The following is a 72,089-nucleotide window of genomic DNA, read 5'->3' on the forward strand; positions in this document are numbered from 1 at the left end:
TGTTTCAAGGACAAAATTACATGTATTTAAGAATGTTTTTGTTGTAGTGAGGACACTAATATTAGTATTCTCTAAAGAAATACTTTAAGGTCATTTTTTTAATACACTGCTCAAAAAAATAAAAGGAACACTAAAATAACACATCCTAGATCTGAATGAATGAAATAATCTTATTAAATACTTTTTTCTTTACATAGTTGAATGTGCTGACAACAAAATCACACAAAAATAATCAATTGAAATCCAATTTATCAACCCATGGAGGTCTGGATTTGGAGTCACACTCAAAATTAAAGTGGAAAACCACACTACAGGCTGATCCAACTTTGATGTAATGTCCATAAAACAAGTCAAAATGAGGCTCAGTAGTGTGTGTGTGGCCTCCATGTGTCTGTATGACCTCCCTACAACGCCTGGGCATGCTCCTGATGAGGTGGCGGATGGTCTCCTGAGGGATCTCCTCCCAGACCTGGACTAAAGCATCCGCCAACTCCTAGACAGTCTGTGGTGCAACGTGGCGTTGGTGGATGGAGCGAGACATGATGTCCCAGATGTGCTCAATTGGATTCAGGTCTGGGGAACGGGCGGGCCAGTCCATAGCATCAATGCCTTCCTCTTGCAGGAACTGCTGACACACTCCAGCCACATGAGGTCTAGCATTGTCTTGCATTAGGAGGAACCCAGGGCCAACCGCACCAGCATATGGTCTCACAAGGGGTCTGAGGATCTCATCTCGCTACCTAATGGCATTCAGGCTACCTCTGGCGAGCACATGGAGGGCTGTGCGGCCCCCCAAAGAAATGCCACCCCACACCATGACTGACCCACCGCCAAACCGGTCATGCTGGAGGATGTTGCAGGCAGCAGAATGTTCTCCACGGCGTCTCCAGACTGTCACGTCTGTCACGACTGTGACATGTGCTCAGTGTGAACCTGCTTTCATCTGTGAAGAGCACAGGGCGCCAGTGGCGAATTTGCCAATCTTGGTGTTCTCTGTCAAATGCCAAACGTCCTGCATGGTGTTGGGCTGTAAGCACAACCCCCACCTGTGGACGTCGGGCCCTCATACCACCCTCATGGAGTCTGTTTCTGACCGTTTGAGCAGACACATGCACATTTGTGGCCTGCTGGAGGTCATTTTGCAGGGCTCTGGCAGTGCTCCTCCTGCTCCTCCTTGCACAAAGGCGGAGGTAGCAGTCCTGCTGCTGGGTTGTTGCCCTCCTACGGCCTCCTCCACATCTCCTGATGTACTGGCCTGTCTCCTGGTAGAGCCTCCATGCTCTGGACACTACGCTGACAGACACAGCAAACCTTCTTGCCACAGCTTGCATTGATGTGCCATCCTGGATGAGCTGCACTACCTGAGCCACTTGTGTGGGTTGTAGACTCCGTCTCATGCTACCACTAGAGTGAAAGCACCGCCAGCATTCAAAAGTGACCAAAACATCAGCCAGGAAGCATAGGAACTGAGAAGTGGTCTGTGGTTACCACCTGCAGAACCACTCCTTTATTGGGGGTGTCTTGCTAATTGCCTATAATTTCCACCTGTTGTCTATTCCATTTGCACAACAGCATGTGAAATTTATTGTCAATCAGTGTTGCTTCCTAAGTGGACAGTTTGATTTCACAGAAGTGTGATTGACTTGGAGTTACATTGTGTTGTTTAAGTGTTCCCTTTATTTTTTTGAGCAGTATATAATTTTTCATTTGTATGTTTAGCTCACATAATATAATTTTAAAGTATGCATTAAAGTGTCTGTAATAGAATAAACATGTCAAAAACTAATCTAGACATGAATAAATGCATTTTTATAGCTTCCAAAATATATTTTTTTACAAGGGAGGAGGAGTACCAAGATGGCTGCATGGTAGCTTTATTACACCGCCCCCTGTCAGTCATCCAGGGTTTATAAACATCACTGGGCGAAACCAGGGGTCTAAATGTATATCTATCTCACCAGGAGGTTCCTCTGTAGGTCTGGCAGTCTGTATTGGTGCAGTTAACATCTGAGGTGTCAACTATGACCCCTACTCTGGACCCCTTCACCAGCCCAAACACCTGCCACACACACAGGGGAATGGCACAGCTATACTGTCACTCTGGACACTTTAGGTTGTATAGCAATAGTTATATACTGTATATGATGATGAAGAAGAAGATCTACTATGCCATACCTTCATACTTCCTTGGTTCAGCCATCTTATTCTGCCATGGTACAGCTCAATGGCCCTGTAGAGTCCAAACAACACGTTCATTATCACAAACAATGGCAGTCACGGTTGCAGCTGTGTGTGTGTGGGTGACAGCACTTGTTTTGTGTGTGTGTGTGCTTGCATGCCTGCGTGGGTGGGTGCGTGCCAGTGTGTATATGTGTGCGTGGTACCACATGCCAGGTGTGTGTGTGTGTGTGTGTGTGTGTGTGTGTGTGTGTGTGTGTGTGTGTGTGTGTGTGTGTGTGTGTGAGTTTGCACGCATGTGTGTGTGTGTGTGTGTGTGTGTGTGTGTGTGTGTGTGTGTGTGTGTGTATGTGTGTGTGTGTAAGAGAGGAGTACTCACTGGTACAGCTGGAAGTCAAAGTGAATGAGTGCTGCAGCAGTGATCTCCAGCTGTCTGCTGAGGCCTCCATCCTCCCCAGCACTGCCACCAACACAGAGAGGTCAGAGCAGAGGACAAGGGCAACTGCTATTAGGTCATAGTTCATACGTGGCCGTTCAGGCAGCCTTGCTCAGGCAATAACTTCCCAGATGGGATAATTTGGATGGAGGTGCATAGGGCATTTGTAACATGGAACGAGCTAGACGTGCTAGGGACCTGGGCACGTATTAACAAAGCGTCTCAGTGTAAAAGATCTAGTATCAGATCCCTGCTCTTTTTCATTATGATTTAAGTCAAAACTGATCCTAGATCAGCAGTTCTACCCTGATACTCTTTGTGAATATAGGCCCTGATATGTAAAGCTGGCCCCTGTCACACACACTTACCTGATCTTGGTGGTCCCGTGTGAGAGGAGTGTTGAGAGGGAGAGGCCGGAGCTGTAGAGACTGTGGGTCAGGAGCTAATCAGAGGAGCTCTTCCACTCCGCAGCCTAACCCTGTGACCTCTGGGAGCACAGACAGTAAGGTAGAGGACAGATACACTCTGAGGCTCAGTACTACAGACATAAAGTAAGCCTTAGTACTATATACTGTACATAGAAACATTTAGAGGGATACAGACTAAGACATAAGGTAGGCCTATAGCACAGACAGCATTACAGACAGACAGGGGCAATACGGACTAAAACACAGACAGCATTACAGACAGACGGGCAATACGGACTAAAACACAGACAGCATTACAGACAGACGGGCAATACGGACTAAAACACAGACAGCACTACAGACAGAGAGGGGCAATACGGACTAAAACACAGACAGCACTACAGACAGACAGGGGCAATACGGACTAAAACACAGACAGCACTACAGACAGACAGGGGCAATACGGACTAAAACACAGACAGCATTACAGACAGACAGGGGCAATACGGACTAAAACACAGACAGCATTACAGACAGACAGGGACAATACGGACTAAAACACAGACAGCATTACAGACAGACAGGGACAATACGGACTAAAACACAGACAGCATTACAGACAGACAGGGACAATACGGACTAAAACACAGACAGCATTACAGACAGACAGGGACAATACGGACTAAAACACAGACAGCATTACAGACAGACAGGGACAATACGGACTAAAACACAGACAGCATTACAGACAGACAGGGACAATACGGACTAAAACACAGACAGCATTACAGACAGACAGGGACAATACGGACTAAAACACAGACAGCATTACAGACAGACAGGGACAATACGGACTAAAACACAGACAGCATTACAGACAGACAGGGGCAATACGGACTAAAACACAGACAGCATTACAGACAGACAGGGGCAATACGGACTAAAACACAGACAGCGTCGACACAGGCAGTAATAACGTGGAGAAAGAACTAGAAAGACACAAACAAGATTTACCCCATTACCCTGTGGATTCAGCATCTGAATGACTATACATTAGACACAAACAAACTACAAATCAGTTCAATTAAATAATTTCAAGGGAAGACTAAACACTATTTATCCAGGTTAGTCTCATGGAGATAAAATGTATTTTTCAAGAGAGAACTTGACCAGCTCACCAGTAAGTCCTGTGTTTGGTTGACATGGGTGACCAGTAGGCCATCGTCTCTGTGAGGGGCAGACAGAGACACATCTTCCCAGGGAGGGCAGTCATCTCTGAGGGAAGTACTGGCCGCTTCCATCACACCTGTTCACCAATGAACACCCAATAAAACCCAATAAAAACACACTATAAAACACACTATATCTCCAACCTTCATTCAGAATGGCAATATTGTGCATCATGCAACCCTTGGTAACAGTGTGCAACCCGCTGCAACACCTTTGGAGTGTGTAACATCCTCATAGGCCAGTGGCTTATTAACATGGATAAATTGGCCATCACCTCTGATCTAATGACAGACAACACAATATGACACTCTTGACTTCTTCTAAAAGAGTTCCTCAAAGGCATCTGTAAGACCTGCCAAAGTACAGTAACGAGCATCCTCTTTGCACACCCAGGCTGCATCACATCTGGCCGTGATTGGGAGTCCCATAGGGCAGCGCACAATTTGCCCAACGTTGTCCGTTTTTAGCCCGTGTAGGCCATCATTGTAAATAAGAATTTGTTCTTAACTGACTTGCCTAGTTAAATTTAGGTAAAAAATTAAAATAAACACCCTTATGAAAGGACAGAAGGCAGCAGCTCCCTGTAGTGTGGCCGTAGCAGAACAAATGGAGACATCCAGTGTAGTTAGAAGAGTTTGTAGTGAGACACAGTTCAGACAGAAGCAGTAACCCTGTGAGCTCTGTGGCCACTGGGGAATAACAAAACAGCAGCACAGCACTGTCACAGACTGACTGGGGCTTCAGTGTAATCAATACCCATTGATTCTGTTCATGAAGGATCTTAGCCATGCAGCCATCTGTCAGACACCTGTCCACCAGAGGAGGTGGCAGGAGATATAAAAGGATGGGCTCATTGTAATGACTGGAATGGAATGGAATGGACCGGAAGAAAAAATACAGTTTCCATGTGTTCAATACTGTTCCATTATTTCCATTCCTGCTATTACAATGAGCCCGTCCTCCTATAGCTCAGCCAACCAGCCTCCTCTGTGGTTCACAGACTTCCCAGGAGAGGATAAGAAGGGAGGGAAGGTAGTGCCTTCAGACTTCCCAGGAGAGGATAAGAAGGGAGGGAAGGTAGTGCCTTCAGACTTCCCAGGAGAGGATAAGAAGGGAGGGAAGGTAGTGCCTTCAGACTTCCCAGGAGAGGATAAGAAGGGAGGGAAGGTAGTGCCTTCAGACTTCCCAGGAGAGGATAAGAAGGGAGGGAAGGTAGTGCCTTCAGACTTCCCAGGAGAGGATAAGAAGGGAGGGAAGGTAGTGCCTTCAGACTTCCCAGGAGAGGATAAGAAGGGAGGGAAGGTAGTGCCTTCAGACTTCCCAGGAGAGGATAAGAAGGGAGGGAAGGTAGTGCCTTCAGACTTCCCAGGAGAGGATAAGAAGGGAGGGAAGGTAGTGCCTTCAGACTTCCCAGGAGAGGATAAGAAGGGAGGGAAGGTAGTGCCTTCAGACTTCCCAGGAGAGGATAAGAAGGGAGGGAAGGTAGTGCCTTCAGACTTCCCAGGAGAGGATAAGAAGGGAGGGAAGGTAATGCCTTCAGATTTCTATCACCTGAAGCATGCGCACAACATACAAATACGCATTTGCATAGATGCATGCATTTAAAAAAAAAGTTTTTTTAAACAACTAAATGACAGACATAGGTTAAATTATTTGAATTCCATTTTGTTCTTTTTTTCTGTGAGCTCAATGAGTTTTTCGAGAGATAAATCAAATCCAGTCTGAATCGTGCGATGTAGTAGTTTCCAACAGGCCAATATTCCAAATAGTTTAACCCATAAAATGTGGTAATTAACTACAATGCCTTATTTACTTTGAAGAACTACTAAAATAGTGATTTTGCCAGACAGCATAGGCAGCAGCTCTGTAGAGATGAGGTGACTTGGAATTAAGTAATAAAGTAATTAAATAAAACAAATGTAATATACAAAACAACTGAAATATTTGATTAAAGTTGAATAAATGATGGTTAATAATTGATAAGCAGTAATAGCCAGTCACTACCATCATGGAACTTTCATTAACTGTTTAATTCTGTGTTGTTACAGCATTCAAACCACATAATGCACAATGCATTTAATGTTGAGAAAAAAAAAATCTAAACCGAAATCAAAACAGTGATTATTTTTTAATAATCGAACTGAAACAGAACTGACTTCAAAAAACACAAATCATAAAGCACTAATCCCTGAGCAGTACTTGCCGATTTTATGCACGTGTTTACATGGTTATGCGCATGCTTCAGGTGATATAAATCTCAAGGCACTACCAGCGCTTTGAAAAATGTATATATACTGAACAAAAATATAAACGCAACATGTAAAGTGTTGGTCCCATTGTGCATAAATTTGTTTACATCCCTGTTAGTGAGCAATTCTTCTTTGCCAAGATAATCCATCCACCTGACAGGTGTGGCCTATCAAGAAGCTGATTAACTTCTTTGGGACAGGGGGCGGTATTTTGACGTCCGGATGAAAAGCGTGCCCAAAGTAAACTGCCTGCTACTCAGGCCAGGAAGCTAGGATATGCATATAATTGGTAGATTTGGATAGAAAACACTATAACGTTTCTAAAACTGTTAAAATAATGAATGTGAGTATAACAGAACTGAAATGGCAGGCGAAACCCCGAGGACAAACCCCCCCCCCCCCCCCCCCCCCCAAAAAAAAAATATATCCTACCACTGATTTCAATGGCTGGCACTTTTATAATAGGGCGAAAATGTCCCCGATTGCAGTTCCTAGGGCTTCCACTAGATGTCAACAGTCTTTAGAAAGAGTTTCAGGCTGGTTTTTGGAAAATTGAGCCAGAAATTGTAGTTTTTCTAGGTGGCTCCCATTTTGGCTGTAGTGTTTCCTGGTAAGTTTATCTCTGGTAGAGAATAACGATTCTCTGTCTTAAATTTGATCGTTTATTTGCATATTAGGGTACCTTAGGTTTGATTATAAAAGTTGATTGACTTGTTTGGATAAGTTTATTGGTAACGTTTGGGATTCATTTGTATGCATTTTGAAGGAGGGAAAACGAGTGGATTATTGACTGAAGCGCGCCAGCTAAACTGAGTTTTTATGGATATAAAGAAGGAGTTTATCGAAAAAAAGGACCATTTGTAATGTAACTGGGACCTTTTGGAGTGCCAACAGAAGAAGATCTTCAAAGGTAAGGCATATATTATATCGCTATTTCTGACTTTCGTGTTGCAACTCCCTGGTTGAAAATGATTTGTTATGCATTTGTGTGCTGGGCGCTGTCCTCAGATAATCGAATGGTTTGCTTTCGCCGTAAAGCCTTTTTGATATCTGACATGGCGGCTGGATTAACAACAAGTTAAGCTTTATTTTGATGTATTGCACTTGTGATTTCATGAAAGTTGAATATTTATAGTAATTTAATTTGAATTTGGCGCTCTGCAATTTCACCGGATGTTGGCCAGGTGAAACGGTAGCGTCCCACTGATCCGCAAGAATTAAACAGCATGATCATTACACAGGTGCACTTTGTGCTGGGGAAAATAAAATGCAACTCTAAAATGAGCAGTTTTGTCACACAACACAATGCCACAGACGTCTCAAGTTTTGAGGTCGTGTGCAATTGACATGCTGACAGCAGGAATGTCCAACAGAGCTGTTGCCAGAGAATTTAATGTTAATTTCTCTACCATAAGCCACCTAGAGAATTTGGTAGTACGTCCAACCAGCCTCACAATCGCAGACCACGTGTAACCATGCCAGCCCAGGAACTCTACATCCGGCTAATTCACCTGCGGGCGGGATCGTCTGAGACCGGCTACCCGGACAGCTGATGAAACTGAGGAGTATTTCTGTCTGTAATAAAGCCCTTTTGTGAGGGAAAACAAATTATGATTGGCTGGGCCTGGCTCCCCAGTGGGTGGGCCTATGCCCTCACAAGCTCACCCATGGCTGCGCCCTGCCCAGTCATGTGAAATCCATAGATTAGGGCCTAATGACTTTATTTCAATTGACTGATTTTCTTATATGAACTGTAACTCAGTAAAATCACTGAAATTGTTGCATATACAGTGCATTCGGAAAGTATTCAGACACCTTGAATTTTTCCACATTTTGTTACGCTACAGCCTTATTATAAAATTGATTAAATATAGAGGTCGACCGATTATGATTTTTCAACGCCGATATCGATTATTGGAGGGTCAAAAGAGCCGATCCCGATTAATCGGCCGATTATTTCCTCTTTTTTTTATAATGACAATTACAACAATACTGAATGAACACTTATTTTAACTTAATATAATACATCAATAAAATCAATTTAACCTCAAATAAATAATGAAACATGTTCAATTTGGTTTAAATAATGCAAAACAAAGTGTTGGAGAAGAAAGTAAAAGTGCAATATGTGCCATGTAAGAAAGCTAATGTTTAAGTGCCTTGCTCAGAACATGGGAACATATGAAAGCTAGTGGTTCCTTTTAACATGAGTCTTCAATATTCCCAGGTAAGAAGTTTTAGGTTGTAGTTATTATATTATTATAGTAATTATAGGACTATTTCTCTCTATACGATTTGTATTTCATATACCTTTGACTATTGGATGTTCTTATAGGCACTTTAGTATTGTCAGTGTAACAGTATAGCTTCCGTCCCTCTCCTCGCTCCTACCTGGGCTCAAACCAGGGACACATCGACAACAGCCACTCTCGAAGCAGCGTTACCCATGCAGAGGAAGGGAAAAAACTACTCCAAGTCTCAGAGCGAGTGACGTTTGAAACGCTATTAGCATGCACCCGGCTAACTAGCTAGCCATTTCACATCGGTTACACCAGCCTAATCTTGAGAGTTGATAGGCTTGAAGGGGTGGGTATAATTTGTGGAGCGTTCCAACAGGAATCTGTTCCAAAAAACGTAAAAGGTTGCCAACCAACAACGCATACAAAGTAGCAACGCATACAAACCTAGCTAACTAGCTGCCAAATAGGCATCAACTCACCACGTTGCTTATTCTTAATGTTTGTCCATAGGCAAACAGACATGTGAGGACAGACATTTTTCGGAATAAACGTGATGAAATAGACCACTCCCTACCCGGTATCTTATTCTGCCGCTATACAACTTTGTATGCGTTGTTTTTTGGAAACCTTGTTATTTACGAAGTTTTTGGAATAGATTCCTGTTGGAACGTTCCACAAATTATACCCACCCAGGTTGAAGTCATAAACAGCGCAATGCTTGAAGCACAGCGAAGGGCTGTTTGAATGAATGCTTACGAGCCTGCTGCTGCCTACCACCGCTCAGTCAGACTGCTCTATCAAATCATAGACTTAATTATAATATAATAAACACACAGAAATACGAGCCTTGGGTCATTAATATGGTCGAATCTGGAAACTATCATCTCGAAAACAAAAGTTTTTTTCTTTCAGTGACATACGGAACCGTTCTGTATTTTATCTAACGGGTGACTAAGTCTAAATATTCCTGTTAGGCATTGATGTTTATGGTTAGGTACATTGGTGCAACGACAGTACGTTTTTAGCAAATGCGCTTGTTAAATCAACACCCGTTTGTCGAAGTAGGCTGTGATTCAATGAAAATTAACAGGCACCGCATCGATCATATGCAACGCAGGACACGTTAGATAAACTAGTAATATCATCAACCATGTGTAGTTAACTAGTGATTATGTTAAGATTGATAGTTTTTTATAAGTCTAATGCTAGCTAGCAACTTACCTTTGCTTCTTGCTGCCCTCGCGTTACAGGTAGTCAGCCTGTTAATCCTTGTGGAGTGCAATGTAGGGCAGGTGGTTAGAGCGTTGGACTGGTAACCGAAGGTTGCAAAAACAAATCCCCCCCCTGAACAAGGCAGTTAACCCCCGTTTCTAGGCCGTCATTGTAAATAAGAATGTGTTCTTAATCTGACTTGCCAAGCTAAATAAAGGTGTAAAAAAAAATATATATATATATATAAAATCGGTGGCCAAATATACAGATTACCGATTGTTATGAAAACTTGAAATCGGCCCCAATTAATCGGCCATTCCGATTAATCGGTCGACCTCTAATTAAATAAACATATTTCTTCATCAATCTACACACAATACCCCAGAATGACAAAGTGAAAACAGTTTTTTAGAAATGTTTGCAAATGAATTAAAAATAAAAAACACAAATACCTTCTTTACATGGGGCGGCATGTAGCTTTGTGTTTACCGAAAGGTTCCTGGATCGAATCCCCGAGCTGACAAGGTTAAAATTTGTTGTTCTGCCCCTGAACAAGGCAGTTAACCGACTGTTCCTAGGCCGTCATTGTAAATAAGAATTTGTTGTTAACTGACTTGCCTAATTAAATAAAAATAAGTATTCAGACACTTTGCTATGAGACTTGAAATTGAGCTCAGGTGCATCCTGCTTCCATTGATCATCCTTGAGATGTTTCTAGAACTTGATTGGAGTCCACCTGTGGTAAAGTCAATTGATTGGACATGATTTGGAAAGGCACACACCTGTCTATATAAGGTCCCACAGTTGACAGTGCATGTCAGAGCAAAAACCAAGCCATGAGGTTGAAGGAATTGTCGTAGAGCTCTGATACAGGATTGTGACGAGGCACAGATCTGGGAAGGGTACCAAAACATGTCTGGAGCATTGAAGGTCCCCAAGAACACAGTGGCCTCCATCATTCTTAACTGGAAGAAGTTTGGAACCACCAAGACTCTTCCTAGAGCTGGTTGCCTGGCCAAACTGAGCAATCGGGGGAGAAGGGCCTTGGTCAGGGAGGTGACCAAGAATCTGATGGTCACTCTGAAAGAGCTCCAGAGTTCCTCTGTGGAGATGGGAGAACCTTCCAGAAGGACAACCATCTCTGCAGCACTTCACCAATCAGGCATTTATGGCAGAGTGGCCGACAGAAGCCACTCCTCAGTAAAGAGCCTGCTTGGAGTTTGCCAAAAATAAATCGTTTTTGATTTGTCATTATTGGGTATTGTGTGTAGATTAATGAGGGAAAAAATATACCGGTAATGTACTGTACGTTAAAATGTAACGTTATTAAACATTCTGGCTGGTAGATGTGAGAGGAAACTTTGGTTAAAATTCTCATTTATGCCCAACGTCGGGTTTCCAGGAAAATAATTATCATAATCCCAAAATGGCCCTTTTTTAACCACATTGGTTTAAGGCATCATATTCTTAGACTACTCCTTATTTCAAGAGAAATACTATATGGTTTTGAAAACATGCGATTAAATTAGGTCATATCTGAATTAGATAGGATGCAGCAGAGCTTCAGAATCTTGTCATTTGTAAATTGATACAATTTCACCAGCAGGTTCTACGTTTGCTTGCAGGGTCGACGGTGGACAATCAGAGCGTCTTCTTTCTCAAGACATTCTGAAGGCGCAAAACATGGACGTGTCCGACATGTGCTTCGCGCCAGTTTATGCAATCATCGTTTTTTTCTCAAAGCTTTTAAATCGTATATACAGTTGAACAGATATATTGAGGGTGCTTCGCTGAGAGTTTTCGTGTGGAAAGTAGAGGCTGAGACAGTCGTAACCTACCCTCTTCAATGTTTCTCATCTCCAAGGTGACCGACAATTTCCGATCTGTGCGCGTGTGTGCGCATTTTTGAAGGAGAGCACATAAAGACATAGAGGCAGGTAAATGCATGGAACATAAAATGCCTGTAACTGTATTGGCAGGAAAATGTTATATTGATTTAACATCTGAATTCAAAAGGTTAATATTTTACCTGTAGGGTAGGCATAGGCAGGCCTAATAACACTGTTCTCAGCCTGGTCTCATAGACTAGACGTAAAATAGTAAATGTCAATCCGGGAAACCAGCATTAGTATGATATGTTACGTTTAGTAGTGTTGTTAAGACAAATGGTTACTTAAGACAAGAACAAAAGTAGGATGGTTAGTCGGGGTGGGTGTATAACGCGAACGTCTAGCAACCCAAAGATTGCAAGTTCGAATCTCATCAGGAGAACTTTAGCATTTTAGGTATTTAGCAACTTTTCAACTTCTTACTACTTTTTTCTTCTTTGTAACTACTTAGCATGTTAGCTAACCCTTCCTCTAACCTTAACCTTTTTAGCTAAACGTAACCTTAACCCTTTAACCTAACTCCTAAACTTAATCCTAACCCCCCCAAATTGTAACATATCATACGTTTAGAAAATTTGTAACATATTGTATATTTGCAAATTTGTAACATATTGTATATTTTGCAAATTTGTAACATATTCTACGTTTTGGAAAATTCGTAACATATAATACGAATTGTAATTCATAACATATCATACGAAATGGATGATGGACATCCACAAATTAATACATACCATACGAAACGAAACATAACATATCATAAAATCATAATAAGCACTGACAACTAAAATATTGTGTTATTGTTATGCGTAACATATAGGCTACCTAGCTTGAAATTGTAACATATCATACGTTCAGAAAATTTGTAACATATTGTATATTTGCAAATTTGTAACATATTGTATATTTTGCAAATTTGTAACATATTCTACGTTTTGGAAAATTCGTAACATATAATACGAATTGTAATTCATAACATATCATACGAAATGGATGATGGACATCCACAAATTAATACATACCATACGAAACGAAACATAACATATCATACAAATGGAGTGTCTCCATGTACAGAATAATACAAAAGACTCTGAGACCAGGTTGCTGTTCTTGGCAGGCATGATCTATTCTGTTGGGCTTCCACTAAAACTTGTAGGCCCAAAGAGGGTTCATATAGGCTACGTTTTCCCCATCCTCTCTGGTAGGCCTATTGGTATTTTTTATAAAGTCCATAACCCTGCCATTGTGCACAATTACTGCATTAAATATAATATACTCATATTTCCACAAGGTGCTTGCTATGCATTGTATCAATGCACTCTAAAAAGAAAAGGTTCCTGGGGTATCCTTTACGGCTTCTTCAAATCAAAACAATGGGGGAACCCCTATAAATTCTTTGAAGAACCCTTTAAAAGGGTTCTTATTATTAATGATACGCATAACAATAACACAATATTTTAGTTGTCAGTGCTTATTATGATTTTAGTGGCAAAGCAGCATAAAGAAATCCAAATATGAGGTAAACTCCCAGCAGAGTCCCAAGTCCAAAGGGTATATCCTCTGGCGTGTTGATGTTAATGTGTTGATGTTCTCTGTATCCATAGCCATAATGATTTTGCAGTGAGTGGTGATTGAACAGGTTTCCTGTTATATTCATCAGAGGTGTAGGGAGGTTGAAGTCTGTGAATCCAAAAATAGTAATTATACAGATGTTTAACAAAACATGCACACAACAGTATTCATACCTTGGTTTTTGTGTTAAATGTGAATGAAAAACACTGTTTTGATGATGGTTTTCATATACGTACCCTGTCCGTATTGTAGAGGCCTATTGGGTTTTCATTGAAGAGGTAAGGGAAGAGGATGGTACATGTGATCTGCATAACATACCAGTAGACATACCTTTGTATGCCTCCTCGTCTGTATACCTGCAGACACAGACACAAAAGTGAGTAGTTCAGACATCTGCACCCAATACAGCTAGCCTTCAACATATTATAGCCGACATAATCTTACCTGTTTCTTGATTGATATCCATTGAATTGTGTCCATTTTCTGTTTTAGAAAGATTTGCACAAATATGAAAAGATAGATGGTATCATTACAAAACAATATCCATTTAGATCATATAAGGGACAAAACTTACCTTAAATTGAGGAGATCTTTACATTGTTCAGTTAAGTGCCTGCACCTGCTGTCCTTTCAAATTCAAATCAAAATGTTTCAGTTGGGCAGTTAGGTTCCTGCAGGAACCCCCACCAACTAAGGAGGTTCCTCGATGAACCCCACCTCCTATCGGGTTTTTGGAAGAACCTTTTGGGGGCAATTTTCAGTGCCAAGAACACTAAGGATCTTCAAAGAACTTTGACGATCTTAGAAGAACCCTTGTTGAACCCCTAATTTTTAGAGTGTAGGCTACAGCTTCCTGCCAAATTCACTACAGTGACCTCTCTCCTCACTGCTGCTTGGAGAAGGAGAGACTGCTGCAGCCTGGCTGGTATTCTCTGCTCAGGTGAACTAAATCGAGTTGGAAGGCCATCAAATGAGCAGATGGGCACAACGTTTCCATCTAAGTGCATTTGGCAGCACTGACACAGTAATCTATCACAGTCAACAAACGTGAAAGCCACAACGCATAAAAAGCATGCATTTAGCAAGGAAAAACATTGTTGCATTCAATTACAACCTTTGAAAATGAAATGTTTCCATATACAATATTATTTCCTGTGAGATTGTGTTCCTACACTTCCCACCCACGTAACGTATGCCCCTATACATCAGCACCTGTCAGTGTGTAGGCTATAACATCTACAGAGATGATATCAGCACCTGTCAGTGTGTAGACTACAACACCTACAGAGATGATATCAGCACCTGTCAGTGTGTAGGCTACAACACCTACAGAGATGATATCAGCACATGTCAGTGTGTAGGCTACAACACCTACAGAGATGATATCAGCACATGTCAGTGTGTAGACACCTATAGAGATGATGTCAGCACCTGTCAGTGTGTAGACACCTACAGAGATGATATCAGCACATGTCAGTGTGTAGGCTACAACACCTACAGAGATGATATCAGCACCTGTCAGTGTGTAGGCTACAACACCCACAGAGATGATATCAGCACCTGTCAGTGTGTAGGCTACAACACCTACAGAGATGGTATCAACACCTGTCAGTGTGTAGACACCTACAGAGATGATATCAGCACATGTCAGTGTGTAGGCTACAACACCTACAGAGATGGTATCAACACCTGTCAGTGTGTAGACACCTACAGAGATGATATCAGCACATGTCAGTGTGTAGGCTACAACACCTACAGAGATGATGTCAGCACCTGTCAGTGTGTAGACACCTACAGAGATGATGTCAGCACCTGTCAGTGTGTAGACTACAACACCTACAGAGATGATATCAGCACATGTCAGTGTGTCGGCTACAACACCTACAGAGATGATGTCAGAACCTGTCAGTGTGTAGGCTACAACACATACAGAGATGATGTCAGCACCTGTCAGTGTGTAGACACCTACAGAGATGATATCAGCACCTGTCAGTGTGTAGGCTACAACACCTACAGAGATGATGTCAGCACCTGTCAGTGTGTAGACACCTACAGAGATGATGTCAGCACCTGTCAGTGTGTAGACACCTACAGAGATGATATCAGCACCTGTCAGTGTGTAGGCTACAACACCTACAGAGATGATATCAGCACATGTCAGTGTGTAGGCTACAACACCTACAGAGATGATATCAGCACCTGTCAGTGTGTAGACACCTACAGAGATGATATCAGCACATGTCAGTGTGTAGACACCTACAGAGATGATATCAGCACATGTCAGTGTGTAGGCTACAACACCTACAGAGATGATATCAGCACATGTCAGTGTGTAGACACCTACAGAGATGATATCAGCACATGTCAGTGTGTAGGCTACAACACCTACAGAGATGATGTCAGCACCTGTCAGTGTGTAGACACCTACAGAGATGATGTCAGCACATGTCAGTGTGTAGACTACAACACCTACAGAGATGATGTCAGCACATGTCAGTGTGTAGGCTACAACACCTACAGAGATGATGTCAGCACCTGTCAGTGTGTAGACACCTACAGAGATGATGTCAGCACCTGTCAGTGTGTAGGCTACAACACCTACAGAGTAGTATGGAGCAATTAACAAAACATTTAGGTTACTAATATATGCCATTTAGCAGACACTTTTATCCAAAGCAACTTAGTCATGCATACATACATTTCACATATGGCAGTCCACAGCAGGATTCAAACCCACAGCCCTTGGTGTTGCAAGCACCATGCTCTACCAACTGAGCCACACAGGACCACAGGATATTGGGAAAAGAAAGGGGAATACCTAGGCAGTTGTACAACTGAATGCGTTCAACTGAAATGTTTCTTCCGCATTTGAACCCAACCCCTCTGAATCAGAGAGGTGCGGAGGGCTGCCTTATTCGACATCCACATCTTCGGCACCCGGGGAACAGGGGGTTAACTGCCTTGCTTAGGGGCAGAATGACAGATTTTTACCTTGTCAGCTCGGGGATTTTATCCAGCAACCTTTTCGGTTACTGGGCCAACGCTCCTACCCGCCAGTCTATGCATGTATCAATGTACCTACATTCATTAACCTCTATCTAGATATATAATGTCATTTTAATGATGTGCTTAGGATATATATGTGTAATGAATGGTTAATATTTTAGAGTTAGGAATAATATAAAAATGTTACCTTTATGAAGACAAATGTAGAGTATGCAGGAATTAAAACAGTCAGTTCATGAAATCCTTAAGCAGTGGATTTTATTTTGGTACATTTGCTCAATAACATAAGTACAGGTGATGAAAAGGGGTTCATTGTTCATAAACCACAAATCAACAGAAGAATACAAATAAAAACACATTCTGAAAAGTTAAAATCCCAAAATATATAAACAATTATAACCTGTGATATTTCCCAGACATACACCACAAAAAACATACATTGGTGATTATTACAATAATTCCCCAGCATTTCCGGCAGAGAAATACCAAATAATGTTCAAAATTGACATCGACTTGAGTGTGCTTCATCGCTAAAGACTCTTCATTTTAGTCCCATTGAGGAGTCAGTGGTTTGTACAGTGAACATCTCTCTCCTTGATAACCTCAATGTGGTCTGCTAATAAATCTATACAGACAAGATGCAGGTTGTTTCCATCATCAAAGCAATGTACCATTTTGACTGATATAGGCCTATTGTGTGTGTGTGCGTGCATGCGTGCGTGCGTGTGTGTGTGAATCTGTGTTGGTATAAGTAAAGACAGCAGAAAATATATAGGGACTGTGTACTTGATATGGCCCTATGAACATTTCATCAGTAGAATGAATCATCACTCATCATAGAAGTCAGCTATTCTTCCACAGTTCTCTTAGCTCTCTATAAATTATACAGATTTATAATAATAATTTGATGGGTGCTTATATTTGTCCTATTTCACACCAATACAAGTGTGTATTAATACGCATGTGTGAATTGGAAATGTGTTTTTGTATCTACCACTCTCCCTGAGACACTCAGAGAGTGGGGTCACGGACAGATTTTGAAAATAGATCCATAACATGTTCTTGGTGATTGGGTATCCTAATATGATCAGATTGTGCTCCTACTTAAAATGTAACATAATGTGGAGAAAAATAGGCTTTATATTCATCAATATGAAATAGACCCATCATTATTATGTCTGCATGGTGTTGCTTCAGGCCAATCTGATTGCAGGGTTTCAATTTGATTACGTTCTGAGCTCTCAATTAATCAAGCTTAATTAATTGAGCTCTTAATTGCGATTGAGTGGTCAATTTAAGATTAGCTCTTTGTTCAATTCATCACCACACGACCGTGATGCTTTTAGTCAAGTTCACAACTGATTCATCTTAATTAACTTGAACTACAAACAAATATTCTTAATTGATAACTAATTTGCATTTGAGAATGGTCTCAAACACTCTATACATTTCTCCCGCCGGTTTTAATCATATAAAACTGTTTTAAAATGGTTTCAGCGTGAATATAGATCTCCTCTGCAAACTGTTTTACCAATGACTCATTCCAAGCACGAGAATGTGGCAAATATAGAAATATAATTCCTAGAAGAGAAAATGGCATTCTATTTTTATGATGGCAAATGGATGGATTGGTTAATCACAGACGAGCTGAGGGACCAGAGAGAGCCTCTGACCGCTTGAATCCAGCCAGCACACCCACACTGCTCTCAGATCTGTCAGGGCTCATCAGCCAGGGCTCATCAGCCAGGGCCCAGAGGGAAGCCCATGTAATTCTAGGCTGGGAGACTCATCCTCAAACCTCATAACTTGTCACTCAAACATACACACACACCCACACATAGACATACATAAGGTACCTGCACATGCGCAGATGCATGCATGTGCACACATACACTATGGCTCTGTTAAGGCTTTCAGCTGTCATTTAGCTCAAGCTACTGAGAAAAACAACAACATTGTACCAACAGAGCAGAGCAGAACACAAAGAGAGGGGAAGAATCTCAGATGGTGAGGGAATATGGGTGGAAAGAGTGTGTGCTCAGACAGAGCAGATAAACAGATTAGACACGTACTGTATGTAGATGAGTCACCATTGAGGAGGAAGAGATGTGGCTGCTGTTCTCTATGCATGTAAAGCTGTTCTGCAAAGAAGTCATGGTCCAGTCTGAAGGCAACCATATCAGATCACTCCATAACAGAATTAGGGTCTGGAATTTTTTCGGGATCACGTGATGTCACCTGGAAAACCTCTGAACCTAAATTATATACTAGGCTATACACTCTTAGAAACAAAAGGTGCTATCTAGAACCTAAAAGGGTTCTTCGGCTGCTCCCATAGGAGAACCCTTTCAATAACCATTTTTGGTTGCAGGTAGAACCCATTATGTTACAGGTAGAACCCTTTTGGCTTTCATGTAGAACCCTTTCCACAGAGGGTTCTACATGGAACCCAAAAAGGTTATACCTGGAACCAAAAAAGGGTTATCTTATGTTGACAGACAAAGAACCCTTTTTGCTAAGAGTGTAGACTAGGCCCAGAGTTGTTACTGGTCAGGTCACATGGTCAGGAAAAGTTTCCTGTCTCTGGTTGACTGAACTTAATCCTTAGGAGTCAAAGCCCATATTTAACCTTTTTTTTGGGGCACTAATCTTTTAACTGGTACCAGGCTACCCTCAGATGCATCTTGTGTGGGTCATAGAGCAAAACAACCGACATGTTTATGAGATTCTCACCTTTCCGTGTTCGTGAGAGTCTCACCTTTTCACAGAGGGGTCATGTTAGTGTGTAGCCAAAATTGTTTGGACGCTACAGACAGAAGTTGGCAGATTGGCGGTACCGACTTCTGACGAGTCCCGTGACGATTGTGGGGGTCGTAGAGAACACCATCGTGAGAGTCTCATCTTTCCATAGAGTGGTCATATAGAGTACCACAGTATGAGTCATAATACCCATAAAACCTAGCAGTCAAACAAGGAAATGGTTGCAATCGTTTATCCACCATTCATTTTTCCCCATTGGAGATTTTATAAACACTTAAAATAAGGGCTGTTTCGTACAGGCTTACCCTGGCGTGACATTTTGATAACCGTGTAAATCTCTCTAGGACAAGGTGACTTTTATCAATATATTCGCCTGTATTTACCCCCACAAAAATGAAATGCTAATTAGCTGCTAATATGGCTGTCAAATAACTGCAAATGCCATGATGATCTGGACAAAACTGCCAAATCAAGGCAAAGGTAAGAATCTCTGGATTAACTATGTTAGATACATTTGGTTACATTTCTTTGACAGTATAGCTGTTAGCAAAGGTGTCAGCGAAAGATGACGCGCAGGAGCTTGCAGGGATTTGTAGTCTTGTATGGTGTCTACTTTGACGCTAATTAGCATTTTCAAATCTGAGAGTAAATATATTGATTAAAGTTACCTTGTCCGAGAGAGATTTACACGGTTATCAAAACGTCACGCCAGGGTAAGCCTACACGAAACCCAGCCCTTATTTTAAGTGATTCTAACATTCCCTATAGGAAAAATAAATTTAGGAAAAATGATTGGAACCATTTCCTTGTTTGACCGCTAGGTTTTACGGGTATTATGACACCTCCACTGTGGGGCTCTATTAGTTTGGAGGCCAAACCGTTTGGACACTACAGACATTTTCGTGAGAAGACCGGGATGTGTCATTGTCTGACAAACACCGCTGTAGCTTGGCCAACTTCCACCGCAAATGCTCCATCTTAAACAGAGAGATTTTGATGGAGATGTGTTTATTATGCTAATTACATTTCCACAGGGGCACGGACATAGACTCTAGGGGGTCAATCTAGCTGGTAAATTCATTTGAATGGCAAAATGGCAGACTTCACCTAATACCCAAATAAGAACCAGCTCTCTTTATCCAAACAACCAGATTTTGGACATTCCTCATTATAAAATGGCCCAAATGGCACACTATTCACTATATACCAACAGATCAGGGAAGAGGGTGCCACTTGGGATGCAACCTAAATGTTTTGCTCTGGTATGAAGTTCGCTCCATCTGTTGTTATCCAAGGAGAGTGAAGCAGGTGTTACTAATGACACTTTCATGGTTTAACTTCATTTTAAAATACTAATTTCTTTCTCTCAGAAAATAACTTGTGCAAACCTTGGACTGGTGGAAGTGATTGGTAAATGTGGCCCTTTATTTTGGATTTAATTGAGTATGGATCACATCACAGGCATTGATTAGTTTCAAGATGGTTGACAGACAAGATGCTGTAATTAGATGGAAGAGGAGCCTTGACTATTACACCTGTAGAGCTCGTCTTTATTTGCATAGTTGGTGCCTTTTATTCTATACAGTCAGATGATGTTAGTGACTAGTGTCTTGCTAATCACTTACCCAAACAGTCAATGTGCACTTCCATATAATCAGATTAGCATTTTGCTGTGGATACATCATTCCTTTTTGCACTGTAAATAATTAGTGTTTGTAAATGATGGAAGGAAAAATTTTATCAGTTGCATTATGTAAATCTTTGTCCATTCTTGGCTGGACACTGAGCACACAGACTTCTGAACAAAATCCACATTTAACAGAAACATGAATGCAGTATGACACGAATGAAAGGTCACTCATAGGTTTGACTGTAAAACTTAACTGGAGATTAAGTCAATTCAAAGGTGAATATGGCAAGCACTGTTAAAGTCTTCAAAGAAACAACTTGAATCAATAGTGGCGGAGTTGGGAGGGTACTGTACGTTTTGTTCTTCACTAACTTCACTGGTGCTCATTTCCAGATGAACAATACTTTACAGGCTGACTGAAAACATTTAGCCCTTCAACTGAGATGCACCTTGGTTGCCTCGGTCTTCTACATAGGTTTGTGTTGAAAAAAGTGCAATGTCTTAAAACGTTCAGATGGGAAGGCCATTTGGAGATGGAACATTCTTCTACAGATTATCCCATAAGAAACTGAAAAATATATAACTGAAACCCCCCCCCCCCCCCCCCAAATTAAATTTTTTTGTGGTAAAATAAATAAATAAATAAATAAATAAGAGGTCCTCTGGATTATTTTATATATTAGTTTTAGATAACTTTTGAAACAGGGAGGTTTCTCCTACTGAACATCGCCCTGGTTTTTGTCATTGCCTTTTATCAGAGACCGGTGTGATTGGCTACTCCCTAGCCAGTCAAAGACACTAGTTGATAAATTACAAACCAGGAAACACATAAACCAGCTGACATGGTGGCCCTCGAGGCCTGCAGCTGAACACTAACATGTTGAAACAGAATAAACATTATACAGTATGTAGAGTGATTGTGTCAGACTCAAACACATCTGTCTTTTTTCTCTTTTTATTCAGTGAAAGATAAATCATTTGCGTTGATCACAAGCTTTATGCCTAGCCGCCTGATCAAGACAATACAATTTCTTGAGAACTCATCGCCATGGTTTGGAAAACATAATAATAGTAGTTTGAATAAGAAAAAAATGAGGTAAGAAGTTATTTTTTTATACATTTGTGGTGCCTCTTCTGCTATTAGCTATACCGTTGAATGCACAGTGCTTCCTAAAACAGAAATTCTGATCATGGCACAACAACAAATCAAACTAGGAACCAGAAAGGGCTTCTTCACAATCCATATTATACAGACCAACACAAAGAAAAGCTGAGCAGGAATGGAAATGGACAACAAATACTTCACCATGACTTAGAGATTGAGCCCGAAACACGTGTGTGTGTGTTTGTGTGCAAGTCTTTTGTGCATCTGTTAGTGTGTGTGCGTGTGTGTTTCACAGGCATCGGGCACAGCACAGTAGTGAGGCACAGCCCCACAACGACCTGACCTGCAGTCCCTGATGCCTTTTATTACTATTTTACAAAGCAAAAAATCCCTCCTGCCTGATCCCATCCATGTTTCATAATAATCCAGGTGCTCTCAGTCTTCATTCACTTTTTCCTTTCCTGTAGAGCAGCTGGTAGGTGCTTGACTTACTGTGTGGTGCCTGGCCAATTAAGGAACCATGGTCGTCAGGGCCTGGGGTCCTACCCTCCCCTCTCTGGAACAGTGCACCTGTCTAAATCCCCTGGATTATATGGGTCATGGTGCTGGGGTTAAGGTTAGGGTGAAGATGGAAAGGCCAATGTAGCAGTCCACCCTCCCTCTTCCAAAGGGGACTTGCTCATGCCCAGCAAGCTAGGATGCCACCTAGGATGTCATCTCAACCAACCTTCCCCCTCTACCCAAAATAGCCCCCTCCCTAGTTACTGCCTAACCATGGCTGAAGTGACTCTTGTCCCAGGCCACACATGGGGAGGCAGAGAGACAATGACCCCATCAGCAGCCTCTTAATATACCCTTACAGCTCCTCCAGAGGTTTGTTGGCCCAAACTTCACCTCAAACCACCTCAGTGAAAAAGGGGGAAAGGAGAAAGCAACAACCCCAAAAAACACTAAATGGAAGAATCCAAAACAACTGAAATAGTGTAAGAAGCCAAAAATAGCAACAGGAACGGTTGAGATGACAACGGTTTGTTTTCTCGCTGGGCAGGAAGGGTGAAGTGGAGATCCTCCCAAAGGTGTGACGTCAGTTACTGTCGCCGTGGCAACGGCAGGGGGTTTGGGGAAAGAACCCCTCCCCACCCCCCCATGGACCGGACGTGTGTCTCCCGCATCGCTCTCCAAAGTGCAACAACAACAATGTAAAAATAACATGTTTTAAATAAGCAAAGGCAGAGAGGGAAAAAAAGCCTGAGTCAGTTCGACAGCGTCCATATTCGTCCGTGTCTATTCATCTCAGTTAGTTTGTTACTCCGCGTTAACCGTCCCAGCTGCATATCGTCACACCGTCCGTCAGAGACATCCCATCCCTGCTTTCTGGCCAGTGTTTTTCTTTTTAGTCGTCCATTTTTCTTTTCCTCCATTTTATTTATCTCCTTTGTATGTTTTTCCTCAGCCCCAGCTTAAATTCCAGGTGGCAGAGCGGTAGCCGCAGTCAGCCGGGCAGGCACACCTTGCCTGCGAACAGCAGTCCCACTATGGTGAAGAAGATGGAGAGGACAAAGAGGACGTAGGAGGAGCCCACCACCGTGTTGTTGGGCAGCTTGTATGGCTGGCCACCCACCTCGTTGATGTAGAAACCGATGGGGAAGATGAGCGCCGCCATACAGAACAGGATCACTGAGGGGGAGAGAGAGATAATGTTAGACATGTTGGAATTGTTTTACTATTTCCTGTGGTGTTTGCTACACTGGAGACCGCTCCGCTTTCAATTAGGATGAAACCTGGGATGGATTGGATGCTTGTCAACCAAATCTCCCTCTGGGATAATAAAGATCGACTTGATTTGTTAATTGATTGAGTGACTGACTAATTAATTGATGAATTTAATGACTGAATCGTCACTCTTCCTCAGTAGGCCTATATACTACCGCACAACGTCACACACACTACAGAACCAAAACACTCGTCCAAGGCCCCAGACATCATCACGCCTCAACCCTTTTACATAAATAGACCTTAGCTGTGAAGGAGACACACTCCAGTCTCACCACCGTGAATGTACCAAGGCCACGAACACACCAACCAGACCATGCAGGCTTTCAGAAGAGCTCCAAAACAGGCAGGCAGACGGGACGCTCTTCGGCATAGGATAATAGGGCCTTTCAGTGGGCGTCCAAGCAGATCAATGATCAGAGGGAGAGAGAGAGATGGATGGAGAGGGAGGAATGGAGAGAGGAGAGAGAGAGGAGAGAGAGAAAGTGTGTGTGTGTGGACGTGTTTAACTATACTTGTGGGGACCAGAAGTCCCCACAAGAATAGTAATCAACAACAAAAAATGGAACAACTGCAGACAGTCCCCACAAGGTAAAATGCACATTTCTAGGGGGTTTAGGTTAGAATTAGTGTTAGGGAAAATAGGATTTTGAATGGGACTGAATTGTGTGTCCCCACAAGGTTAGTTACACAAGACTGTGTGTGTGTGTGTGTGCGTGCGTGCGTGCGATCGTGCGTGCGAGAGTGAGTGAGAGTGAGAGAGTAGGAACAGAGAGAGAAGAGTGAGTTGGCGTTGTAACAAACTGAGGCAATTTTATAATCCACTCAGCTAGAGGGAGCCGAGACCAGGGAGCATCTCCCTCTCTTCAGACAGTCAGGGCAGCGGATAGAGAGGGACTCAGGACCTGATCAAGACACAAACACCAACTGAACACCCACACATGTACGCACAACATAGATTCTGTGGGCTTTGAGTGAATCTGTCCATCTGAGGCAGTGTTACTAATCTGAAAAGGCAGAGCCAAGGACTTACACAAACTCTATAAAACGTACTCAAAAGGTAGTATAAATATAGAGTTGCATTACTTTAAAAGGTTACTTTAAAAGCTAATTCGATATACTGTAACTTAATCACTTAGGCTAACGCTAATTCAGTGGACATGTGGTGGTCTGCTGTGAAATAACTTCTGCTCTCCTCTCTCCTACATTTTAGAGTATCCGCGTTCTCCCCTGTCAGTAGCCATTGAAGTGCCACCCCATCACAAACACTGTCACATCATGACGGGGCCGTATGAGACATACCAGGAGCTATAGGCGAGAGACGTCAGACATGTTCCCCAGGTATGTCCTACTAAGCGCTAGCTAGCTAGCTAGCTAATATACCAATACGGAGAGATAGCTAGCTACAGTACAGTCTACTGAGAGCTAGCTAGCTACTGGCTAATGTACCATATATAAACAGCTAGCTAGCTACTAGGCTAGCTATTGTAGAATCTACTGAGATCGTTTCTGTACAAGGTACTGAAAACTAGCTACAGCGCGATAGAGGCTACCCAAAGATAGCGGAGAGCTTGACAGTCATTACAGACATATGGACCATGAAAATAGGCCACCACTTACTTAATGTGGCATCCTACTCCGTGTCAAAAAAGCAACAAGTATCATTAGATAAAAAAAACAAGTACAAATAAATAAATAAATATATACAGCACCAGTCAAAAGTTTGGACACTTACTCATTCAAGGGTTTTTCTTTATTTTTACTATTTTCTACATTGTAGAATAATAGTGAAGACATCAAATCTGTGAAATAACACATATGGAATCATGTAGTAACCAAAAAAGTGTTAATCAAATCAAAATATATTTAAGATTGCCACATTGTATAAATGATTGGAGACAGGCGCAGGAATACATAATAGGGGGTTTTAATACTCCACAAAAAATACAACATGCCATGAAAAGGCACGGGGAAGAAGCCCAAAAAAACCACATATACAAAAACACAGGGATGTAACCCAAACAAAAGAGCGAGGTTAAACCTCTAATAAGTATACAGGACGAGACCCGTAATAACAAGTGCACAATACACGCAGCACGAAAGCCGAAACATCAAAGCACAGGTATTCACAAGACCGACGGACATGGGAACAGTAACCGACCAAGACAATGGTGAACAGAGGGCACATATATACAATTACTAATCAGGGGGAATGGGAACCAGGTGTGCGTAATGAGACAGTTCAGCGATGCCTAGAGGACGGTGACGTAGACCTCTGGAACTGGTGCACGGAATGAGCAGCAGTACCGGTGGGATCTGTGACAAAGATTTTAGATTCTTCGAAGTTGCCACCCTTTGCCTTGATGACAGCTTTGCACACTTTTGCATTCTCTCAACCAGCTTCACCTGGAATGCCTTTCCAACAGTCTTGAAGGAGTTCCCACATATGTTGGCTGCTTTTCCTTCACTTTGCGGTCAAACTCATCCCAAACCATCTCAATTGGGTTGAGGTCGAGTGATTGTGGAGGCCAGGTCATCTGATGCAGCACTCCATCACTCTCCTTCTTGGTCAAATAGCCCTTACACAGCCTGGAGGTGTGCTGGGTCATTGTCCTGTTAAAAAAACAAATAATAGCCCCACTAAGCGCAAACCAGATGGGATGGCGTATCGTTGTAGAATGCTGTGGTAGCCATGCTGGTTAAGTGTACCTCGAATTCTAAATAAATCACTGACAGTGTTACCAGCAAAGCACCCCCACACCATCACACCTCACGGTGGGAGCCACACAAAGACACAGCGATCGGAACCAAAAATCTCAAATGTGGACTCATCAGACCAAAGGACAGATTTCCACCGGTCTAATGTCCATTGCTCGTGTTTCTTGGCCCAAGCAAGTCTCTTCTTCTTATTAGTGTCCATCAGTAGTGGTTTCTTTGCAGCAATTTGACAATGAAGACCTGATTCACTCAGTCTCCTCTGAACATGGATGTTGAGATGTGTCTGTTACTTGAACTCTGTGAAGCATTTATTTGGGCTGAAATCTGAGGTGCAGTTAAATCTAATGAACGTATCCTCTGCAGCAGAGGTAGCTCTGGGTCTTCCTTTCCTGTGGCGGTCCTCATCAGTTTCATCATAGCGCTTGATGGTTTTTGCAACTGCACTTGAAGAAACTTTCAAAGTTCTTGAAATTTCCCGGATTGACTGACCTTCATGTTTCTCTTTGGTTATTTGAGCTGTAATATGGACTTGGTATTTTACCAAATAGGGCTATCTCTGTGTACCATCACAACCTTGTCACAACACAACGGATTGGCTCAAACGCATTAAGAAGGAAAGAAATTCCACAAATTAACTTTTAACAAGGCACACCTGTTAATTGAAATGCATTCCAGGTGACTACTTCATGAAGCTGGTTGAGAGAATGCCAAGAGTGTGCAAAGCTGTCATCAAGGCAAAGGGTGGCTACTTTGAAGAATGTCAAATAAAATATATTTTGATTTGTTTATCACTTTTTGGGTTGCTACATGATTCCATATGCGTTATTTCATAGTTTTGATGTCTTCGCTATTATTCTATAATGTAGAAAATAGTACAAATTCAGAAAATTCTGGAATGAGTAGGTGTGTCCAAACTTTTGCCCCCTTTTTCTCCCCAATATCGTGATTACGATCTTGTCTCATGCTGCAACTCCCCAACGGGCTCGGGAGAGTCACGCGTCCGCCTAAACATGACCCGCCAAACTGCGCTCCTTAACACCCGCTCGCTTAACCAAAGTTTCGGTGGAAATACCGTTCAACTGACGACCGAAGTCAGCCTGCAGGCACCCTGCCCGCCACAAGAAGTCGCTAGAGTGCAATGAGCCAAGTAAAGCCCCCCTGGCCAAACCCTCCCCAAACCTGGATGACGCTGGGCCAATTGTGTCCCTATGGGACTCCCGGTCACAGCCGGTTGTGACAGCCTGGGATTCGAACCAAAGGCTGTAGTGACACTTCAAAACACTGCGATGCAGGGCATTAGACCGCTGCGCCACTCGGGAGGCCATAAATATTTATTTCTGAAGAGACAAGCACTTGGCGTCCATTTCAAGACACCAATTAGTGTGTTATCACTTCTCTCAGCAGGAAGTCTAACACTGATAATAAGTCACTGCTCTGGCACCCAACAAAGTGGAGTGACACACCAGTCCTGATGGGGCACAATACGGTTTGTGTGTGTGTGTTCAGTGTGTGTGTGCAAGCAGTGACTGGGCACAGGGACAAGGTCAGGAGTAAAATCATTAGGGTAGTTATCGGTCTTAATCCAAGTGATTAGCCTCTTGGTAGGACCAGTTAATTATAAAAGCCATTGTTAATTAGCATCATGAAACTCCTCATGTTTGGTTTTATTTTGGGGCTTTCAGAATATTTATTTGAAGATATTGCAGCCTCCCCAGCTACCAAATGTTAGTTCCCAGGACGATCTACACAAAATACTCTGTCAGTGGGGGAAAAAATTTAACAATTGTAAAAAAAAAAATCTGGAAAAATAAAACACTAATATCTTGATTAGATAAGTATTCAACCACCTGAATCAATACATATTAGAATCATCTTTAGCAGTGTTTACAGCTGTGAGTCTGTCTGGGTAAGTCTAAGAGATTATCACACATGGATTGAGCAACATTTGCCCCAAATTCTTCAAGCTCTGTAAAAGTGGTTGTTGATCATTGCTAGACAACCATTTTCAGGTCTTGCCATAGATTTTCAAGCAGATAAGTCAAAACTGTAACTCGGCCACTCAGGAACATTCACTGTCTTCTTGGTAAGCAACTCCAGTGTAGATTTGGCCTTGTGTTTTAGGTTATTGTCCTGCTGAAAGGTGAATTAATCTCCCAGTGTCTGGTAGAAAACCTGTTTCACTCTGCTTTCTTCTAGGATTTTGCCTGTGCTTAGCTCTCTTTAGTTATTTTTTTTATCCTGAAAAACTCCCCAGTCCTTAGAAGCACACCCATAACATGATGCAGCCATGACTATGCTTGAAAATATGGGGAGTAATACTCAGTGAAGTGTTTTTGGATTTGCCCCAAACATAACACTTCGTATTTAGGACAAAAAGTTAATTGCTTTGCCATATTTTTTGCAGTATTACTTTATTACCTTGTTGCAAACAGGATGCATGTATTCTGTACAGGCTTCCTTTTTTTCACTCTGTAAATTAGGTTAGTATTGTGGAGTAACTACAATGTTGTTGATCCATCCTCAGAGTGTGATCGGAGAAAACAAACTTTAAAAATCACCATTGCCCTCATGGTGAAATCCCTGAGTGGTTTCCCTCCTCTCCGGCAACAGAGTTAGGAAGGACGCCTGTATATTTGTAGTGACTGGGTGTGTTGATACACCACCCAAAGTGTATTTAATAACTTCACCATACTCAAAGGGATATTCAATGTCTGCGTTTTTTTGTTGTTCACCAATCTACCAACAGGTGCCCTTCTTTGCGAGGCATTGGAAAATCTCACTGGTTGAATCGGTGTTAGAAATTCACTGCTTGTCCAGAGGTACAGAGATGAGGTATTCATTCAAAAACCATGTTAAGCACTATTATTGCACACAGATTGAGTCCATGCAACTTATTATGTGACTCGTTAAGCAAATGTTTACTACTGAACTTATTTAGGCTTGCCATAACAAAAGGGGTTGAATACTTATTGAGTCAAGACATTTCACCTTTAAAATGTTTATAAATTATTTGAAAAAAAATTTGAAAAAGAGAACTCTACTTTGACATTACGAGGTACAAAAAAAAAGGCAAGTGACAAAAAATAATCGCAATTTAATCCATTTTAAAGTCAGGCAGTAATACAACAAAATCGGTAAAATGTCAAAGGGTGTGAATACTTTCTGAAGGCACTGTATGTCAAATAACCAAAGGAGAACGTTTAGGGAAGTGTTCGCTGGGTCTTGTCTATAAGTGCAACTGTCAATCGAAAGTCAAACAAGATAATTCTCTGATTCCTGTGAATTACCACTGAACAGACGAACTGGAAATGGACTAAATCAAATCATGTTGCTTTGCCAGACATACAATCAAAGGCTTCCATTCACACTGAGTGCCCTAACTAAAGCTTCAATCATAGGGCTGATTTTCCAAACGCACATAGATGGAAATCAAAAGAGGCTTGGGGCAATAACTCCTCATATGCTTCCACAACACTACAGCTACACATCATGTCCTCCAGCCCAAACCCACACAGGCTATTTTCCCCCTCAGAAAGGGACTGATTTAGCCTAGCTAAAACAGCTCAGATGATGCAGCTGGTTCTCTATGGCTCTCTCTACGCTAGCAGGCAGGCAGGCTGGCTGAATGTGTCCTGTCTGTGCTGCCAGCTAGCGAGGAGAGTGTTGTGTGGCTAACCCCCCCGGACTGGGCAGACACGGCTAATATTTACGTCTGTCCTCACTGCCGCGGCTATGCGTTTTCCCCCCTGCAAGCCAGAACCTCAGTGTTTTTCAAACTACCTTAGCTGATACGTTACTGATTCTTAGACTAGTGCCTGTCAGAATACTGTACCTCACTGTATCTGGGGTGTAGTGTACAGCGAAGTCAGACAGTGGGGTTTGCTAGGGCATAGTAGTGTCTGGCTAGGGCCTAGTGTAAAAAGTGTAGTGTACAGGGGCAGACGGGGGAATAGCTAGGGCCTAGTGTAAATACTGTAGTGTACAGGAGACAGAAGGAGGCCTGGCTAGGGCCTAGTGTAAATACTGTAGTGTACAGGGGACAGAAGGGAGCCTAGCTAGGGCCTAGTGTAAATACTGTAGTGTACTGGGGACAGAAGGGGGCCTAGCTAGGGCCTAGTGTAAAGACTAGTGTACAGGAGACATAAAGGGGGACTAGCTAGTAGGCTTGGGCGGTATGCAGATTGTAATACCTTCATACTGAAAGTTACACAAGTAACAAAAAAATTATACTCAAAGTTGTACGCACAAAAAAAAAATACTAGACAGCAAGGCTCTTGATCCAGGAGGGGATTCTCTGCTGTTACCCAGCTAAACCTGATTTTGGAAGAAGCTAACCACTTAGCTAGATAGCTAACTAGCTTCTAAATTAGCAAACCAAATGCACAACTGCAGAGCATTTAGCACATTTTAGACAGTTAACTTATAAGATTTGTAGCTGGCAAACATTTAGTTGTGAATTCCATACTGTAACTAGATCACCTGGTGCGTGCTGCACAACAGTGAGTGACTCACAAGTCTCCGGTCTTTCATCGTTGTGTGCTTGTAAACAAACATCGCGACTGAGAACTACCAGTAAGCTTCATAATTAAAAATTATGTTACAGGTGAAATGAAGAATGCAATCTAATGTATTGCATGATAAACTGTAAACCACACTATCTTCCAAGAGAGTTTTAATCTATATTCTTCGTAGCTGTCTATTTACCACCACAAACGGATGCTGGCACTAAGACCGAACTCAATGAGCTGTATACAGCCATAAGCAAACAGGAAAACGCTCATCCAGAGGCGGAGCTCCTAGTGGCCGGGGACTTTAATGCTGGGAAACTTAAATCTGTGTCCACATCACCAACAAACTAACATGGTCCAAGCACACAAAGACAGTCGTAAAGAGGGCACGACAAAACCTATTCCCCCTCAGGAGACTGAAAAGATTTGGCATGGGTCCTCAGATCCTCACAAGGTTCTACAGCTGCACCATCGAGAGCATCCTGACTGGTTGCATCACTGCCTGGTATGGCAACTGCTCAGCCTCCGACCACAAGGCACTACAGAGGGTAGTGCGAACGGCCCAGTACATCACTGGGGCCAAGCTTCCTGCCATCCAGGACCTCTATACCAGGCGGTGTCAGAAAGGCCCTAAAAAGTGTCAAAGACTCCAGCCACCCTAGTCATAGACTGTTCTCTCTGCTACCGCATGGCAAGCGGTACCGGAGCGCCAAGTCTAGGCCCAAGAGGCTTCTAAAAAGCTTCTACCCCCAAGCCATAAGACTCATGAACATCTAATCAAACGGCTACCCAGACTATTTGCATTGCCCCCCCCCTCCCCTCTTTTACACTGCTGCTACTCTCTGTTAGTTATCTATGCATAGTCACTTTAACAACTCTACCTACATGTACATATTACATTACTTACCTCAACTAACCAGTGCTCCCGCACATTGACTCTGTACCGGTAACCCCTGTATATAGCCCCGCTATTGTTATTTACTGCTGCTCTTTAATTATTTGTTAATTTTATTTCCTTTTTTTCTTAAAACTGCATTGTTGGTTATGGCTTGTAAGTAAGTATTTCACTGTAAGTCTACACCTGTTGTATTCGACACATGTGACAAATAACATTTGCTTTGAAGTTGACTACATGTATTTACTTAAAAAGTAGCAACAAATATTATAATTTATTAAAAAACCCTTAATAGAAATAGTTCGAACTGTATTGATACTGTACCAATACTGTACCAGTACCAATACTGTACCTGTAGCACTGCACCTCACAGGGTTGCTGTTGCTGCTGTGTAATGGGCAAGCTGGGCAGTACCTGTATTGGTACTGAAAAACCACCCCGTGGTTATTTCCAAATATCCCGGTATATATGGTATACCGCCCAAGCCTACTAGCTAGGGCCTAGTGTAAAGACTGTAGTGCACAGGGGGACAGAAGGGGGCCTGGCTAGGGCCTAGTGTAAAGACTGTAGTGCACAGGGGAAAAAAGGGGGCCTGGCTAGGGCCTAGTGTAAAGACTGTAGTGCACAGGGGGACAGAAGGGGGCCTGGCTAGGGCCTAGTGTAAAGACTGTAGTGCACAGGGGGACAGAAGGGGGCCTGGCTAGGGCCTAGTGTAAAGACTGTAGTGTACAGGGGACAGAAGGGGGCCTGGCTAGGGCCTAGTGTAAAGACTGTAGTGTACAGGGGACAGAAGGGGGCCTGTGCTGGCTGTACAAAGGGGTCCTTTCAGGTGGCAGTGGCCCTGGGCCAGCTACGCCTACTGGTAGCTTCCTTTCCCCAGCCAGCAATCATCACCTGTTAGACCCCTATTAGCTACCCCCCTCTCCCTGCACCTTTCATTCTGTAACACAGAGCACCAATCACAGATGCCCCTTATCCCAACCCCCAGCCCCCTCACTCTCGCTCTCTCACATACTCAATCTCTCCCCCACTTTAACTCTACCTCTCTTTTAATCCCCTTTTAGTCTACCACTTCTCCTCACTCTACCTCTCCCTCCCCTCTCCCTCTTTCCTGAAAGGTGAAAGCCCAGCCTGCCCATTACACAGCAGCAACAGCAACCCTGTGAGGTGCAGTGCTCAGCACTGTCAGGGAAATACTCAAGGCCCTCTTACTTTCTACCCCGTTTAGAACCCCTCTCTCCTCCTCCCCCTTTCCTCCTGCCATAGCTGGCTCTCAGATTACAAGTGATGCTTTTCTACCTCTCCAGTCTCTCAATCCCACTCTCATTTTCTCTTCATCTCCCTCTCTCACTCTTCCTGGTCCAGTTGTCATTCTGTAGTCTCCCCTTCACACATCTCAATCTCTACCCCTACCTACAAACATTCTCCCGTTCCTTCTCTCTCAATCTCTTTCTTTCTGGCGGCAGGTAGCCTAGCGGTTAAGAGCGTTGGGCCAGTAACCGATAGGTTGATGGTTCGAATCCTTGAGCCGGCAAGGTGGAAAAATCTGCCGTTCTGCCCTTGAGCGAGGCAGTTAACCCCCCCAACACCACCTGCTCCCGGGCGCCGATGACATGGATGTCGATTAAGGCAGGCCCCCTCACCTCTCTGATTCAGAGGGATTAAATACGGAAGACAAATTTCGGTTGAATGCATTCACTTGTGCAACTGACTAGGTTTCCCCTTTCCCTGTTCCTTTAAAATGCATCTCTTTGTCTGAAAGAAGCCATCAATGGTAGTCTTCACTGCAGTGACAGAGTGGGAGAGAAAGCGATCGAATGTGAAAGCACAAGAGGGAGAGCGGCAGAGACAGAGAGGGAGAGTGTGAAAGCATGAGAGAGAGAGAAAGAGAAAGTGAGAGAGTATCACTGACGACCTGATACAGCCAACAGAACCCTGGATGATTGGGACTATATCCTCCCTGTTGCCAAGGCAACCTCATCACTTGGCTCAGAGCGATGTGTGATTGTCAAAAAATTACTCATAATCACATTTAGCACGTGACACAGATTTGCAATGAAATCATTGACAACGCATCTTTTTAGAGGGGTTGGAGGGAAATTGATTATTGGGTGATTCTTGGGTAAACACACCATAGAAAATATAATCATTCTTATTCTCTATATATGACTAACAGATAATGAATGTGATGCACCAATTCAATCAACTGTGTCTGTGTGCTAGTAAAACTCTGCCTCTAGGTGTGTGAGTGAGTGAGGGGGGGGTGTCTCTTCTCTTTGCCAAACAACCAATCAGAATATGAACACCGACACAGCCTTACGAAACAGCCCAGCTCAGCAGGGCTGCTGAATGTTGGGTTGGTATTGAGTTAAGAACTGTCTCCTCTGAATTCCTGTCTAAAAAGAGGGGATGAGTGTTGAAAGACAAAAAGAAGCGATTGAGTGGTACTCTATGACGCCCACACAGGTACCATAGAATGCACTTCTCAGTCGAAGAGCTGCAGGGAAGGGATGTTCTGGAGGCATCGAGGATAGAGAAGACACATACAAGTACGCACGCACACACACACCGCCCACACAAAAGACGCAAACATCACACACATTGGTTCCATTGGTTTACCTGAAATCAGCTTCAACACTGAAATGAAAGGCATGAATGCAAAGCTAAACCAATATTTTCACAGCACCCCTCTCCCTCGCCTCCCCCTTTCCTCTTCTCTCCCTCAACTTACTCTGTCTCTACCCCTACCCCTCCTCCGTGTAGGAGAGAGGGTATATCTGAGACCTCTGTATCTAGGCCTACAGCTTGTTTGGTCAAGCTACTTAACAGGGTGATAGAGAGGGCGCATTTTTTTTTACGTTTGAGTGACCAAGTACCACTATTTAGTGGTGAAGTGTAGTGTGTCTCTGAGTAACGTCTATCAGTAAAGGTACACTCAGCTGGTTGAGCTTGGCTTTGATTGGTCAAAGTACACTCCACCGTCATTAAGGTAGGGTCGTTTCGGTCACTAGAGTCACTTACTCCCGGTGAAGGCAATCCAGCGGGCGTATTTGGTGGCCTCGCGGCGCCAGTGGGATGCCACCAGCAGGCCACAGGTCACCGTGAGGGAGATGATACCCAGGATGATGAAGAAGAGCGTGGTGACCCACTCGGGGGGAAGCCGCGGGGGGATACAGGTGCGGTCCCGACCGTGGATGGTCTGGCACTGCCGCACCAGGCCTACCGTCAGGGCACCTATATATATATATATATAAATGAGAGAGTGAGAGAGAGAATAGGTGTTAGATCATACACACATTTAAATACTCACACCAGCCACACTGTTAGGGCACATCCTTGTAGGGCTGGGCAGTAAACCGTATTTTACTATATACAGGTATTGATACACAGTCTGGTTTGCATTTTTACTTTACCTTAGCTTACATAATAGTATTTGGTTTGTTATATCTAATTGAAAGGTAATAACTTAGTGATGTAACAAAAACAATATGGCAATCGCCCGTTCTTACCGTCAGTAAGAGACTGCGAACAGCTGAGAACTGCTAATTTCCTGGCAAGAGCTTCTAGTGCGCACCTGTGCTTTTTTTTGCCATGAATAGTGCCTGTGAGGCAGCGCAGGAGCCAAAGATGTGCAAATGTACTTTTTTGCCACAAATCTTGCCTGTGAGGCAGTGCGGGTGACAAAAGCACTCTAGAAATCGGCACAATGCCCCTTGTGGCGAAAATAACTGCCATTGAATCCATTTAAAATATATGGTACTAGGAAAGAAAAAGTGACTTTCACAAAATAGAGACATACAAAGACAAAACAAATGTGGTATGGTGTGGAAATAACAACAAATGAGTGAAGGAAATGCAGAAACTGATGAAAAAAACATTATTTTTGATTGAAGTTTGATTGAACCGTATAAAACAATCAGAAGAGAGAAAGCCCAATTAAAAACACTTAGAATGTATTTGTTGCCACCCTAGGGCCATGCACTACTCACGAAGCATATTTAGAACTTTTATATAAAATACTGTCAAATACCGTCATACTGTCAAAAATATGATATATTTTGTCCATATCGCCCAGCTCTACATCCATATCAGGGCAGCTGGAACACACACACTCAAACTGTTCCCAAACTGTTATCAAATTGGTAACAGAATTACCAACAAATCTGTAACAGAAAGACTGCAAATGAAATTGGCTACAATGGGAAATCATAGTAGTCACAAACCAGTTGGGTCACCTGCTACTGTCCTCCCTTCCACTGGTATACTGTTATGTTCAGCTCATAGGGTCACCTGCTACTGTCCTCCCTTCCACTGGTATACTGTTATGTTCAGCTCATAGGGTCACCTGCTACTGCCCTCCCTTCCACTGTATACTGTTATGTTCAGCTCATAGGGTCTCCTGCTACTGTCCTCCCTTCCACTGGTATACTGTTATGTTCAGCTCATAGGGTCACCTGCTACTGTCCTCCCTTCCACTGGTGTACTGTTATGTTCAGCTCATAGGGTCACCTGCTACTGTCCTCCCTTCCACTGGTATACTGTTATGTTCAGCTCATAGGGTCACCTGCTACTGCCCTCCCTTCCACTGGTATACTGTTATGTTCAGCTCATAGGGTCACCTGCTACGGTCCTCCCTTCCACTGGTATACTGTTATGTTCAGCTCATAGGGTCACCTGCTACTGTCCTCCCTTCCACTGGTATACTGTTATGTTCAGCTCATAGGGTCACCTGCTACTGTCCTCCCTTCCACTGGTATACTGTTATGTTCAGCTCATAGGGTCACCTGCTACTGTCCTCCCTTCCACTGGTGTACTGTTATGTTCAGCTCATAGGGTCACCTGCTACTGTCCTCCCTTCCACTGGTATACTGTTATGTTCAGCTCATAGGGTCACCTGCTACTGTCCTCCCTTCCACTGGTATACTGTTATGTTCAGCTCATAGGGTCACCTGCTACTGTCCTCCCTTCCACTGGTATACTGTTATGTTCAGCTCATAGGGTCACCTGCTACTGTCCTCCCTTCCACTGGTGTACTGTTATGTTCAGCTCATAGGGTCACCTGCTACTGTCCTCCCTTCCACTGGTATACTGTTATGTTCAGCTCATAGAGTCACCTGCTACTGCCCTCCCTTCCACTGGTATACTGTTATGTTCAGCTCATAGGGTCACCTGCTACTGTCCTCCCTTCCACTGACATACTGTTATGTTCAGCTCATAGGGTCACCTGCTACTGTCCTCCCTTCCACTGGTATACTGTTATGTTCAGCTCATAACGTTTTTTTTTTCTGTCGTCTGGTGGTCAAACCAAGAGTGTTAAAACAGTCCGAGTTTAGACAACCCTTCCCTCTCTCTCTGCCGTTCTTTCTGCCTTTCTCTCATTTCCAGTTAATGTCACCTCTCCCAGCTGACACCTACCCATGAGCCCCCTCCCTTTCCATTTAATTTAACCAGCATCCTTACCCACTGAGCACCGACCGACAACAGACCTCCATGGACGTTGAAAAGTAGTTGAAATTTGGTCAGTCCACCCTGGCCTTGATGTTAATGTCCAGAGACAGACCGGACTGGACCAAATCTGGACCAAATCACAAGTTTGGATAGTACAGTACAGTGAGTAGAGTACAGTAGAGTCCAATACAATACAGTACTGAGCAGGGGTTGGAACCGGTTCAGGGAACAGAACAGAAAACCGGAAAATAATGTCATTTTTTGAGGAAAATAATCAGAACCGCGAATGAAAGTTATCTATACTGTTCCAGAACAGAAATGTTATTTAAAAAGCATGAGAACCGGTTAATAACGTTACTTTATGTTCCGGACATTTTATTCCAGTCCCCCCAAAAAACACAAAGTTCCTATGCAACGCCCTCACCATGTCGCTAATCAACTTCTTCCAGTGTCTGCCGGCCTGCCACCTGGAAATATTTGCCAGTAAGTGTGCATGTGTAGACCCCTCCCCCTCTGAACCATAGTCTAGTAGCCTACTGACATTACAAGCGTGATTCAGAAATTAGGGAGATTTTAATTAGAGAATAATTCATTGACCTTTTCAATGCTAGTTAAGTATACTATAGTTATAACATTTCACATTGGATTTATTAACTACAAAAATATGTGTTTTTATTTTAATTCCGGTGCTGCTCTGCACACACAAGCTTGTTAGCTAGCTAGCAGGTCCAACGCTAAGCCAACTATGACGTTCAAAGACATTCAAAGTTCCTTTATAGAAGCCGCTCCTCTGTAGGTATAATTCTGTGGGCCTAATTCAGATAATACATGTCATAAGATTCCCAGCGCTTCAAGCCGAGCCTCCTCAACCCTCTCTCTCCCCACTGCAAAATGTCAGTCACATCTCACGCCCTACACTCATCTGTCAAGTGCATGTAAATATTTTGCCCGCTCCACCACAAGCTGCTCTATCTGCACTGATTTCAGAAGTTTAAAAAGGAACAGAAAGGCACCATATAAACCGTTACTTTTTTTTGGTTCGAACCGGTTCAGAACTTTATTTTGCTGGTCGGAACAGTGGAACGGAATGAAAACAATAATGGTTCTGTTTAGAACGAAATGATTGTAAAATTATTTTGGTTCCAACCTCTGGTACTGAGTACAGTACAGTGAGTAGAACATAGTATAGTACAGTCCAATACAATAGTACAGTACAATATAGTAGAGGACAGTAAATAAAAGCGTATTGTACAGTATATTGTCCTGTACTGAACTATACTGTACTCTACTGCGCTGTACAGAACTCTACTCATCTGTGCTGCGATGTCCAAACTTGTAAAACATGAGGAGAATGATATTCATACCCATAATTACACATTTCTGTGTAGTATAGATCAGGGACCCATGATGTATTCCCGTTACCATAATTCCACTTCACTTACTGTCGTTCAATAACCAAAATAGATTTTTGTTAAACTCAAGATGCCATAGCTGACACCCCATTCTTTCTGCAGACATCTTTGAATCTTATTGCTGCAATATGTAACTTTTTGGGCGACCCGACCAAATTCACATAGAAATGTGAGTTATAGTTCGGCCATTCACATTGAAAGCAAGTCTAAGAAGCGGTATATTTGTTCTATGAGCACTATTTCTATGCTTCTTCTTGTGTATTTTACTTTTGGGTTTGTACACCAGCTTTAAACAGATAAATACTATATTTTCTGTTATGGAAAATATAGTATTTCACAGCGATTTAGATGGTACAATGATTCTCTACAGTATACTTGCTTGTTTTGTCACAAACTGAAATTAGGCGAACTATTCAAATTTTTGCAACAAGGAAATGGTGTTACAAGTTCTGCATAGTGTATCTTTAATTCTGAGCATATATTTAACCGTTTTTGGAAAACGTGGTCACATAAAAACCTGAGGGAGATTTTACAGTAATTCCATTACCAAAGTATCCATCTGCACAGTTCTTACATTAAATTTGTTTTTGTAAAAAAAAAAGTGGGAATTGTTAAAAGTAGTCCTTGTGCATAGAGCTCTATTGTTTGTTAAACTTTGAAAATCAATGGTTTTTGTTTGGCATACATTTTAAAGTGAAAAGACTGAGACAAAGTGTAATTCCGTTACTGTGGAATTCCCCCCACCTTTAATCTGTCTGTGAATCAATGCCTGCTAGGGGCTCCTCTCTGCAGCCTACAGGGCCCAATTATGTCAGAGGAGGCTGAGGCTGTCGCTCTGTCACACACACAAGGACACACATACATGCACGTCTCCCACACACACACACACTGCAACAGATTGTAATGGTTCTTCTCACACACATGTGCACATACACACAGCAACAGATACATAATTATCCACTCCCAGGCACGTACACACACTGCATCCGGATGTTTGTCTTGACACCTCAGCATTCCCTGTATAAGGTTTCAGTTCATTAAGAAGTAGAGTCTTTGAATAAGTCTAAAATGCTGCAGGCTAACGTGACAGCAGTTTGCATCGCTACTATATATTTCATCTCACTTCTCCCATCAGACATAGTACAGTATTTCTCCCTTTTATTTATCTACCAAACACACAACTTCCTGTCCTCCCTCTTCCTCTTTTCCTACTTAACTTTCTCACTTTAAATTGAAGAGGCTTCTTTCTCTCCCTCCCTCTCTCCAGTTGAGTTCCTTCCCTGATCTTGAAGTCAGTCAGTAAGTATGCACATCTGTTGGTCTGGAACACGGAGGAGAGGAGATAATATCTAGCCTATGGCGGAGAGCCTACTGGAGCCATCTATCACTGATCAGACACACACTGAGGATTTATAGCCTCTGGACTGAGCCATGATGACGTCTGCCTGAGATAGACTAGCTCATGAGCACGCACACACACACACACACACACACACACACACTCTCTCTCTCTGATCAGACCACTGAGAACCATAGGAGAGACACTAAATCCGTGTGCGTTGGTCTTCATGGAGATTTCTACCTGAGTAAGCATAACGGTATCATATTATGCATGAAAGGTTTAGGTGGGAGGAACCTGTAGTCTTTTTCATGAAAGGTGGGCTCGGTTATGAAGAGTGGGTTTTACTACCACCTTCACCATAATCTTACCAGGTAGGCTATCGACAATACGTTCTCTTCTACAACAACTTGGAAAGACATGGTAGAAAAGATGATACAATACATATTGGTGGTCCAATGGTGGAGATGCTGAAAGACAGATTGGCCTGGGAATCTCCTCTTGTACTGGGGCAGGGCGGGTCTCCTCTCCTCTGGTATCCCACAGCGAGCCAAACAGTCCACTGGCCATCAGTCCAGAGGAAATCCTGTCCCCTTTATAACAGCTAGCAGGCCAGCACAACACTGCCTCTACAATAACAAGCAAACACAGCCTCAACCCTTCCCTAACCACACGTACAAACACTATGTAGGCCTAATGCTCCTCGGCTGGAGAATGCTTTCATGTGCTAGAACAATAGAGAACATTTTAGAGATTCTAGAATCAACATATTCTAGCTCTGGATATTGTAAAATAGGCTACATCCAAGAATTACAACATTCTAGAAGGCCATTATTTCCTTGCCTTGTGCAGTCTGCACTGGGGCCGACGTGTTCTTCTGTCAACCGGAAGAAGTCGGAGCTACTCAGCCTTTAGACTAAAGAAAGAAGGAGGTCGGAGCGAGGCAGACTAAAATGGCACCTGGAACGCCCACCAGAGCACTAGAGCTTACCCAGGAGCCTATTTCTGAAGTGAAGTAGGCCATATGTTCCTGCCTGGGTACTGTAACCTTGAACCTGTCTGAGGACGGGAAGTGTGTGTGTGTGTGTGTGTGTGTGTGAGAGTGTGTGGAACATCAGCGGGCTCTGATAGCACTAATAGTCTTGTTTTATGGCCATTTCCCCCTGGATCCTCCAGCCTCCTGATGATTCACTAGCTCTCAGTGGAATTCCTTACAACAGGCAGGCACGGCATGGCACACACACCACTGGACACGACACACACACGCCATGCAAAAACAGGGTACTCTGACACAAATTACACAAACGTACACACACACTCCGTGAGACTACACATCTGGATAAATAAACCTGGAATCTAAAATGAAAAGTGTGAGCAACGGAGCGACGCCTCATTTCCCCCCAGTCCACCGCAGAGCAGAGCTGGTGAAGGGTACAGCAAGACCCACCACTGCTGCTGTGTACAGACAGACATCCAGATATACACACTGAGAAGAACAACCAGTAACACACTGTCCCACGCAGTAATAGAGCCTCGTCACACAGATACTGACAGTCCCCATAAAAACAATATTAACAGTTGTAATCTCCATGGATCCCCATGTCTCTATCTAACCGCCTCCCATGTGCCTCCCCTCTATTCTCTCTGTATTCACACAGCTCAAATCTGTTCCTCTTCTCCGGTGTTCCCTCCCATGTGCCTCTCCTCTATTCTCTCTGTATTCACACAGCTCAAATCTGTTCCTCTTCTCCGGTGTTCCCTCCCATGTGCCTCCCCTCTATTCTCTCTGTATTCACACAGCTTAAATCTGTTCCTCTTCTCCGGTGTTCCCTCCCTGTGCGTTCACTCTTCCCTGCCATGTCTGTTTTTTCACCATCTTCTGTTTCTCTCTGCCTCTCTGTGTCCCTGCATGTGTTCTACTGATCCCCGTCCCCTCCCTCTGTATTCTCTCCATCCTGATGTCTCACTGTTTATCAAAGCTTCTCTCTATGTTCATTCCTTCTTTCCCTCCATCCGTATTCACTCTTCTTTGAGTGAGATCACTGTTTCTCACCCCCCCTCTCTATCTCCATTAGATTACTGCTTCTCGCCCAGTCTGTGTCTAAACGAGAGGAAATGAGGGCTGTGTGAGTTGGTCCTGAGCATGGCAATGCTGTCATTAGTGTAGGTGCAGAGAGGTGTTAGCTACTGTTAGCCAGACAGCAGGCAGCACTGGAGGGATGAGTGGAGCAGGAGGCCTCTAAACTCTGCTGGGTGGAAGTATGGAGGTGGAGGTGGCAGGCAGCCACCGCAGGTTTTAACAGCCCGGCCGTTCTTGTACTTACATCACAGGGCTGCAGGGGAAGGTAGACTGTAGTGTTGACTGTCCCCAGACACACACACAAGTAGACTACACACACCCACACACACAAATTCAGACTACATAGCCACACACACAGGTAAAGACACGCATACATACATACAAACATTCATTCCAGAGACGTATACTACCAGGTGGCGTGGCGAGAATCTGTCTCCGCACCATGCGCTCTCACCACTGGTGTCCCCCAGGGCTCTGTTCTAGGCCCTCTCCTATTCTCGCTATACACCAAGTCACTTGGCTCTGTCATATCCTCACATGGTCTCTCCTATCATTGCTATGCAGACGACACACAATTAATCTTCTCCTTTCCCCCTTCTGATAACCAGGCGGTGAATCGCATCTCTGCATGTCTGTCAGACATATCAGTGTGGATGACGGATCACCAGCTCAAGCTGAACCTCGGCAAGACGGAGCTGCTCTTCCTCCCGGGGAAGGACTGCCCGTTCCATGATCTCGCCATCACGGTTGACAACTCCCTTGTGTCCTCCTCCCAGAGTGCTAAGAACCTTGGCGTGATCCTGGACAACACCCTGTCGTTCTCCACTAACATCAAGATGGTGACCCGATCCTGTAGGTTCATGCTCTACAACATTCGCAGAGTACGACCCTGCCTCACACAGGAAGCGGCGCAGGTCCTAATCCAGGCACTTGTCATCTCCCGTCTGGATTACTGCAACTCGCTGTTGGCTGGACTCCCTGCCTGTGCCATTAAACCCCTACAACTCATCCAGAACGCCGCAGCCCGTCTGGTGTTCAACCTTCCCAAGTTCTCTCACGTCACCCCGCTCCTCCGCTCTCTCCACTGGCTTCCAGTTGAAGCTCGCATCCGCTACAAGACCATGGTGATTGCCTACGGAGCTGTGAAGGGAACGGCACCTCCATACCTTCAGGCTCTGATCAGGCCCTACACCCAAACAAGGGCACTGCGTTCATCCACCACTGGCCTGCTGGCCCCCCTACCTCTGAGGAAGCACAGTTCCCGCTCAGCCCAGTCAAAACTGTTCGCTGCTCTGGCACCCAAATGGTGGAACAAGCTCCCTCACGATGCCAGGACAGCGGAGTCAATCACCACCTTCCGGAGACACCTGAAACCCCACCTCTTTAAGGAATACCTAGGATAGGATAAAGTAATCCTTCTAACCCCCCCCCCCCCCCCCCCCTTAAAAGCTTTAGATGCACTATTGTAAAGTGGTTGTTCCACTGGATATCATAAGGTGAATGCACCATTTTGTAAGTCGCTCTGGATAAGAGCGTCTGCTAAATGACTTAAATGTAAATGTAATGTAAAATGTATACAAACAACACACACACAAACTGGCTTGCATATTCAATACCCGTACACAAACAAACACTACATACAGTCTTCAAAGATGGACTTCAAAAGGTAGGAAAACACATAGCCACGGTCTGAAGGTAGTTACCACTGCATACGTTTTCCAAACAACGTTTCCAGAAGACAAGTGTCTTCATATTCGTTCCATGACAGAAGGACAGACGCTTACACACACAGTTTTACTTAACACAACAACATAAAAGCGCTTGTTAAGGGAGAGGGCAGGAAGCTGGTAGTATACTTTTCAACAGCGAAGCACTTCTTTCTCCCCCTAGTCCCTCATGCCCTGACCATGTACTAAAACAGGATGCCGCCCAGTCAGTGCAGACAAAGATGGTGGAGGAGGATTCTGCTCTCTGGTACAGCTGGTACAGAGAAACAGGTGATGTTATTGTGGCTGTGTCCCAGCTTGGCTGTTGATAATAGCATGGCCACCTCCAACTGGCTCTTTCAATCTCTCTACACTCCCCTGCAACTCTTCCCTGGACAGGGTGTTGAAAATGTGTTCTCAGTTAACCTATCTGGTAAAGGGTTAATGATCAAATATTAACTTGCTACATTCACACATACAGCCTACAGTATGCCCACTGTAACTGTGCTTGCTCTACTAAAACAAGGCTAACCAAGACAGTTATCCAAACCTTATGCCCAATAGCACGCAAGGAAGCAACAGGGATGCTTTGACTGTACAAGGACGAGGACAAATTAAGAGCTATTTCCAGATATTTCCATTTTCAATGGTACGGCTTTGTTTAAACAACAAAAACTATTTCCTCAATTGTACCTCAGCATAAAGGTTGTTTCGTCCAACGATCAGAACAGAACATTTTCACAGCAGTGGGAGGGCTTGGCACCGCTTGCTGGCTTTGCCATTTAGAAGTAGACCAGAAATCACTCTAAAAACAGCCACCGACACGACCTATCACTGAGAGAGACAATCAGCCGTCCATGTCAACACACCGATGAATAGAACAGAAGAGGGAAAGTGTGAGAGACAGAGCGGGAGAGAGATAAGAGAGATAAATCATTTTCTCCCTTCGCAGCTGTAACACACATACACAAACACAGAATTTATACAAGCCATGACGGCCTTGCTGCCTGTTCTCTTTCCTGAAATTGTCACGACTATCACCTTGTGGTCTTCTACTATGGTGGACTTCTCCTCCACTGTGTTTTCAGGGTGATGCTGTAGCCCTCGGTTATAGGCATGGACTTGTGGAATGTCGGTGTTAATCCAATGTCTTTATGCCTCTTAGAATCTCTGAGCAGCGTGAAAATACAGAGAGAATCAGAAAAATGTTCAAATCTGTTGTCTTATCAATATATGTTGGTGTGTTCGTATCACCAAAAGTAGCACTCAAATCTTGCCATGAAAAGAGGACTTGGGCGGGAGTATAGAGTAAACTGTTTCACTTTAGTTTCACTAATATCCCTTTCACATAGGATTTACAGTATGTTGCATGTAATTGTTTTGCAATGTTTACATGACCCCCTTTCAAACTGGCCCATTTTTACCACATTCTTGCCGGCATAAGCCTTTTACATGTATATATCCCTAGCGCATGCCGGGACAGGTGACGAGTGAGAGTAGGGATGTGCAGATGTGTGTGGGCGTCTATTTGAATAAAATAGCTGTCATCTAACAAAAAAATGTTTATTGCACATAAGAGTTAGTAGGTGCCTGTACAGTGACTTCAGAAAGTATTCATACCCCTTGACTTATTCTACATTGTTGTGTTACAGCCTGAATTCAAAATGGATTTAAAAAAATCTCACCCATCTACACACAATACCCCATAATGTCAAAGTGAAAACATGTTTTTAGACATTTCTGCAAATGTATTGAAAGTGAAATACAAAAATATCTAATTTAGTTAAGTATTCAACCCCTGAGTAAATACATGATAGAATCAACTTTGGCAGCAATTACAGCTGTGAGTCTGCATCACATCCGGGCGTGATTGGGAGTCCCATAGGGCAGCGCCCAATTGGCCCAGCATTGTCTGGGTTTGGCCGGGGTAGGCCGTCATTGTAAATAAGAATTTGTTCTTAACTGACTTGCCTAGTTAAATAAAGGATAGCGGATGATTTAATGCTTTGCTAAATTCCATGTCTGCATCTTTGTGCTACGCTAAGAGAAACAAACTGAAGCAATATTCACATTGGTCACACAATGTCTTACAACCAATAATACATTCAGTCTCATAAATTACTTTCAGATGACTTAATCAAAAGCAGAGGCTGAAGACTGATGATAGAGCTCTTTGCTTGTTTCTGTTTTTTATGTTCAAATCTTTCTACTATAGCAATGTTGTTTGGGGGCAAATAGCGCATAGCCTATTAGTTACCTGTACAGGCATTACAGAAGTGAGGCTGTGTTAGGCCAATTATGCCAGTATAAATTGAGAACAGAAGAAGAAAAATTACAAAACAAACTGCATTTGTATGTTTGCTTTCCCTTCATCCCAAAATAAATCAGCCCAACAAATAACATTATCACTTCCATTAATGTGCTTGCTGGGAGTGTAAGATCTACAATTACCTCCCAAATTGTGGTGAGCAATTAGGCTAACCACTATGTATACAAACACATCACAATCAAACCATGATGACAGAGGGAAATTTTTGTGATGCGTCACAAAGGCCAACCCTGACAAAAATACTTGTTCTGCGATCCATTAAAAGGCTGCCAATGTGCTGGCAATTTTCTTCTCTATATTGAGTTACTTCTATAATGAATTGGACTGATAACACCTAACACCCGCAGCCTGTCACAAAACCAGGAGGGTATGATGAGAAGCACAGGACACCAAACACAGGCTTTGTGACTGTAAATCCCTGGGTGAGAAAAGCTAAGCCTGGTGCTAGCCTTCAGAGACGGGATGTTAAGAACGGTCTTTCCATCTCATAAACAGAGCCCAACAAAAGACCCACCATCATCATCAAAGAAGCAACAGGGGAAACTGGGGAGAGGAAGTGAGAACAGGGGGAGACATGAGAGGATGGTCGTTTGCACCGCTCTACTAAAACCAGCAGCCAAACCAAAACAAGCCCTTTTGGCCAATTGCAGCCTGAGTTGCACCTTGGAAAGTCTAATAAATTGTCCAGAATTAAAACATTATATAATTGGAATCGGTTATGACATTGTTTTCCCTATATTCATTTAGCAGTGGTGGCCCACCACTGTTAATTATTGCCACCACTGCAAAAAATGTTGTTGTTTATAATCAATATCGGCTGAGACTCGCTTTTAAATGGATAGTCGTTGGCTCAATGACTGAAAGTCTATGGGAACAGCTTGCATGTCATTGCCCTAACGCTACCCTTGCCACCACTGCTGAACAGAAATCCAAGGGGAAACACTAAGATGTGTGGTTTGCAATGCATGCAACCCTACACTCACCAGCACTTTGCTGTGGTAGGCTAATTGCAGGTGTGACCGTTATCAACAAAGCAGGAGTGAGGCAGATGGCACAGTCTACCAGGAATAGGTTACTGAGGCCATTGCTGAGTAGGCATACTGAAGCAACTCAGCATGCTTTCTAATTACATGTAATTACAATGTTATTTACTGTCGAACATGAGTTAGCTACTCTTCATTTCCAGTAAGGGTGTCAATATCGTCAAGTCGTTTTTGAAGACAAAACATGAATGTTATTGTCATAGAAGGCTTATATGAGTTGATGTGTGAGAGTGTGTGTGGACACTGTCTAATTGAAAGATAAAGACAGTGAACACACATCAAAATCAGTGTTTTGAAAACATCCATCCCTTTTCTTCTTAGAAAATAGGGCAATGAAAACAAATAGCTTCTGCTGCAGCAGCTGAAAGGTTACATTGGTTTCACATTGGTGCATGAACCCTTCCTGACCCAGTTCCTACTATAAGCCGTCATCATCGTGGGTGGAGACAAAGAAGAACATCAGCCTATTAATGGCATGTGGATATGTTTTGAGGCTTGTCAACAGAAAAAGACCAACTGGCATTCGGGAGGCCAGCAGGAAGCCTGTATTCAAGACTTGTAACAGTTGATCAAGTCTGTCGATTGACCTACAGGATTGATCTTGAAGTGGTCATTGACGTGGCCAATTGCTCTGATGACAGATCTATCTACTAAATAAACAACCGCTGCTAAGAAATTACTGGTTAGTGCTTCTTGGTCTTGCAAATATGAAATCATTACAACACTAACCTTACGTAATACATGGGAACAAGTGTAGTAGAGAATATAACATATCAAATCATTTCTCTGTGTCCCCAATATATCAGCAAAAACATTATATAGGCCTAAAATAATATCTACATGTGATATATAAATGATATGTTTATTATGCATCACTATTTTGGATTAGTAGCCCAGTGTTTCAAATCACAGAGGAACATATGTTCACTTGGCTACGCATGCCTCTCTCTAATATCAATATGCCTCATCCATTACTGTCCTGGTTAGTGATTACTGTCTTATTTCACTGTAGAGCCTCTAGCCCTGCTCAATATGCCTTAACCAACCATTTTGTTCCACCTCCTACATATGTGATGACATCACCTGGTTTAAACGTCTCTAGAGACTATATCTCTCTCATCATTACTCAATGCCTAGGTTTACCTCCAATGTACTCACAACCTACCTTACCTTTGTCTGTACACTATGCCTTGAATCTATGCTATCGTGCCCAGAAACCTGCACCTTTTACTCTCTGTTCCGAACGTGCTAGACGGCCAGTACGTATAGCCTTTAGCCGTACCCTTATCCTACTTCTCCTCTGGTGATGTAGAGGTTAATCCAGGTCCTGCAGTGCCTAGCTCCACTCCCACTCCCCAGGTGCTCTCATTTGTTGACTTTTGTAATCGAAAAAGCCTTGGTTTCATGCATGTTAACATTAGAAGCCTACTCCCCAAGTTTGTTTTACTCACTGCTTTAGCAAACTCTGCCAACCCGGATGTCTTAGTCGTGTCTGAATCCTGGCTCAAGAAAACCACCAAAAACCCTGAAATCTCCATCTCTAACTATAACATTTTCCGCCAAGATAGAACTTCCAAAGGGGGCGGTGTTGCAATCTACTGCAAAGATAGTAATACAGAACTCTGCAGGCTATCCAAGTCTGTACCCAAACAATTCAAGCTTCTACTTCTAAAAATTCACCTTTCCAGAAACAAGTCTCTCACTGTTGCCGCTTGCTATAGACCACCCTCTGCCCCCAGCTGTGCCCTCGACACCATATGTGAATTGATTGCCCCCCCATCTATCATCTGAGCTCGTGCTACTAGGTGACCTAAACTGGGACATGCTTAACACCCTGACCATTCTACAATCTAAGCTTGATGCCCTCAATCTCACACAAATTATCAATGAACCTACCAGGTACAACCCCAAATCTGTATACACGGGCACCCTCATAGATATCATCCTAACTAACTCGCCTCCAAATACACCTCTGCTGTTTTCAATCAAGATCTCAGCGATCACTGCCTCATTGCCTGCATCCGTAATCGGTCTGCAACCAAAACGACCACCCCTCATCACTGTCAAACGCTCCCTAAAACACTTCAATAAGCATTTCTCTACGGCTGGCCATGCTTTCCACCTGGCTACCCCTACCCCGGTCAACTGCCCGGCACCCTCCACAGCAACCCGCCAAAGCCCCCACCATTTCTCCTTCACCCAAATCCAGATAGCTGATGTTCTGAAAGAGCTGCAAAATCTGGACCCCTACAAATCAGCCGGGCTAGACAATCTGGACCCTCTCTTTCTAAAATGATCTGCCGAAATTGTTGCAACCCCTATTACTAGACTGTTTAACCTCTCTTTCGTATCGTCTGAGATTCCCAAAGATTGTAAAACTGCCGCGGTCATCCCTCTCTTCAAAGGGGGTGACACTAGACCCAAACTGCTACAGACCTATATCTATCGTACCCTGTCTTTCTAAGGTCTTCGATAGCCAAGTTAACAAACAGATTACCGACCATTTCGAATCCCACCGTACATTCTCCGCTATGCAATCTGGTTTCAGAACTGGTCATGGGTGCACCTCAGCCATGCTCAAGGTCCTAAACGACATCATAACCACCATCGATAAGAGACATTACTGTGCAGCCCTATTCATCGACTGGCCAAGGCTTTCGACTCTGTCAATCACCACATTCTTATTGGCAGACTCAACAGCCTTGGTTTCTCAAATGATTGCCTCGCCTGGTTTACCAACTACCTCTCTGATAGAGTTCAGTGTGTCAAATCGGAGGGCCTGTTGTCCGGACCTCTGGCAGTCTCTATAGGGGTGCCACAGGGTTAAATTCTCGGGCCGACTCTCTTCTCTATATACATCAATGATGTCGCTTTGCTGCTGGTGATTCTTTGATCCACCTCTACGCAGATGACACCATTCTGTATACTTCTGGCCCCTTTTTGGACACTGTGTTAACCTCTTACATCTAGACGTTCCGCTAGCGGAACACCTGCTCCAATATCCAATGATGGGCGTGGCGCGAAATACAAATTCCTCTAAAATCCGAAAACTTCCATTTTTCAAACATATGACTATTTTACAGCATTTTAAAGACAAGACTCTCGTTAATCTAACCACACTGTCCGATTTCAAAAAGGCTTTACAACGAAAGCAAAACAGTAGATTATGTCAGCAGAGTACCCAGCCAGAAATAATCAGACACCCATTTTTCAAGCTAGCATATAATGTCACAAAAACCCAGAAGACAGCTAAATGCAGCACTAACCTTTGATGATCTTCATCAGATGACAACCCTAGGACATTATGTTATACAATGCATGCATGTTTTTTTCAATCAAGTTCATATTTATATCAAAAACCAGCTTTTTTACATTAGCATGTGACGTTCAGAACTAGCATACCCCCCGCAAACATCCGGTGAATTTACTAAATTACTCACGATAAACGTTCACCAAAAACATAACAATTATTTTAAGAATTATAGATACAGAACTCCTCTATGCACTCGATATGTCCAATTTTAAAATAGCTTTCGGTGAAAGCACATTTTGCAATATTCTCAGTAGATAGCCCAGCCATCACGGCTAGCCATTTAGACACCGACCAAGTTTAGCCCTGATCAAACTCCGATTTACTATTACAAAAGTTTCATTACCTTTGTTGTCTTCGTCAGAATGCACTCCCAGGACTGCTACTTCAATAACAAATGTTGGTTTGGTTCAAAATAATCCATCGTTATATCCAAATTGCGGCGTTTTGTTCGTGCGTTCCAAGACACTATCCGAAATGGTAAATCAGGGTCGCGAGCATGGCGCAATTCGTGACAAAAGATTTCTAAATATTCCATTACCGTACTTCGAAGCATGTCAACCGCTGTTTAAAATCCATTTTTATGCCATTTTTCTCGTAGAAAAGCGATAATATTCAGACCGGGAATCTCCGTTTAGCTAAACAGAGGAAAGAAAACAAAGCTTTCGGTCGACGTGGGCACGAGCCTGAGTCTCACAGTACTGTAACCAGCCACTATCCAAACGCGCTACTTTGTTTCAGCCAGAGCCTGCAAAGCCACGATTCAGCATTTTGCCGCCTTCTGAGAGCCGTAGAAAGTGTCACGTAAGAGCAGAGATCCCCTGTAATAGATAGAGATAATCAACAAGGCCAAGAAATGGTCAGACAGGGTACTTCCTGTACAGAATCTTCTCAGGTTTTGGCCTGCCAAATGAGTTCTGTTATACTCAGACACCATTCAAACAGTTTTAGAAACTTTGGAGTGTTTTCTATCCAAAGCTAATAATTATATGCATATTCTAGTTTCTGGGCAGGAGTACTAATCAGATTAAATCGGGTACGTTTTTTATCCGTCCGTGAAAATACTGCCCCCTAGCCATAACAGGTTAACCGAAAAGCTATTTTAAAAGCTGACATAGCGATTGCATAAAGGAGTTCTGTATCTATCATTCTTAAAATAATTGTTATGTTTTTTGTGAACGTTTATCGTGAGTAATTTAGTAAATTCACCGGAAGTGTTCGGTGGGAATGCTAGTTCTGAACGTCACATGCTAATGTAAAAAGCTGGTTTTTGATATAAATATGAACGTGATTGAACAAAACATGCATGTATTGTATAACATAATGTCCTAGGAGTGTCATCTGATGAAGATCATCAAAGGTTAGTGCTGCATTTAGCTGTGGTTTTGGTTTTTGTGACATTATATGCTAGTTTGAAAAATGGGTGTGTGATTATTTCTGGCTGGGTACTCTCCTGACATAATCTAATGTTTTGCTTTCGTTGTAAAGCCTTTTTGAAATCGGACATTGTGGTTAGATAAAGGAGAGTCTTGTCTTTAAAATGGTGTAAAATAGTCATATGTTTGAAAAATTGAAGTTTTGGGATTTTTGAGGAGTTTGTAATTCGCGCCACGCCCTATCATTGGATATTGGAGCGGTGTTCCGTGAGCGGAACATCTGGATGTAAGAGGTTTTAACTAACCTCCAGACGAGCTTCAATGCCATACAACTCTCCTTCCGTGGCCTCCAACTGCTGTTAAATGCAAGTAAAACTAAATGCATGCTATTCAATCGATCACTGCCCGCACCTGCCCGCCCGTCCAGCATCACTACTCTGGACAGCTCTGACTTAGAATACGTGGACAACTACAAATACCTGGGTGTCTGGTTAGACTGTAAACTCTCCTTCCAGACTCACATTAAGCATCTCCAATCCAAAATTAAATCTAGAATCGGCTCCCTATATCGCAACAAAGCATCCTTCACTCATGCTGCCAAACATACCCTCGTAAAACTGACCATCCTACCGAACATCGACTTTAGCGATGTCATCTATAACATAGACTCCAACACGCAACTCAACAAATTGTATGCAGTCTATCACAGTGCCATCCGTTTTGTCACCAAAGCCCCATACACTACCCACCACTGCGACCTGTATGCTCTCGTTGGTTGGCCCTCGCTTCATACTCGTCGCCAAACCCACTGGCTACAGGTTATGTACAAGTCTCTGCTAGGTAAAGTCCCACCTTATCTCAGCTCACTGGTCACCATAGCAGCACCCACTCGTAGCACGCGCTCCAGCAGGTATATCTCACTGGTCACCCCCAAAGCCAATTCCTCCTTTGGTCGCCTTTCCTTCCAGTTCTCTGCTGCCAATGACTGGAACGAACTGCAAAAATCACTGAAGCTGGAGACTCATATCTCCCTCACCAGCTTTAAGCACCAGCTATCAGAGCAGCTCACAGATCACTGCAGCTGTACATAGTCCATCTGTAAACAGCCCATCTATCTACCTCATCCCCATACTGTATTTATTTATCTTGCTCCTTTGCACCCCAGTATCTCTACTTGCACATTCATCTTCTGCACATCTACCATTCCTGTGTTAAATTGCTATATTGTAATTACTTCGCCACCATGGCCTATTTATTGCCTTAGCTTACCTCATTTGGGAAAAGCTTCAATGAATGCATAACGTATAGCCCTACAATCTGCAAAGGGGAATCATTCTATCAGTGATGCTGTAACATTAAAAGGAAAATACAGTGGTCAATGTCAAAGATAAGAGTTAAATAATTCACCAATTACCTGCAGATTCGCCTGTGTTGATCCAGTCGGGGTTTGCAATGCTTGCGATTGCAAAGATATCCGCTGCCAGAAACAAACATCCTGATATAATTGTTAATTTATCCATATTTGCAGTCAAGTCTGTGCGCTTTAAATTAGCAGATATGAAAGACGTGGCTTAGAGTTCCAGGTAAGACCAAGGAGTTTAAACCTCAGAGATACCGTTTTTAGATATATGTTTACGTTAGATAGTTATCAGTCCACCTCACCCCCTTCAAATGAGATTCAACTGGTTTGGAGGTTCAGCCTGTCATTATTCCTTTGGACATGGCAGCAACAGCAAATCAACAAACCTTCATTCAGCTTACATATGGCTAAAAACGGAAGAAAAAAAAAATCACATCTCAAACGACCATCTTTTCGCCCCGAATCTTCCTCCGATAAAGCAAAAGGAGGTCGCGCAGCGTCAGGGCCCAGGTCTCCAGTCGCTGGTGTTCTCGCTCGGATCTGCACGGTAGCAGCAGCAGCATTTGGTTATTGAGACTAGCATGATAGCTAGCTATTTCCCACATTCGAACTCCGTGTGCCGAACAACAACCCAGAGAGGGTGCTTGACGGCCGAACCCCCATTTGAAGAAGTACTTTAAACCATTTTACGAACAAAACTCCGTCAGACAGAGGTACTAAATAATCTAATAATGCTGTGCCTTCAGTATGTCCTTGTTTTCAGCGAAGCTCTAAGGCTAGCTAGCCCTTCAGGAAAACGAGAACCCATCCTCCCTCTTGCTTATTCATGCCCCCTTCTTCTCCGCTGCTGGAATAGCATCCGTAGTGTAAATAGTCCGCTAGCTAGCAAGCTCTGGTGCCGACATAGCGAAGTAGGAACCAAGGCAGCTCAAGCAGGGTCGGCGGCTTTCGCATAATCTTTATATGGAAATACGATATTATTAAAGCCGCTAGGAAAGGTTGTGATTATGCTTTCCCTGATTAGCCCACTAGCTTGGCCCCATATCAACCGAACACCGTCCCTCACGCAGTGCGTTCCACAGACACAACAGCCCACTCACTCACTCACACACACACACACACACACACACACACACACAGGGGGCATTCGCTATCGTCTCGCGAGATCGCTGCGTGAGAGACGTTTCAGACAGATGGGACCATGCAGAGGGGGTAGATGAGACCACTGATTTAGAAGGACATGACATTCATCAAATCGTTTATTATTCTCATCAGAGGAAGAAGTAACGCATTTTCTTTTAACACCCAAAGGCTCCTTATCCCATGTTTGAGTAAGTGTCCATTCTACCAGATAAAAGTGGTCCCCAATATAGGAGTGATGAGGGGGAACAACTACAATCTGAAATGTTTGTATGATTACCTTTTTATGACACATTTTTGCCAACAAAAGCATTTGTAGATGCCTTAGTTTATTCTCACTGACACATGCTGTAGTTAAGGTCAAAGCTGATCTATTAAGTGAGTGTGCCAGATAGCAGTACTTTGCTGGTCAGCGCTTTCCACTATTTCCATTAGAGCAGCAAAGCAATCAGCAGAACGTAACCACCCACCCACTCAACACAGCAGTCTCAGCAATGTGAGTCTTCACACTGGGCACAGTCAGTTTAACGTCTAGTTTTGATGCACGTTAGGTTGAGTTGTTAACTAACAGTGAATTCAATGTGAAATCAACCAAAAATGTCACCCTGTCATTGAATTTAGGTTAAAAGTAGGGTGAACAATACCTTTAAGTTGATGACTTTTTGCAAATCCAATCAGTTTTCCACAACATCATTACATTTTTTGGTTAAAATAACATGGAAACAACTTTGATTTAACCAGTTTTTACCCAATGTGTTTCTGCTTTGGAGAGAATATATAGATCACCCAGTTCTCATAAACTCAGCAAAAAAAGAAACGTCCTCTCACTGTCAACTGCGTTTATTTTCAGCAAACTTAACATGTGTAAATATTTGTATGAACATAAGATTCAACAACTGAGACAAACTGAACAAGTTCCACAGACATGTAACAGAACTGGAATAATGTGTCCCTGAACAAAGGGGGGGTCAAAATCAAAAGTAACAGTCAGTATCTGGTGTGGCCACTAGCTGCATTAAGTACTGCAGTGCATCTCCTCCTCATGGACTGCACCAGATTTGCCAGTTCTTGCTGTGAGATGTTTCCCCAATCTTCCACCAAGGCACCTGCAAGTTCCCGGACATTTCTGGGGGGAATGGCCCTAGCCCTCACCCTCCGATCCAACAGGTCCCAGATGTGCTAAATGGGATTGAGATCCGGGTTCTTCACTGGCCATGGCAAAACACTGACATTCCTGTCTTGCAGGAAATCACGCACAGAAAGAGCAGTATGGCTGGTGGCATTGTCATGCTGGAGGGTCATGTCAAGATGAGCCTGCAGGAAGGGTACCACATGAGGGAGGAGGATGTCTTCCCTGTAACGCACAGCGTTGAGATTGCCTGCAATGACAACAAGCTCAGTCCGATGATGCTGTGACACACTGCCCCAGACCATGACGGACCCTCCACCTCCAAATCGATCCCGCTCCAGAGTACAGGCCTCAGTGTAATGCTCATTCCTTTGACGATAAACGCGAATCCGACCATCACCCCTGGTGAGACAAAACCGTGACTCGTCAGTGAAGAGCACTTTTTGCCAGTCCTGTCTGGTCCAGCGACAGTGGGTTTGTGCCCATAGGTGAGGACCTGCCTTACAACAGGCCTACAAGCCACCAGTCCAGCCTCTCTCAGCCTATTGCGGACAGTCTGAGCACTGATGGAGGGATTGTGCGTTCCTGGTGTAACTCGGGCAGTTGTTGTTGCCATCCTGTACCTGTCCCGCAGGTGTGATGTTTGGATGTACCGATCCTGTGCAGGTGTTGTTACACGTGGTCTGCCACTGCGAGGACGATTAGCTGTCCGTCCTGTCTCCCTGTAGCACTGTCTTAGGCGTCTCACAGTACAGACATTGCAATTTATTGCTCTGGCCACATCTGCAGTCCTCATGCCTCCTTGTAGCATGCCTAAGCCACGTTCACGCAGATGAGCAGGGACCCTGGGCATCTTTCTTTTGGTGTTTTTCAGAGTCAGTAAAAAGGTCTCTTTAGTGTCATAAGTTTTCTTAACTGTGACCTTAATTGCCTACCGTTTGTAAGCTGTTAGTGTCTTAACGACCGTTCCGCAGGTGCATGGTCATTAATTGTTTATGGTTCATTGAACAAGCATGGGAAACAGTGTTTAAACCCTTTACAATGAAGACCTGTGAAGTTATTTTGATTTTTATGAATTATCTTTGAAAGACAGGGTCCTGAAAAAGGGACGTTTCCCCTGAGTTTATATTGCTTGCCTGTATGATCTAAGCTTTTACAGAACACAACCCTAAATTGACACTAGAATATGCAGGCGACCCAACTTGGAAAAATTGTATCCTGTGTGTTCATATTCACTCAATTGTAGGTCCCATTGGCTGACCAGGCAGAATGACATAAACACACATTCTAATAGTGGAAGAGGTCCTTAGTCCTTAGTTGACTGTGTTATATGTTAAAATGTGTTTGTATTATGAATTGTATTAATGTTTAAGGACTCTTGGAAGGTTAGTCCAAATGAGGACTAAAAGAGATCCTAATAAAATAAAATCTATACCCATTTGAAGAGAAAAAAAGTTCTTAATTTGTTTAATAAGATTAGATTTTCTCAGAGGACCCCACACTATAGCCTTCATGGCATTTATGGCACAGGAGGTATATTAGTGCATTTCCCTGTTACCACACAGTCAGTCAATCACTGATTCAAGCACCACTTCACCACCTCCAATGGGATGTTGAACCTAAATAGAACCACATGGATATCTAGCTTTATTATTTACTATGTTCCTTGAATACATGAGTCACTGACATCCAGTCGTTATCCGTGATGATTTGTCATGTTTAGTCATCAAGGCCTTTTTTGCTCCTCTCTCTAGCCATAGCTGTTATTCTTAAAGGCTGCTTTTGCTGTGCCATATTTTTGATAACGTGTTTGACCAAACTCCAGATTGATCAATATACTTAACACAAATTTTAACTTAACATGCAACAATTTCAAAATGTTTACTTAGTTACAGTTCATAGAAGGAAATCAGTCAATTGAAATAAATTGACCCCCCCAAACGATCCTACAGGTGAAGACGCCGGATGTGGAGGTCCTGGGCTGACGTGGTTACACATGGTCTGTGGTTTAAAGGCTGGTTGGACGTAAATTAACATTAAATTCTCTAGCAACAGCTCTGTTGGACATTCCTGCAGTCAGCATGCCAATTGCACGCTCCCTCAAAACTTGAGACATCTATGGCATTGTGGTGTGTGACAAAACTGCACATTTTAGTGTGGACTTTTATTGTCCCCAGCACAAGGTGCACCTGTATAATGATCATGCTTCTTGATATGCTACACCTGTCAGCTGGATGAATTATCTTAGCAAATGAGAAAAGCTCACTACCAGAGATGTAAACAAAATTGTGCACACAATTTGAGAGAAATAAGCTTTTTGTGCGTATGGAACATTTCTGGGATCTTTTATTTCAGCTCATGAAACATGTTGCGTTTATATTTTTGTTCAGTATATAAACAATACCCCCACAATTTTCCATCATTCTAACATACGTGGCTGCTACACTAGATGCAACATTTTTGCCGATATGGCAGCTCCAACAGATTTTCAAGGCTCTTCGTCTCCCCCTGCAGCAGCTGGGCGGAATAACATCAAAGATATATCATTACTCATTCACCTTGGTGATCAAATCAGACTGCCATTACTGTAGATAGACCATTTAATGAATTTACATCAAATATACAGAGAAATTGACAACAAAAATCATAATTATTCCTGATACCTGTGTACAATTATTGCAGAACAAACTTTAACATGATTTGTTAACAAAGAATTATCGTTTGCTGTGAGATGAAGTCATGGGCTTCATATCAGAACCAGGTTCCTTTTTCCGGAGTAAGCAGCCAGGCACAACCTGCCCAGGTTAAAATGTTAAATAACTGTTTCATTGTTTATGGTTTGTTTCTTTTCACAATTCATCCACGAAGGGTGTGTTGGCGAGGTGTCCGATAGCTGCCATCGATTTCTTGCCGTCCACAAACTTTCTCGCAGCCTGAAAAAACAAAATAATACACTTATCACATTGTCCTTTATTCCCCTTCAATGTGTCCCCAGCTGACCTGCTATAAATAAATGTAAATGTAGGAGGCACACAGAAATCAGTCTTCAAAAATGTTATTCATAGATCTTTTTTTTCCCTTTCTTTTTTACTTGGAGAATGGCGTTCCGATCACCTTACCCAAACATTATTATTTTACAAGACAGATGGAGGTATAGTTTGGAAGATAGACATAAAGAGGGAAAGAAAGGATTTAGGGGAACATACAGACAGCAACCCCCATAGCCAAGGGGGCAATATATTCACCATAAATATTCACAGGCATACACTGAGTGTACAAAACATTAGGAACCCCTGTTCTTTCCATGATAGACTGACCAGGTGAAAGCAATGATCCCTTATTTATGTCACCTGTTAAATCCACTTCAATCAGTGTATATGAAGGAAAGGAAACAGAAGGATTTTTAAGCCTTGAGACATGGATTGTGTATGTGTGCCATTCAGACGGTGAATTGGCAAGACAAAATATTTAAGTGCCTTTGAGCAGGATATGGTAGTAGGTGCCAGGCACACCAATTTAAGTGTCAAGAACTGAAACGCTGCTGTGTTTTTCACACTCAACAGTTTCCCGTGTGTATCAAGAATGGTCCACCACCCAAAGGACATCCAGCCAACTGACACAACTCTGGGAAGCATTGGAGTCAACATGGGCCAGCATCCCTGTGGAATGCTTTCGACATCTAGTGGAGTCCATGCCCGATGAATTACATTTACATTTTAGTCATTTAGCAGACGCTCTTATCCAGAGCGACGTACAGTTGTGAATGCATACATTTCATGCATTTTCTTTTTTTTTGTACTGGCCCCCCATGGGAATCAAACCCACAACCCTGGCGTTGCAAACACCATGCTCTACCAACTGAGCCACAGGGAACCTGAATTGAAGCTGTTCTGAGGGCAAAGGGGGGTGCAACTCAATATTAGCAAGGTGTTCCTAATGTTTTATACACTTAGTGTATATCGAATGTGAATAGATACAGTTGAAGTCGGAAGTTTACATACACCTTAGCAAAATACATTTAAACTCCGTTTTTCACAATTCCTGACATTTAATCCAAGTAAAAATTCCCTGTCTTAGGTCAGTTAGGATCACCACTTTATTTTAAGAATGTGAAATGTCAAAATAATAGTAGAGAGAATGATTTATTTCAGCTTTTATTGCTTTCAACACATACCCAGTGGGTCAGAAGTTTACATACACTCAATTAGTATTTGGTAGTATTGCCTTTAAATTGTTTAACTTGAGTCAAACATTTCGGGCTTGAGTCAAACATTTCGGGTAGCCTTCCACAAGCTTCCTGCAATAAGTTGGGTGAATTTTGGCCCATTCCTCCTGACAGAGCTGGTGTAACTGAGTCAGGTTGGTAGGCCGGCTCGCTCGCACACGCTTTTTCAGTTCTATAGGATTGAATTCAGGGCTTTGTGATGGCCACTCCAATACCTTGACTTTGTTGTCCTTAAGCCATTTTGCCACAACTTTGGAAGTATGCTTGGGGTCATTGTCCATTCGGAAGACGAATTTGCAAACAAGCTTTAACTTCCTGACTGATGTCTTGAGATGTTGCTTCAATGTATCCACATCATTTTCATTCCTCATGATGCCATCTATTTTGCGAAGTGCACCAGTCCCTCCTGCAGCAAAGCACCCCCACAACATGATGCTGCCACCCCCGTGCTTCACGGTTGGGATTGTGTTCTTCGGCTTGCAAGCCTCCCCCTTTTTCCTCCAAACATAACGATGGTCATTATGGCCAAACAGTTCTATTTTTGTTTTATCAGACCAGATGACATTTCTCCAAAAAGTATCATCTTTGTCCCCATGTGCAGATGCAAACCGTAGTCTGGCTTTTTTATGGCGGTTTTGGAGCAGTGTCAATATAGGACTTGTTTTACTGTGGATATAGATATTTTTGTATCTGTTTCCTCCAGCATCTTCACAAGGTCCTTTGCTGCTGCTCTGGGATTAATTTGCACTTTTTGCACCAAAGTATGTTCATCTCTAGGAGACAGAACGCGTCTCCTTCCTGAGCTGTATGACGGCTGCGTGGTCCCATGGTGTTTATACTTGCATACTATTGTTTGTACAGATGAACGTGGTACCTTCAGGTGTTTGGAAATTGCTCCCAAGGATGAACCAGACTTGTGGAGGTCTACAATTTATTTTTGAGGTCTTGGCTGATGTCTTGATTTTCCCATGATGTCAAGCAAAGAGGCACTGAGTTTGAAGGTAGGCCTTGAAATATACTGCTCAAAAAAATAAAGGGAACACTTAAACAACACAATGTAACTCCAAGTCAATCACACTTCTGTGAAATCAAACTGTCCACTTAGGAAGCAACACTGATTGACAATAAATTTCACATGCTGTTGTGCAAATGGAATAGACAACAGGTGGAAATTATAGGCAATTAGCAAGACAGAAAAGGAGTGCTTCTGCAGGTGGTGACCACAGACCACTTCTCAGTTCCTATGCTTCCTGGCTGATGTTTTGGTCACTTTTGAATGCTGGCGGTGCTTTCACTCTAGTGGTAGCATGAGACGGAGTCTACAACCCACACAAGTGGCTCAGGTAGTGCAGCTCATCCAGGATGGCACATCAATGCGAGCTGTGGCAAGAAGGTTTACTGTGTCTGTCAGCGTAGTGTCCAGAGCATGGAGGCTCTACCAGGAGACAGGCCAGTACATCAGGAGATGTGGAGGAGGCCGTAGGAGGGCAACAACCCAGCAGCAGGACCGCTACCTCCGCCTTTGTGCAAGGAGGAGCAGGAGGAGCACTGCCAGAGCCCTGCAAAATGACCTCCAGCAGGCCACAAATGTGCATGTGTCTGCTCAAACGGTGGCGGTGGTGCTTACAGCCCAACACCGTGCAGGACATTTGGCATTTGCCAGAGAACACCAAGATTGGCAAATTCGCCACTGGCGCCCTGTGCTCTTCACAGATGAAAGCAGGTTCACACTGAGCACATGTGACAGACGTGACAGAGTCTGGAGATGCCGTGGAGAACGTTCTGCTGCCTGCAACATCCTCCAGCATGACCGGTTTGGCGGTGGGTCAGTCATGGTGTGGGGTGGCATTTCTTTGGGGGGCCGCACAGCCCTCCATGTGCTCGCCAGAGGTAGCCTGACTGCCATTAGGTACCGAGATGAGATCCTCAGACCCCTTGTGAGACCATATGCTGGTGCGGTTTGCCCTGGGTTCCTCCTAATGCAAGACAATGCTAGACCTCATGTGGCTGGAGTGTGTCAGCAGTTCCTGCAAGAGGAAGGCATTGATGCTATGGACTGGCCCGCCCATTCCCCAGACCTGAATCCAATTGAGCACATCTGGGACATCATGTCTCGCTCCATCCACCAACGCCACGTTGCACCACAGACTGTCCAGGAGTTGGCGGATACTTTAGTCCAGGTCTGGGAGGAGATCCCTCAGGAGACCATCCGCCACCTCATCAGGAGCATGCCCAGGCGTTGTAGGGAGGTCATACAGGCACGTGGAGGCCACACACACTACTGAGCCTTATTTTGAATTGTTTTAAGGACATTACATCAAAGTTGGATCAGCCTGTAGTGTGGTTTTCCACTTTAATTTTGAGTGTGACTCCAAATCCAGACCTCCATGGGTTGATAAATTGGATTTCCATTGATTATTTTCGTTTGATTTTGTTGTCAGCACATTCAACTATGTAAAGAAAAAAGTATTTAATAAGATTATTTCATTCATTCAGATCTAGGATGTGTTATTTTAGTGTTCCCTTTATTTTTTTGAGCAGTGTACATCCACAGGTACACCTCCAATTGACTCAAATTATGTCAATTCGCCTACCAGAAGCTTCTAAAGCCATGCCATGACTTTGTCATGCACAAAGTAATGTCCAAACCGACTTGCCAAAACTATAGCTTGTTAACAAGAAATTTGTGGAGTGGTTGAAAAATGAGTTTTAATGACTCCGACTTAAGTGTATGTAAACTTCCGACTTCAACTGATATATATATATATATATATTTTTTTTTTGTTATTTTTTTTTTATTTGTTATGTCTTAGCAATGAAGGTCAATAATGCAGTAGTAACGTAAGGTGTTAGAATCTGATATATGTTGATAAGTGACTGTCCCTAACAGTGCCTGTCCCTCTCTGTACAGGTGATCAAAGCTGCCATCATCCAGCTGACAGGGGTTGCGAAGGGAGGCGTGTCCGAGGATGATGTCACCAGAGCAAGGTGAGTTCACTAAACAACATGGCTCATTAAGTGGACATGAAACTTGGCGCTGTCTCTCTGTGGTTTTATTTTTATTTAACCTTTAACCTGTTGGGGCTAGGGGGCAGTATTTGCACGGCCGGATAAAAAAGGTACCCGATTTAAACCAAGCAGGAAGTGGAAAGTCTGAGAATTGTAGTTCTTCTTTTGATTCTCTATCTAAACTACAGTGTCTGTGGGGGACGTTGCACTTCCTAAGGCTTCCATTGGCTGTCAACAGCCTTCAGAAAGTGGTTTGAGTATTTTCCTGTGACTGGGCAGATAATAGGAGCTCAGTTACTGAGTGGTCTGCCTGGCAACAAAGGGATTGGATATGCGCAGTCACGCGAGCGCGCCATTCCTTCTTTTTCTTCTTGAATGAATATGCTATTGTCCGGTTGGAATATTATCGCAATTTTACGTTAAAAATACCATAAAGATTGATTTTAAACAGCGTTTGACATGCTTCTAAGTAAGGTAATGGAACATTTTGACTTTTCGTCTCTGGTTCCGCGCTCGCGCATTATGCCTTTGGATAAGTGATCTGTACGTACGAACAAAACAGAGGTATTTGGACATAAATATGGATTATTTGGAACAAAAACAACATTTCTTGTGGAAGTAGCAGTCCTGGGAGTGAATTCTGACGAAGATCAGCAAAGGTAAGAGAATATTTCTGATACTAATTCTGAGTTTAGGTTGCCCCGAACTTGGCGGGTGTCTGTATAGCTCACCGTGATGGCTGAGTGATGGCTGAGCTATGTACTCAGAATATTGAAAAATGTGCTTTCTCCGTAAAGCTATTTTAAAATCTGACACAGCGGTTGCATCCAGGGGTAGTCTATCTATAATTCTTTAAATAATTGTTATATAGTTTGTCAACGTTTATGATGAGTATTTTTGTAAATTGATGTGCACATTCACCGGACGTTTTGGTGGGAATACTGAACATCACGCGCCAATGTAAAATGCTGTTTTTGGATCGAACAAAACATACATGTATTGTGTAACATAATGTCCTAGGAGTGTCATCTGATGAAGATCGTCAAAGGTTAGTGCTTCATTTAGCTGTGTTTTATTGACACATGTTCTTGCTTGGAAAATGGCTGTGTGATTATTTTTGTCTATGTACTCTCCTAAGATAATCTAATGTTTTGCTTTCGCTGTAAAGCCTTTTTGAAATCGGACAATGTGGTTACATCAAGGAGAAGTGTATCTTTAAAATGGTGTAAAATAGTTGTATGTTTGAGAAAGTTGAATTATGACATTTTGTTGTTTTTGAATTTGCCGCCCTGATATTTCACTGGCTGTGTCCCGCAGATACCTAGCCCATAGAAGTTAACCAAGCCAGTCAGTTAATAACAAATTATTATTTACGTTGGTGGCCTATAATGCCTTCTTGCCCTAGCAGTAGTGAACGTTGAAGTGTACTCACGTTGACGACGTCTGCGTGGCTGACAGAGTCGATGCTCTGGGCAACTGTCTCTGGTGAGTGGTAGGCTCCGCTGGACAGAGCCTGGGCCCCCATCTCCTCCAGCAGGCCCTCGGAACTCTCCATGGACATCAGGTACTCCGCTTTCAACTGCTTCCTACCAGGTAAGAGGGGGGACAGGGTCAAAGGTCAAATCAAGGCAAGAAGGTATAATAGGCCATCAATGTAAATAATAATTTGTTATTAACTGTCTGGCTTGGTTAAAGGTGAAATAAAAATAAAACCACAGAGAGACAGCGCCAAGTTTCATGTCCACTTAATGAGCCATGTTGTTTAGTGAACTCACCTTGCTCTGGCGACATCATCCTCGGACACGCCTCCCTTCGCAACCCCTGTCACCTGGGCGATGGCAGCTTTTATCACCTGTACAGAGAGGGACGGGCACTGTTAGGGACAGTCACTTATCAACATATATCAGATTCTATCATATTCTTATGTTACTACTGCATTATAGTGTGCTCACCTCTCCTGCGGAGTCGGCTTGGGCGATGGAGTAGACTCCAAAGAGTCCAGAGTCAGCATATGTGGCATTGAACGCTGTGGCCTGCATAGGAGACAGAAATAAGCATTAGATGAACTTCTGTACACAAGATAGTCCAAGATCATTGTGCTTTCTAACCTCCACACCTTTTATTTTTCTCTGTGCGTAATTTAGACAATCATACAATGAAGACTCCAGTTATGTAGAATTTCAGCTATGTAGAATATCGATTTCTATTGTAGTGACCACAACCAACAACACAGGAATAACTGTAGCAACAAACAGGGAAGTTACTCACATCGAAGGGCTGTGTGGTTGCCTTGGCGATGCCCTGGCTCAGTTTGCTGGTGACGTTGGAGCCTCTCTTTACGTGTGGCCCGGCTCCCAGAACCCTTTGCAGCACACTAAAGGCATTGGCCTCCGCTGATCCAGTCACACCGCCCTCGCTGGCGATCAGCGAGTGGACCAGACCGGCCCCGTTCTGCACCCGCAGCTCACCTGCAGGGACACACAGTCACACACAGTTAACCACCATCAAGGTACGAACACACAACCCATCTTGGCTCACACACTGGGGTTGACTGAATCAGTGGCCCAGACTAGAGCTCAGCAGTTAGGCGTGCATTGCTTCTAAGGCTCTCTATGGGTCTTACCTCCGCGGTATACAGCCTTGGCCCCACCAACTCCAGCCCCACTGCGGACACTGAGAAACTGCTCTCCTACCTGCCTCAGCACAGAGTGATTCACACCTGGGGAGAGACGGCATAGACAAGGGTCATGTCACTGGAAGACACACCAGAGAGCCAGCAGGAGACACACACACACACAGGTGGACTGTCATCACATAGACATCACATGCCCTCAGTTCAGTGTTTCACACAGGGGTACATACTAGGGCCGGGAATTGCCAGGGATCTCACGATATTATCACCATACTTAAGTGCTGAAGCGATATGTAGTGTCATTCTATATGTATTGCGATTCGATACTGTGATTTTATTGCGATTCAATATATATTTTGCTCACCATATGTCTGCTGCCGAGGGACAAGAGAGAGCCATGAGAAAATGACTTTTGATCAGTAAGGGAAATATACTACATGGCTAAAAGTATGTGGACACCCCTTCAACTTAGTGGATTTGGCTACTTCAGTCACACCCGTTGCTGACAGGTGTAAAAATCGAGCACAATCATGCAATCTCCATAGACAAACATTGGCAGTAGAATGACCTGTACTGAAGCGTTCAGTGACTTTCAACGTGGCACCGTCATAGGATGCCACCTTTCCAACAAGTCAGTTTGTAAAATTCCTGCCCTGCTAGAGCTACCCCAGTCAAATGTAAGTGCTGTTATTGTGAAGTGGAAACGTCTCGGAGCAACAACAGCTCAGCCGCGAAGTGGTAGGCCACACAAGTTCACGGAACGGGACTGCCGAGTGCTGAAGCGCGTAAACATTGTATGTCCTCGGGTTGCAACACTCACTACCGAGTTCCAAACTGCCTCTGGAAGCAACATCAACACAATAACTGCTCACCAGGAGCTTCATGAAATGGGTAAGTTCAAGCGTTGGCTGGAGTGGTGTAAAGCTCGATGCCATTGGACTCTGGAGCAATGGAAACGTGTTCTCTGGAGTGATGAATCGCGCTTCACCATCTGGCAGTCCGACTGACGAATCTGGGTTTGGTGGATGCCAAGAGAACGCTACCTGCCCCAATGCATAGTACCAACTGTAAAGTTTGATGGAGGAGGAATAATGGTCTGGGGCTGTTTTTCAAGGTTCGGGCCCCTTAGTTCCAGTGAAGGGAAATCTTAACGCTAGAGCATACAATGACATTATAGACGATTCTGTGCTTCCAACTTTGTGGTAACAGTTTGGGGAAGGCCCTTTCCTGTTTTAGCATGACAATGCCCCCATGCACAAAGCGAGGTCCATACAGAAATAGTTTGTCGAGATCGGTGTGGAAGAACTTGATTGGCCTGCACAGAGCCCTGACCTCAACCCCATCGAACACATTTGAGATGACTTGGAATGCCAACTGCGAGCCAGGCCTAATCACCCAACATCAGTGCCCGACCTCACTAATACTCTTGTGGCTTAATGGAAGCAAGTCCCCGCAGCAATGTCCCAACATTTAGTGGAAAGCCTTCCCAGAAGAGTGGAGGCTGTTATAGCAGCAAAGGGGGGAGCAACTCTATATTATTAACCATAATTCTGGAATGAGATGTTCGACAGGTAGGTGTTGTCATGACTGTCCTGATCAGGTCAGGTTACAGGAGACCACAACCCTACAGATTATCTCTCACCCCCAACAGAGGAGGAGAGATCTAGGGGTCTGAAGATGTGGGGGTTTTATGACCCCTCACGCCCATGGTAAATCTTAGGCAATAGACAAAATTCCTTTGTCCTCTCACTATGGAGAACCAGCCTCAGAACATTAAACATGCAATAAAGGGACTTTGGAACAATGGTTTCAGTCAGCCACAATGGTGGTCATGACGATAGATGGAATATGAAAATTAATGTCATTTTTGTCTGGTTATTAAAGGTTAAAGGACGATGTTATTACGGAAACATTATAACTTTAAGAGTTTTCCTAGTATATGCTTGATGTTTATACATTGTACGTTGTGTGGAAAATGTCCAAATCAAAGAGAATGTTTTGGTAAAGATGAAATGTGATGTTAGTTGTCTATAATTGGATTGGAGTTAAATCTAGACCTTGCCTCTTAACTTGGTACGCCCAGAGAATTGCCCTAAAGGTGGTTACGCCAACTTCTGACCCGAGGGTATAAGACATGTGAGTTAAGAATGATCATATCAGACTAAGTGACCCGTGCTGCAGCTAAGGTCTGAAAATTCAACAAACCCAAAACAAGGTTGAAGACAAAGAAATATTTTTCTACCCAAGCTACGGATGAGTAGCTGTGTCTAAGCGGGTGAATTCAAGCCGGACCACCCGGGCTCCACTCCCCATCGAATCGTGGTATCTACGCTGTTTCCATTCCTACGCTGTGAGCTCTGAGCTACAGAGCTGGCTGTCCTCCGAAGATCCCTTTCAGAACAAGGGTGAGGAATAAGGCCACTAAGCCAAAAGGACACTGACATTGTGAGGACAACCAGAGAGTTGCACCAGAGAAGAGCGTCATTGAGATGCCTAAACGGGCCACGCGGAGAATCCACGGAGACCTTCAACACGTAATTACATCATTATATTCTGACCCATAAGAGCGGCAGTTTGGGGCAAGGTTAGGGTTAAAATAAGCATAGCTGACAAATGCATGTTTCTCTCGTGTACTTTCTCTTTTTCTCTCTTTTTGAAATCCCCATTTTGGGTAACACGTCACAGTGTGTTAGCCCGTTATACTAAGTTCTAATCAATAGTCTAGACTGTGTTTTTGTGTATCTTTTATTATCATTTTGCTTTCTAGTAAATAAATAATCAACTAAAATTGGTGTGGTACGAACTCATTGGTGGGTCTGTACAGATTCCCGGATTATGCGACGTTCAGAATGAGACTGTAGAGGAAATTGATTAATTAGCGACTGTTGTAAAATCGATATTCTGATATTCTTTGTGTTAATTTGGGAAATAGAAACTCAATAAAACAAATTTTCCCATGGTGCCCCAGGTTTATATTCATTTAATCACGCAATTATAAACCGTTAATCATTCGATGAGCAGAAGTCGTCACATTAACTAATACAACATCACTACAGTGTCCACATACTTAAGACCATGTAGTGTAAGTGCTGAAAACAAATTAGCTCCCTATTTAAAAAGAAGATAGAGAACAGGTTTTGGGGCAGGTACAGCCAACTAGCGCAAAAACAATATTGCGATATTATCAAAACAATACGATATCGTCAAAAATAATATCTCAATATGTAACTAGCGATTTATTTCCTATCACTTGTACATACCAGAGAGCAGTCATGTCACACACACACACAGTGCGTCATACTAGAGCAGAACAGCTGACCTCTACTCCACATATCTTTAGACAGCCTTTAACTCTAGGGTTTGAACAGAGGCCAAAGGAAATGTGATGTGTACACAGTACGCACGCACACACAGAGGGAGAGAGTGTTTACGTCGGCCTAATTCAAAAGATGTGACCCAATCAATAGGGTTGTTCCGATTCCCTACTCTTCTTCCTGAAGTGTGCACTTGCTCAATATCCCCTCAAGGATTTAAAAGTAATATATTGGTTAGAGTGAGTTTCCACAATATTTCTTTTCAATCCATGAGGGGCTGCACACTTCAGGGAAAAGGTAGGGCAAGGAATCAGAACAGCCCCAGAGACATGCTGAAGGAGCTGCAACATGTAGAAAGGAGAACCCAGGGTGACATTGGATCAAAAAGACTCACCTAGTCCTACAAGAGCCATTCTGGCACTGGTGAAATTGTTCTGGACAAAGGACTGCAGCTAAGGGGGATAAGGAAGTAGGAGAGAGTTTGAGAGAGCTAAGCTGTGACAAACACAAGGTAGCACTATAGTGAACAACACAGCTATTAACACAGTCTTACCTGTTCACCACTGACTTTGCCAACCATGTAGTCAGGACAGTACAGGGAGTTGGATAGAGCATTTTTGTAAGCAGCTTCATGCAACTTCTCAATGACACCTTCAGAGAAATAAACCCCATATAAAAAGACTTCAGTCAGTGTGTTGGCAAGGAGAACTAATAACAGGATGCTAGACAAATGACTATAGAATTTTTTTTAATCTGCAGCATACAAATATATACTAAACCAAAATGCTACTGGTAATTCAATAAAACATTAATTCAACAAGGAGCAATAGTGCTGGACAAGTGAATAGAGAGGAAGTGTTGCTGACCTATCTGTGAACACTGCTGGGCCAGGGCCCGGTCTACCTTGACCCTGGAGGTCAGGTCATCCACCTCCCATGGCCGGAACTCTGGGGTCGTGGTCACGTTGATCAGGTACTCCATCACTGTGTCTCTGAGGAGAAGGATGGACGTTGGATGGGCAGACACAAACATACGGACACACACGGACAATGCAACAGTCATAACTCTCAACATACAGTGGCAAGAAAAAGTATGTGAACCCTTTGGGAATAACTGGATTTCTGCCTAAATTGGTCATCAAATTTGATCTGATCTTCATCTAAGTCACAACAATAGACAAACACAGTCTGCTTAAACTAATAACACACAAACAATTAGAAGTTGTCATGTCTTTATTGAACACACTGTGTAAACATTCACAGTGCAGGGTGGGAAAAGTATGTGAACCCTTGGATTTAATAATTGGTTGACCCTCCTTTGGCAGCAATAACCTCAACCAAACATTTTCTGTACATTCGTGGCCAAAAGTTTTGAGAATTACAAATATTAATTTTCACAAAGTCTGCTGCCTCAGTTTGTATGATGGCAATTTGCATATACTGCAGAATGTTGTGAAGTGACCAGATTAATTGCAAAGTCCCTCTTTGCCATGCAAATGAACTGAATCCCAAAAACACATTTCTACTGCATTTCAGCCCTGCCACAAAAGGACCAGCTGACATCATGTCAGTGATTCTCTCGTTAACACAGGTGTGAGTGTTGACGAGGACACGGCTGGAGATCACTCTGTCATGTTGATTGAGTTTGAATAACAGACTGGAAGCTTTAAAAGGAGGGTGGTGCTTGGAATCATTGTTCTTCCTCTGTCAACCATGATTACCTGCAAGGAAACACGTGCCGTCATCATTGCTTTGCACAAAAAGGGCTTCACAGGCAAAGATATTGCTGCCAGTAAGATTGCACCTAAATCAACCATTTATCAGATCATCAAGAACTTCAAGGAGAGTGGTTCAAATGTTGTGAAGAAGGCTTCAGGGCGCCCAAGAAAGTCCAGCAAGCGCCAGGACCGTCTCCTAAAGTTGATTCAGCTGCGGGATCGAGCCACCACCAGTACAGAGCTTGCTCAGGAATGGCAGCAGGCAGGTGTGAGTGTATCTGCATGCACAGTGAGGCGAATACTTTTGGAGGATGGCTGGTGTCAAGAAGTGCAGCAAAGAAGCCACTTCTCTCCAGGAAAACATCAGGGGACAGACTGATATTCTGCAAAAGATACAGAGATTGGACTGCTGAGGACTGGGATAAAGTCATTTTCTCTGATGAATCCCCTTTCCGATTGTTTGGGGCATCCGGAAAAAAGCTTGTCCGGAGAAGACAAGGTGAGCGCTACCATCAGTCCTGTGTCATGCCAACAGTAAAGCATCGTGAGACCATTCATGTGTGGGGTTGCTTCTCAGCCAAGGGAGTGGGCTCACTCACAATTTTGCCTAAGAACACAGCCATGAATAAAGAATGGTACCAACACATCCTCCGAGAGCAACTTCTCCCAACCATTCAGGAACAGTTTGGTGACGAACAATGCCTATTCCAGCATGATGGAGCGCCTTACTATAAGGCAAAAGTGATAACTAAGTGGCTCGGGGAACAAAACATCGATATTTTGGGTCTATGGCCAGGAAACTCCCCAGACCTTAATCCCATTGAGAACTTGTGGTCAATCCTCAAGAGGCGGGTGGACAAACAAAAACCCACAAATTCTGACAAACTCCAAGCATTGATTATGCAAGAATGGGCTGCCATCAGTCAGGATGTGGCCCAGAAGTTAATTGACAATTGGTGGATTGCAGAGGTCTTGAAAAAGAAGGGTCAACACTGCAAATATTGACTCTTTGCATCAACCTCATGTAATTGTCAATAAAAGCCTTTGACACTTATGAAATGCTTGTAATTATACTTCAGTATTCCATAGTAAAATCTGACAAAAATATCTAAAGACATTGAAGCAGCAAACTTTGTGGAAATTAATATTTGTGTCATTCTCAAAACTTTTGGCCACGACTGTAGTTGCGGATCAGATCTGCACAACAGTCAGGAGGAATTTTAGACCATTCCTCTTTACAAAACTGTTTCAGTTCAGCAATATTCTTGGGATGTCTGGTGTGAACTGCTCTCTTGAGGTCATGCCACAGCATCTCATTCGGGTTGAGGTCAGGACTCTGACTGGGCCACTCCAGGAGGCCTATTTTCTTCTGTTGAAGCCATTCTATTGTTGATATACTTCTGTGTTTTGGGCCGTTGTCCTGTTGCGTCACCCAACTACTATTGAGCTTCAATTAGCGGACAGATAGCCTAATATTATCCTGCAAAATGTCTTGATAAACTTGGGAATTCATTTTTCCGTCGATTATAGCAAGCTGTCCAGGCCCTGAGGCAGGCCCAAACCATGATGCTCCCTCCACCATACTTTACAGTTGGAATGAGGTTTTGATGTTGGTGTGCTGTGCCTTTTTTTCTCCACACAGTGTTGTGTGTTCCTTCCAAACAACTCAACTGTAGTTTCATCTGTCCACAGAATATTGTGCCAGTAGCGCT

The 72,089-nt window shown here is 43.3% G+C and overlaps 2 protein-coding genes and 1 long non-coding RNA gene across 3 annotated transcripts in view; all 3 read right to left on the reverse strand.

Annotated features, from left to right (window-relative positions):
* Positions 1-4,325, reverse strand: part of LOC145877412 (uncharacterized) — a 5,557-nt gene extending 1,232 nt beyond the window's left edge. The window contains exons 1-5 of the long non-coding RNA XR_014391696.1: positions 4,200-4,325; positions 2,983-3,101; positions 2,558-2,638; positions 2,176-2,230; positions 1,959-2,059 (exon numbers count right to left, since the gene is read on the reverse strand). This is a non-coding gene — a long non-coding RNA (uncharacterized LOC145877412). The remainder of the gene's footprint in view (positions 1-1,958; positions 2,060-2,175; positions 2,231-2,557; positions 2,639-2,982; positions 3,102-4,199) is intronic.
* Positions 4,326-21,746: 17,421 nt separating this feature from the next.
* On the reverse strand, positions 21,747-54,330 carry LOC106601686 (uncharacterized protein C16orf52 homolog B). Its single transcript, XM_082972794.1, has 3 exons — positions 53,266-54,330; positions 34,830-35,042; positions 21,747-23,591 (listed from the first exon to the last, which is right to left on the reverse strand). The coding sequence occupies exons 1-3, from the start codon at positions 53,369-53,371 to the stop codon at positions 23,407-23,409; spliced, it is 504 nt and encodes a 167-aa protein (XP_082828920.1). The 5' UTR covers positions 53,372-54,330; the 3' UTR covers positions 21,747-23,406.
* Positions 54,331-58,066: 3,736 nt separating this feature from the next.
* Positions 58,067-72,089, reverse strand: part of LOC106601733 (cytochrome b-c1 complex subunit 2, mitochondrial) — a 21,431-nt gene continuing 7,408 nt past the window's right edge. The window contains exons 6-14 of the mRNA XM_014194083.2: positions 69,527-69,651; positions 69,214-69,311; positions 69,055-69,112; positions 65,338-65,433; positions 64,983-65,182; positions 64,667-64,747; positions 64,490-64,566; positions 64,147-64,300; positions 58,067-58,413 (exon numbers count right to left, since the gene is read on the reverse strand). Of these exons, the coding sequence (XP_014049558.2) occupies positions 58,330-58,413; positions 64,147-64,300; positions 64,490-64,566; positions 64,667-64,747; positions 64,983-65,182; positions 65,338-65,433; positions 69,055-69,112; positions 69,214-69,311; positions 69,527-69,651 (973 nt within the window). The 3' untranslated portion in view covers positions 58,067-58,329. The remainder of the gene's footprint in view (positions 58,414-64,146; positions 64,301-64,489; positions 64,567-64,666; positions 64,748-64,982; positions 65,183-65,337; positions 65,434-69,054; positions 69,113-69,213; positions 69,312-69,526; positions 69,652-72,089) is intronic.

Source organism: Salmo salar, chromosome 03, assembly GCF_965601325.2.
Source record: "Salmo salar chromosome 03, fSalSal1, whole genome shotgun sequence".
NCBI classification, from domain to species: domain Eukaryota; kingdom Metazoa; phylum Chordata; class Actinopteri; order Salmoniformes; family Salmonidae; genus Salmo; species Salmo salar.

Bases quoted from the DNA above. Each gene is read 5' to 3' on its own strand.
- LOC106601686 (XM_082972794.1), bottom strand. From the start codon at position 53,371: ATGGATAAATTAACAATTATATCAGGATGTTTGTTTCTGGCAGCGGAT. The intron at 35,043-53,265 runs GTAATTGGTGAA...ATATATATATAG, and splicing joins CAACACAGGCGAATCTGCAG to GTGCCCTGACGGTAGGCCTG. The intron at 23,592-34,829 runs GTAAGTGACTCT...TCTCCCCCTCAG, and splicing joins CTGGATTGCCTTCACCGGGA to TGATCCTGTTCTGTATGGCG.